General features: G+C 40.5%; 5 protein-coding genes and 2 long non-coding RNA genes across 15 annotated transcripts in view; 4 read left to right on the top strand and 3 right to left on the bottom strand.

Moving 5' to 3' along the window:
* Positions 1–2,269, top strand: part of LOC117942774 (inositol 1,4,5-trisphosphate receptor type 1) — a 68,607-nt gene extending 66,338 nt beyond the window's left edge. For 3 of the 4 annotated variants that reach the window (XM_034868417.1, XM_034868415.1, XM_034868418.1), the window contains 2 exons: positions 32–193; positions 932–1,182. In XM_034868417.1, the coding sequence (XP_034724308.1) occupies positions 32–193; positions 932–1,018 (249 nt within the window). In that variant the 3' untranslated portion in view covers positions 1,019–1,182. Of the gene's footprint in view, positions 1–31; positions 194–931 lie in introns of all 4 variants that reach the window. The other variant, XM_034868416.1, reaches the window with a different exon arrangement.
* A 3,230-nt stretch (positions 2,270–5,499) lies between these two features.
* LOC117943684 (class E basic helix-loop-helix protein 40-like) lies at positions 5,500–9,349 on the top strand. The gene is made up of 5 exons (XM_034869964.1): positions 5,500–5,959; positions 6,082–6,145; positions 6,396–6,503; positions 6,916–7,039; positions 7,301–9,349. Exons 2-5 carry the CDS (start codon positions 6,122–6,124, stop codon positions 8,218–8,220), a joined length of 1,176 nt encoding a protein of 391 aa, XP_034725855.1. The 5' UTR covers positions 5,500–5,959; positions 6,082–6,121; the 3' UTR covers positions 8,221–9,349.
* A 1,858-nt stretch (positions 9,350–11,207) lies between these two features.
* Positions 11,208–19,765, bottom strand: ttll3 (tubulin tyrosine ligase-like family, member 3). 3 transcript variants are annotated; one of them, XM_034869559.1, is made up of 14 exons: positions 19,544–19,765; positions 18,306–18,371; positions 18,108–18,226; positions 17,832–17,988; positions 17,343–17,398; positions 17,047–17,175; positions 16,827–16,941; positions 16,505–16,582; positions 16,239–16,419; positions 15,439–15,587; positions 14,827–15,070; positions 12,468–12,903; positions 12,181–12,358; positions 11,725–12,032 (listed from the first exon to the last, which is right to left on the bottom strand). In XM_034869559.1, the coding sequence occupies exons 2-14, from the start codon at positions 18,319–18,321 to the stop codon at positions 11,953–11,955; spliced, it is 1,938 nt and encodes a 645-aa protein (XP_034725450.1). In that variant the 5' UTR covers positions 18,322–18,371; positions 19,544–19,765; the 3' UTR covers positions 11,725–11,952. The 3 variants fall into 3 exon arrangements, with proteins under 3 accessions (XP_034725448.1, XP_034725449.1, XP_034725450.1); XM_034869557.1 differs by having other exon boundaries at positions 11,208–12,358; positions 19,544–19,763; XM_034869558.1 differs by lacking the exon at positions 19,544–19,765 and adding an exon at positions 19,162–19,239 and having other exon boundaries at positions 11,588–12,358.
* A 941-nt stretch (positions 19,766–20,706) lies between these two features.
* slc4a8 (solute carrier family 4 member 8) lies at positions 20,707–42,803 on the top strand. Of its 3 annotated transcripts, none has more exons than XM_034869554.1 (25): positions 20,707–21,012; positions 29,907–29,988; positions 31,048–31,200; positions 31,622–31,757; positions 32,722–32,882; positions 34,373–34,549; positions 35,028–35,116; positions 35,620–35,777; positions 35,885–35,972; positions 36,100–36,246; positions 36,747–36,847; positions 37,410–37,584; positions 37,699–37,832; positions 37,949–38,194; positions 38,489–38,594; positions 38,990–39,151; positions 39,251–39,364; positions 39,461–39,622; positions 39,724–39,975; positions 40,294–40,362; positions 40,831–41,004; positions 41,103–41,234; positions 41,334–41,437; positions 41,693–41,798; positions 41,978–42,803. In XM_034869554.1, the coding sequence occupies exons 1-25, from the start codon at positions 20,968–20,970 to the stop codon at positions 41,981–41,983; spliced, it is 3,279 nt and encodes a 1,092-aa protein (XP_034725445.1). In that variant the 5' UTR covers positions 20,707–20,967; the 3' UTR covers positions 41,984–42,803. The 3 variants fall into 3 exon arrangements, with proteins under 3 accessions (XP_034725445.1, XP_034725444.1, XP_034725446.1); XM_034869553.1 differs by having other exon boundaries at positions 35,025–35,116; XM_034869555.1 differs by lacking the exon at positions 41,693–41,798 and having other exon boundaries at positions 35,025–35,116.
* On the bottom strand, positions 38,974–46,632 carry LOC117943437. The gene is made up of 3 exons (XR_004656353.1): positions 46,526–46,632; positions 41,931–41,934; positions 38,974–38,983 (listed from the first exon to the last, which is right to left on the bottom strand). It is a non-coding gene; the product is annotated as an uncharacterized LOC117943437 (long non-coding RNA).
* A 6,889-nt stretch (positions 46,633–53,521) lies between these two features.
* si:dkey-195m11.8 (fidgetin) lies at positions 53,522–69,695 on the top strand. Of its 2 annotated transcripts, none has more exons than XM_034870303.1 (3): positions 53,522–53,722; positions 54,504–54,733; positions 66,334–69,695. In XM_034870303.1, exons 2-3 carry the CDS (start codon positions 54,709–54,711, stop codon positions 67,485–67,487), a joined length of 1,179 nt encoding a protein of 392 aa, XP_034726194.1. In that variant the 5' UTR covers positions 53,522–53,722; positions 54,504–54,708; the 3' UTR covers positions 67,488–69,695. The 2 variants fall into 2 exon arrangements, with proteins under 2 accessions (XP_034726194.1, XP_034726195.1); XM_034870304.1 differs by having other exon boundaries at positions 53,545–53,712.
* The window catches only part of LOC117943881, a 10,418-nt gene continuing 543 nt past the window's right edge, over positions 61,019–70,893 (bottom strand). The window contains exons 2-3 of the long non-coding RNA XR_004656451.1: positions 67,311–67,314; positions 61,019–61,030 (exon numbers count right to left, since the gene is read on the bottom strand). This is a non-coding gene — a long non-coding RNA (uncharacterized LOC117943881). The remainder of the gene's footprint in view (positions 61,031–67,310; positions 67,315–70,893) is intronic.

Raw genomic sequence — 70,893 nt, 5'->3', positions numbered from 1 at the left:
CTGTGTGGCTGATATGCTTGCTCGACCACAGGAGCACAACCTGGACTGGTTCCCACGGATGCGCGCCATGTCACTGGTCAGCAGCGATGCGGAGGGGGAGCAGAATGAAATCAGGAACCTGCAGGAGAAGCTGGAGTCAACCATGAGGCTGGTGGTCAACCTGTCTGGACAGCTGACTGAGCTCAAGGAGCAGGTGACAGTAAATCATGGCCTACCTCCTTTCGAGTATATCACCCATGATTTATTTTTCTTTTACCTACATTTGAACCAGCTAGCTTTTCTGAGACGTTTTTATAAATGTACAGCCATTTTGAAGTTATTGACAACCAGAACACTAACACTGTATTTAGTAGGCAACCACGTTTTAATGAACAATAACATAGAAAGAGTTATTGGGGAGTGACTTAGACAACCTAGGCAATTATCTAAATTAGTTTGTTTTCAGTTTTTAAAAATGCGCCATACTTTGTCACACTATGCAATGACAGCTGTCTTTTGAATAGGTTAACAAAATTAAAAATATAATTTAATAGTTAAGGCACACACATTTCGCCTGTGAGTCTTAAAAGACTAAGTTTGACACTTTGAGATATACGCTTTAATACAGTTTGATGAGCGACACCACTCTTGTGTCTGCACAGTGAATAGGAAGCTTCTTATAGCAGCCAGTTAGCTAAGCTTAGCATAAAGACTGGAAACCCAGGGAAACATTTAGCCTTGCTCTGTCCCAAGGTTAACAAAAACACACCTACCAACAACCCTAAAAACACACCTACCAACAACCCTAAAGCTCACCAATTAACCCCCGTAAAACCACAGTTTGTCATTTTTACTCTTCAGTTTTTGTGCATCTTTTAATCCTCCATTGTTTTCATCCATGTTTGCTAGCTTGCCACTTTCATTAAACTACTGCTTTTGTTTCCCTCTGAAGATGACAGAGCAGAGGAAGCAGAAGCAACGAATTGGTCTTCTTGGTCACCCCCCTCACATGAACATTAATCCCCAGCAGCCTGCTTGAGGGCCCGTGGGGCCAGTTTCACCAGTGCCTAAGCAATCCTGTCAGTGCACCACGTTAGACAGGAAAATGCCAAATCATGTCCGTCTCCAGTATGTATTTAAGTTGATGTCTGACTGTGTACTTCACCAGAAACACCTACAACATTTGTGCTTCTGAGTGTCTGTTTGAAGTGAAAGTTATCTGAGTATGTTACTTAGATAACTTCTGTAGTGTGGATGTGTTTGTGTGGGTGGAGTGTGCACCAAGTGCCTCAATCCTGTCCTGTGGGTTTAGGAGATGAAAACACTGACTTCAGCTTTAATGCCCCAAGTGCCTTCTGCATTTTCCCCCATTGCCAACATGCCAAAGTTCCGCCATTGTTCATGAGGGGGTTTTACTATCAAGTGGCCTTGTATCGAGGTTTTAATCCTCAGTGTTGACTCAGTAAACTCAGGTCATATGGATTCATTTTGCTTTTGTCTGACAGCAACAGAAATACTTAATTATATAGCATACAATGTCTGAAAAAGACTTAACTTTTTGGAAACTGGTATTTGATTTTATATTTAAAATATGGAGACAAACTACTCCGGTAAGCAACCCTGAAGAGGTCACCATACTTTATTAAGTTTCTTAATGCTGTTATAAAACCCATACAGTATTCCGTTTTTCATTCATTATCACTTTCACATTTCTTTGCAATCTCAAGTGAAGGTTCTACTCGTTCCAGGTCACTTTAGATTAAAAAGGCTTTTGAGGGGACATTACTGATAAAGAGAAATAATACTGACCTGTTAGTACCTTTTCTATAACTATTATTTTGAATAACAAACAGTATGGACCTACGATGGAGAAGGAGCCAACCACTTCACTGCTTCGCTCTGAAGCTGGTTCCATGTTGTGATGAATAATAGTAATACAGTGTGTAATCACATTGGAAGCACACTATAAAACTACACTCATAGGATTCGGGGACAAATGTTAGAATGTTAGTTAAATTAGATGTATTCTTCTCTGCACTAAATTATGTAATCATCATTTATTCATTTAGTCCTTAAGCACTGATATTTTGTGTAGCACACAAAAGAATTTCACTTTGTAAAAGACCCACTAGATAATGACTGTTTGAGGGTATGTGAGGGTAAGACTAATAATAGATATCATTTGGAGTGCTGCTTGACCACACTAGACTTTTATATTAATATATGGTTTGTGTCTGAATTGTACATTCCATTCTTGGAGTCTATTTAAATAAATAAGTGTGTAAAATAATCCGTGGGTGAAATAAACTATGGCTCAGTGTTAAATGTTATCCGCATTAGTGTGGAAGTCAAGACATGACCAGAAGTGCGAGACTGAAGTTAATGAAGCTGTTGGCATTTTATTATCTAACTGATTATTGGTTGACAACTTGAGTGGAATAATTTAAAAAAGGTCTGCAGTCAGATGAATGAAGAGCCTCGCAGAAATAAATTTGGGAATTGCTGGCAGATGAACTCTGAAATCTTCAAATGAGGAAGTGCACTTATCTTATTATGAAGAAATATGTAAGAATGTTGAATAAAACAACACTTGCACATTTTTACTTTTAATTTGACCTTTTTCGATTTTATCACATCCCAAATGGACCATACATAGATTTTTTTTAATTGTACAACTGCCTCTCTTTCTGAAGACTGACATAATATTATAAATATAGTTTTTATTAAGAATATACTTTGCACCGGAAAATAATTTTACTTAGAATGTTTGTTTTTTTAAATAGCCTATTGTAACACTTTTGACAAAATTGCTTACAAACATCTTGCAAAAATACAATATTTTTAGCAAGCTTGTGTCCAATTAAACATTTTATCAACATACATCTCAACTTTATGAAAAATGTTTTGTCAAACAGAATAAATACTTCTTTGGCTTTGTGATGAAAAAAATGAGGGGCAAAAGCTGTTTTCCATACTATTCTCCAAGAATGTTACAAGATACAAGTGAACTGAAACAAAGGTGCCATTATCGGGATTTTAATTTTAATCAAATTCAGTCTTAAATTGTGTTACATTTGCCCAGACTGTCTTCGAGGGGCTTTCCATCATTGCTATTTAATTACAGCTGCATCACTGTGATGTGTGTTATGGTCATTTTGGTCACCCCATTTCTATTTAATTCACTACTCTCAAGGAATTTTCTAACAGACTCCGCTCGAACCAGTTGAATGAAGACCCTCTCTTAATAATGGGAAAGAAGCTACTTTTCTTAAACTATTTGTTGCAGTGGACGTTCCAACACATACATTGTTTGACATAAATTCAAAACGCAACATTTAGAAGCACAACAAAACCATACTCTGAACACTAAATATAACATCAGACATTACAAAAAGTGGATGCAGAGCAAACAATTTAATTGCTCCTGTTTACAGTAAACCCAGGTACACTGAGGCCTATTCAGAACCCAAACTCTCATTTAGTAGTTTAAAAGATGAGTAACAAAAGAATTCCTAAACTTATTCAATCACATTTGTATCAGCAAGAGACAATATTCTTTTAGTCTATGCAGTGTGAAAACTTGACTCAAGTATTTGAGCCACAACCTTCGAGCGGATCCATAGCGGCCTGGCTGAACCGAGAGACAACTGTACCATGCACCAATTCCATTCTGCATTACACTTAGTATGATAGATTGGAATAATAATAATAATAGGATCTGTTGATTTGCTCCTCAGTCTCCTAAGATGTTATATTATGACAGCCAAAGTTTGGAGGCTGATGGATCTGATGGTTGTGAAAACAACTGTGACAGGATCTAAATGGTCCAGTATGCCAAATGTATTTGAGATTTGAAATACATGCAAGAACCAATACCAGTTGTTTCTTAAAATTAAATATATGCTGCCACGCTGTCTTTTGTTTGTATAGCTTGAGAGACTGGATTTTGTGCTCCTATCTTGAAAAAACAACCAATTGTCCCAAAAAGACCATAAAGAGGAGTTCATAGGATTCAGTTACTGCAGGGATTTAGCTTAATGTGATTTCCAGGCAAAAGTCCTGAGGGACATGTGGCCACATGGAAGAAGAAAAAACTTGAGGGAGGAGAAAATGTTGCAGCCTTTCTCCAATCACATCATAATTCCTATGATAGATATTTGTTTACAGCTTCACAAAACATCCATCATTCTAGCTTCAATTGGAGGACATTAATCAACATTGATTTTAACTAGCAGAAGAACAAATTATGGATTATTAGGGATTATTAAAAAGAAAAAAAAAGCTGCTCGGGCTTGGCTGAGGTGCTGGAACTAAAGAGAATAAAACTACTGGGGAAAAACATCCGCACACTCAAATTTGCCACAGACTTAAGTGTGCGGATGCTTTTCCCAACTAGTTTTCATTTTAATGTGATTAAGAATAGGAATTTCTTAACCTTGATTATTGTGACCCAAAAGTGAAGTCACACTCCCTGTTCCCATGTGACATCAACAAACTTATTTATTTATTATCCTTGATTATAAGTGTTGTAGACCTGCAATAGTCTAAACTGAGTCTAGAACGGTGCTTGTTTATTACATTCGTTAGGACATACTCAAACCCTATTGTATTTTTACATCAAAATATCCTATTCTTATGATAGAGCAAAATTATGTTAATGTATATGTGGTACTCAGTGGCGAGTTTAAAGGCTGTTAAACTCTTAAACATTACTTTGGGGTCCTTAGAGAGTTATTTTCGTAAAGGGAAATTGAGGTCTCATGACCATGTGTCAACTGTCAACAACCCTTTCTGTACACGCCTTTTTATTTGCAAGACAAAATTACTTCATGAAAGTCAGCATTTTAAAAATGGTGTAAACAAGAGGGATCTGTGCTTACAGCCTACAGCAGACAGGTGCAGCTGGATGTGGCCTGCACGCGCGCGCTCAGCAGGCTCCCTGGGCCATGAGGAGATCAACGTGACAGCCGACACTGCCTCATGACAACAAACACTCAAACACTCCACACACTCATCCACGCACAGGTGCACGTGTATCTGCTATTGTTCCTACATAATTAATGAAATGGTGAGTATAAAACTATACATGTCTATATATGTATGCATATATATTTATGTATATATGTATACATATATAAACATGGATGCATCATAAACACTCATAAGCACTAAGTTTAAAAAAAAATGATTTCGCTTAACTTGATGACATTTTGCAGCATTACTACTTTATAATAATCCTGCAGGATATTATTAGTATAGTAGTTACTATGGTAGGCCTAGGCTATGCATTGTATATCTTCCTCGGCAGTAGCAGACACCGTATCCTGTGCACTGGTTCGCTGCCAGCACGTTTCCCGCGCCGTGCTACACGCAGCCTTGTTTCCATACACTTCAGCATGGTGGTACACGAGATCGGACACGCGCCGCCCCCGCTCTGACGTCCACTGCCGCCCGCCCACTGGCCCCTTATCAGTAGAAAGAGGGCCGTCCCTCCGCCGAGGATACAGCACCGTTTAACACGTGAGCCTCATGTGACAGAGGTAGGTCAGGCGAAGCGGAGAGTCAGAGGGTTTATTTAACTCGTCGCTCTGTCCTTCCCCACTTTTCCATCGCGCCACCAACAGGGTTGCCTTCTCTCAGCAGCACGATTGCGGCGTGGAAATCGCATGGACTAACTTGAACATATTTTCACACGCAAAATAACCGTTACATTAGTACGACAAGTAATAAATATACTGAGAAATTAATACTAACCTTTACCGTTTTTTTGGGAATTATTTTAGTGCATTTCACTAACTGCTACTTTTGCCAACTTGTTTCATCACGAGTAAATAGATGCGTTTTTATTTGTGACTGCATTGGAAAAGTACCTCGAGTTTACTGCGTACTTGGAGAAGAAAAAAAAGACAATGGAGCGAATTCCAAGCGCGCAACCGCCTCCTCTGTCCAAACACCAGGCTGATCTGCCAGACGTGCAGGGGTAAGGGAGACCTTTCTACTTTCACAAAATGCTTTCCGCAAACTTCTGTAGCCTGTCTAAATCATACTTCACCAAACCATTACCTCATCCCTCACTGTTGTTCTCCCTTGGTATTTCTTTAGGATGGATTTCCCGATGTATGTTTATAAACCCTGACGAGGAATGAAGAGAGGAGAGGAGAGCAAGGTTATTATTTTTGCCTGTTGCCAGCATGTCAAGCTTTAACCACAAATATGTTAATAAAGGGTGTGAAGTAGCCTACAAGGGAGGAACCAGGCTGGCAGTTGCCCAGTAGTCCCATAAATGGTTGTGCTAATTTCTGCTATGACATAACTCCTGGAGTCCTCCCTATCAGACTGCCTCTTATCATAAACAACTAGGGCTGTGTGCTCTCAGATCAGCTGAATTTAACCAACAATGTCGTTTGTTCTTGCAGGACACTTACAAACTGCCTCACAGACTTATTGAGAAGAAAAGGCGTGACCGGATAAACGAGTGCATCGCTCAGTTGAAAGATTTATTACCAGAGCACCTGAAACTCACTGTAAGTTCATGCTGTGGCTGGGAGGGATGGTGGGGTTCACTGTAGTGACATGCACCGCCGAGTGGCTGTTTAGTGACATCGCATTCTCTTTGCTGAGTGCGTCAGCAGTGACTGGAAGCTTACACTAAAGAGGATATGTCTTCTGTTATGTATCGTTGTTTAAACTGGGGATTTAATTATTAAATATATATACATATATATACAATAGCCAATAAAAGTAATTGCAATGTAATTCATATCGCGTATGATATATTGAATATTTCCTATTTCTTTACTATTTTTGTCTTTATGGTTGCTCCTGTAGTATTTTGATGACCAGAGAGCCAAGATCATGTGTACATGAGCAATAAAGCGTAGTCTCCATGTGTTATATAAGAGGTGAGGATGTGCTGACTGTGTGTGTTCCTTACAGACACTGGGCCATCTGGAGAAGGCTGTGGTTTTAGAGCTTACGCTCAAGCACGTGAAAGCCCTCACCTCTCTTCTGGAGCAACAGCAGCAGAAGATCCTCGCTCTACAGAATGGCATGCAAATTGGTGAGCTGCAGATCACTCAGACACACGCACGCACACAAACGCACACATAGACACACTCACACACACACCCAAATATGCACATGCAGCAGGATGGTTTTATTGGACAGAATGCAAATGACCGAGGTGTGTTTGTAATAGCAGGATTATGCAGATTAGAACTACAGGCAAATAAGTGACTTCTATATCTATATTTGTTGGAAAAGAGACATCTGTGTCAAATTGCAGAATTTCTGACGGTGTGGTTTCTTGTTGTCTTTACAGAGCAGTCTTCTGTCAACCAGGAGAAGTCAGAGGAGCTGTTCTGCTCTGGTTTCCACATGTGTGCCAAAGAGATGCTTCAGTTTCTGGGCAATCACGAGACTGATGGAGACTTCACACCCTCCCATGTGATCAATCACCTTCACAAGTTAGCTGCAGAGGTGCTGCAAAGTCCAGTCCGACCCCACACTCCTCTCAGCCCTCAACCTGAGGAAATCCCTGCCTACCACCAGCACCAACCTCACAAGGAGATGCCCGCCAGCTTACCCCCGAAACCCAGGGAGGGCTATGGGAGGAACTGTGTGCCTGTCATCCAGCGGGCATACGCTCCACTGAGCAGTGAGCAGAGTGGCAGTGATACGGATACAGACAGCGGCTATGGGGGAGAGCTGGAGAAGACCGAATCTGGGGCGCCACAGGGCTGTCCAGATTACTACGGTCAGGAGAGCCATTTGAAGCGAGCGCTGGGTGAGAAGCAGAGCTCCAGCATCAAGCAGGAGGATGACGAGCCATGCTACAAACGACCCCGGGGAGAGTCCTCTGAGGATGAGCTGCTCTCAGGTGGAGAATCATCTACATCATCGTCCTCTAGCGGTTATGGCAATTACATGAGCATATCACCAAACCATCCAACTCCTCCACATCCCCTCTGCATGCCTTTCTACCTAATTCCACCTTCGGCTGCAGCCTACCTGCCAATGCTTGAGAAATGCTGGTACCCCGGGTCTGTACCCATGATTTACTCTGGCTTGGGAGTCTCTGCAACCACCATGTCCAACGAAATACCCTCTCCACCTCAGCTGGTGTTGTCTCCCAGGGGTGGCTCACCAGCCCCATCCATATCTCAGACACCCATGGACTCCCCCGCCCTCCTTCAGGCACTAAAGCAGGTACCACCCCTCAGCCTGGAAACCAAAGACTGAGAGATGAGAGAACAGAGATGAAGAGATTATCCTGTTCTAGTACCTAGGAGTAGAGACAGTAGTAGGAATGAGAACATGACTGAGCCTTTCCATAATCCATCCTCATTCCTGTCCTCTGTTCCTCAGCCTGGAAGTTAAACAGAAAACTAGAGGACTTGTAGAAATAATCAAGAGGAGATGGAGGAGAGGCAATATCTGTCCACACTCGGAGGATGCAAAGCAAAGCTCTGTTTGAATGTTAAATGCTGGTATTACAAATGTATCGTATAAACTGGACACCTGCTCTGCACACACACACACACACACACACACACACACACACACTTGGTTGAATGTAAAGAAAGATAATTTTTAGACGCTGCTGTTAAAGTATAAACGCTGATCACACTGATGCATCTGACTTGTAGCTGTCCCAATAGAGACACGCCATTTTTGTACTTTAGAAAGTGTTGCACCAAATGTTAGCGGTAATATTCCTAAAGTTTCTTGCCATGTCCCTTAGGTCAGGATGACTGGCACCATTAGATACAAGGGTTTACTTAAGTGTGTACAGACAAAAGCAAGGGTACACCCAGTGCACAGATAAAGGAAAGGGCCACCACATGAACACACTGAATGAGAAGTCTTGTTTTTCATTGACAAACAGACAGTTAAGATGGCTTTTCTGTAATTATTGTTCATAGACTTCTTGTACATTTCTATTTTTGATACCTGTTCTCGCACTCTGTCTCTCCTGAAGGATAGAAGGTGGGCAGAGTGTGGACAATTGTACGTTGTGTACTCAGAAACTGTGTACATACTGTAGCACTGTGCTGGACCTGCATACTCAACATCTGTTTCTGCTCAAGTCAAACCTGGTGTTTGTTCTTGCTGTTGCCTTTTACTTGTGAAAAGTTGATACATCTCAGATGTTTATTCTCTGTACTATGTATGAATACTGGAGTCAAATGAGTGAGGAGGAGAGAAGCTGAATGTAAAAGTTTTATCCGAAGAATAGTTTTCTATAGAAAGAGGTACTTGAGATTTTATATTTTAGGACCTACATGAAAGATGTTTGATGTACATATTTTGTCTATAAATGTTGGTATACATTATATAAGTGTATTAAAGTATTTTTTCCCGTGGAAAATCGCTTTGACTCTCTGTATATGAAAGAGAATGTGTGTGTGAGTGTGTGTGCGTGCGCGCCACGGCATTCATGTCACCAGGAACATTTATGTAATGGCACATCTGTAGCCTCGGCTCCCCTGCTGGTTAACCGTCTGTGCCCATGAATACAACAACAAGTCAATGCACTTGAGGGTAAACAGTTTCGGTTAATCCTGAGGCAATAATCAGGATTCATCTGCGTCTTTTCAATAGCCTGGACAGGGAGACATTTTCTTTTTTTTTCATTGCCCGTATGATTCATGATACTAAATTATTATCCCAGAGTTGCGACACTCCCAGCATTATAAACACCTAAACCGAAACAATTACTAATCACCATAACATGTATTGTGCAATCAAATTTTACTGCTTTGCACATTTCAGCTATGTGATTGTACTTACAAGGCTTACAGTATCTTGTGTGAAAGATTTCTAAATTCCACGCAGGCCAGCGTATCCAATGTCAATGCTTGACATCACCATCTCTTCAACCACATGTTATTATTATTTCCACTATCATTTCTGAGCTGTGTGAGTATTGTTTCATTCCATATCTAATGTGTTCATTCAAACTAAAGTCAAAGGCCATATCATCAGTTTCTTCTAAACCTATTCTCTTAAAGTTCATTTTCAGTCATACGTTTCAGTACCATGGTTTATTGCTGTCATGAGATATAATTTTCAAGCTGATTTTAGAGCTGTAGTGAATCCACTATTTCAGCCAGTTTAACAATTTGCTATGGGCCTAGTGAAATAATGCCTTTAACACTAATGTCAGTAGTTTGGTGCTGGAAGCCTGGGTGTTAAGACACACACCATATAACCACAACATCTCCGGTTTGACCTTTGTTGCACGTCATACCTTTCTCACCCTCCCTCGTTATTTCCTGTCTGTTACTATTTCTGTTATTCTGTTCAATTAAGGGAAAAAATGCCACCAAAAAAGAAGTTATATCTTTCAGTTTGCAAACTTTTATCTAAAATATTTCAGGATTGATGCATTACTATTATAATTACTATTACATCAGTGCGATGTAAATGTAAAAGAAAACCTTGAAACTCCCAAATCTACAATTGACTACAAGCCAGTCTATGGTATAAGCTATAATTGGTTGCAAAACATGGCAATAAGTAGGGTTTTTGGCTTCTTTCTTTATATTGAGGCTTTATTGCTGGCTGTAGAAATGATTGCTACAAATTCAAAATAGCCCATCAATGTATAGGAGATCACCATTATATATTATTTTCTCATTTTCTTTATAAGTAATAAACACAAAATTAAATCTAATAGGCTGTGTGTAGCACAAAAACTATATATATTTCAGCTGTAAAATTTTAGTAGTTTATTATTTTATTATATTATTATTATGTAATACACCCTGTGTGTGTGTGTGTGTGTGTGTGTGTGTCCCGTGTGTAGAGGAAACTACCATACAGGCAGTTTTGATCACATTGCCAGGTGTTATCATATGTCTTACTGTCTCCAGCCAGATGTTGTCACCACAACAGAGTCGCAACCGGGCAAGCTGCTGTCACAAAACTTTACAGGTGTGTAGTTGACACAATAAAAGCCGAGTTCAAAAATGAATGCAGTTGATTTGGCGTTTGGCCCAATGTGATCACATCGCAAGATGGTTTTTAGTTGACAATAAATTCAATTTATGTGGTCAAATATGTGGAAAGTAAATGTGTATTGATCATTCAGGAACAGTCAATAATTCAAGCAATGTTCAAACGTTTCATGAGCATCGACACTGCTGTAGCTCTCCAAGTTTTTAATTTTTAATTTTTACTTGTACTCTTTTTTTTAAAAGGCTGAAAGACCAGATAAACCTTGAAAGGTTTTGGCATACACATGCAGTTAAATCACTGAGCCTAGATTCCCACCTGATGGGCATTTAAAACACCTAAAATCTGCTAATGCTTTATATTATTTTCTGCCCTGTCACGGACCTTTTGCCGCACTTGCGACACTTGAATGAACTCTTTTAACTTTTTGTTTGGTTCAACACAATATTGATTGGTGTTACATTCATAACAGAATTGTAAAACATATGTACCAGGGTTTAGATTCCAGTCAGCCACACTAAGACCTAATTACAATTTACCACTGACATAGTATATTGTATGTTTGACACTTTACACCTAATACAAGAAGGTAAAAGTACTCATATCACGGGTTACTAATTGCTTTCAATCGTTTCATTACATAATATCTCTAGTATTTATGTTCCCCTGTGAATTCTCCTTTATATTTGGACATGCTATGCCTTTGAGAGCAAAGGAATAACTGACGCCTGTGGTGGCTGGGATGAGAGGACATGTTTGGATTACAACACACAGTGCTTCCAGCCACAATGTTTGGTCGCAAGCTAAAGACCTCCAGGGTAGGAAGGGGACCCTGAAGTGAAGGAAAGACCCGTGTAGGTGTCCTGTGTTGGGGTTTAAAAGCTGTCTGGGAAAGGAAGGATCTAGAGACATGTGATACATGCCCTGGGTGTGCCTGAGATGTGCAATCTGACATGCTACGAGGGGGGCTGAGGGAAAAGGCAAGGCTCCGTGGGACCAGAGTGGCACCTAGACTCAAACCCATACGAGGCGCTTTCTTCTGAGGTTCAGTGTGTACCACCAGACGCTTTTCCCATGCCAGATTACGACAGAACCTGCGAACACAGGAGGTATTCTGAATTTCTGTTCTCCCATGACATTCCCTCTTAGGAGATGTTGATGTCAGCTGCCTCTTTTTCTCTCCAACAGCTCGGTTTTCCTTGCCTGAGCGGCAAAAAGCAGAGACTGCACAGGATTTCTGACCTGATGGTTTATGCGTCATTTCAACCTCTTCTGACGACAACTGGTCTGAAGGGAACTGGATGGTGAGAGGTGGGTTAGAAATAACTGTTTGTCTATGAAGTGGATGTCTGGATCGCTTTATGTTGGCTCCTTCCACCAGCAGGTTTACTCCCACATACTGAGGAACTTCAACTGCAGCCTAGGAGGGTGATAAAAATAATATGACAAGTAAATGCATTTGGTGTAGCATAATCCACCTGGAAACAAACACATATTGCCTCTAGCAGGAAGTTTAACGATATTCTAACCTGTTTAAAGATCAGCTGGAACCCTCCTGTGTAAGCACTAGGATCAGTCCGTCGGTCGAGGACGACCCTCAGTGTGTCCAGCTGCACAGCCGGGCAGAGGCGAGCAGTCACAGCGGTGGAGCAGGCCATAGTCGGACTGGCATTGATCTCCAGAAGCCAAGGCCTCAGATCTCTGCCCAACAGAAAGTCGGCTCCGTAGAGCTCAAAGCTTGCCTTGCGGGGCTCGACCAGATCCTGGGCTGTCTGTAGGGCGCAAACCACAGCTTGCTGCATGCCCGGAATCACCACTGACTCCCACTCTGCCCCATGGCCCTGCCGCTGCAGAAAAGCCCTAAACTGAGAGCAGGACCACATATTGTCGTCAGGCACTCCTGGATGACGCTCACAGGATGGCTGAAAGTGCTTTTGGATGGAGTTGTTGCAGAGGTGGACTGAGCTAAGGAAAATAACCAAGTTGGTTAGGCCAGGAAGGTTTGCGTAAGTAAAATGTGATTTGAATGAAATCTGGTTCTACTTGCATTGTTAAATTACACTTTTTCTCCATTGGTTTGTCTCAGAAGAAAAAAGAAAAAAAAACTTCTCAATGAACAAATAGAATAAGAGATCTGTAACATGGTGATTGAAAATAATGCCATCCCATTGAGACGGATCCGTGCTGCAATTCTACAAGACAATGCCATTTTTCCCCCTCCACTTTCTGTCAAATACCTCCTGTTGTACCTCTGCATAGGGGTATATGTACCCCAGGTTTGGAGTAGCGGCCAGTAGTATATTTAACTTGTGGAGAACATAGAACATTCCTATGTAATTGTTTGTAACTGTAGTGTGTGACTCTTCTGTATGACTAATTTGAGTTTTTTTTTTTTTTACTCTATTGTAGAGAATAATGGCAATGGAAGGAAACGAGACCCCTCACATCCTCGTGTTTGTGGATGAGTTTCATTTGCTGGCTTCAACTTGGCCAAGGGCCGAAGACGTGGCTGTAATATTATTAGCCACCGGACCACGGTGGATGTCCCAGGCCAGAAAGGGAGCAAATTAACAGTATGTGCTGCTGTTTCTGAGAATGGTGGTGCCACTTACATCCCCATTGTTGGCCTATATAACGCACAGAAGCTCCTCATCGTCTTGGACCGCCTTCATTTTGATTTTATCCCTGAAAAAGAGAGCGGTCTTGTAGTGCCCTGCCTACCACAATATGTCATTGAATGGGACAATGTAAATTTCCATTATGGCCCGCTCATCAGGGCCTGGTTCAACACTCATCCAAGGATGGTTATTGTGTTCCTACCACCTTACTCTCCTTTCCTCAATCCTATTGAGGAGTATTTCTCCGCTTCGAGGTGGAATGTGTTTGAGCATTGGGCTCAAGATCAGAGGTCCCTGCTGCATGTGAGGATGTTACAGGAGATCAGTGTAGGGGATGGTTGCGACATGCAGGCCGTTTCTTCCCTCCTTGCATCGCAAGGGAGAACATACGCTGTGATGTGGACAAGAATCTTTGGCAGACAGACAGCAGTGTGTGGATGGCCAGGAAGGTGAGAACGGTGGCCAGGAGAGGGTGGGTGAGGACAGTGACCGGTGAAGAACTGTTAATTGTGAAACTCCAGCTTTATTTACAGCACTGTAGGCTACAGATAATTTTCCTTGTTTTTTGTTTGTGTGTTTATATTACAGTATATTATGCTGTGTATATTTTCTATTTACTCTGATGTATGGAAGTTATTTAATGTGTGATTAAAAATGGTACAATTTCTTTGGCAGTGGACATAAGGGATATTTCAATGGTCCTCTGCCATAGTGACAAAACATCTAACATTTTGACTCGCAGTACTTACACAATGCCAAAGGAACAAAGCATTTTAGTGGCACTGACTATTTAAATGAGAAAGAAATTTAGTTTAGACACATGAGTGAACTGTTTTGGAGAGGTATGAGCTTTTGCAGGTGAACCATGGTGTTGTGCTGAACCATCCAGGTTGTTTTGGCAAAAGCACCAAGAGTGCTGAGAATATCCGGTCTGTTTCAAGAAATGAGCCAAAGCGATTGAAAAGGATCTTTGCCATTTCCGTGGCACTGACTCTTTATATGGGAATGAAATTTAGTATTGAAGCATGAGTGAACAGTTTTGGGAGAGATATGAGCTTTTGCAAGTGAGTTATAGTTTTGTGCTGAACTGTAAGACTGTTTTGCCAATGGTCTTAGAGTTTTGGGAATGTAATTTCTGTTTTAAGAAATGAGCCAAACCAATGGAGAAAAACTGTAATACCTCCACAAAGCACTCTAGATGCAAAATACAGTAGGTCAAGTACAAATCTTATAGTTAATACATTAAATTTGTATCTTTCACTTGTCTGACCTGTCAAGAGTTTTTGTCGAGTAGGGCTTAGTAGAGAACCGCAGGTAGCACTCTCTGTAGAACCAGACAGTCAGAGGGTTCCAGTCGGTGACGAGGAACCACTGGCGGATGTCAAACTTGGTGCCATGGACCAACAGAGGACGTTCCAGGTATTTCTGAACCACCCACTTACTCTCCTTAGGCAGGGCTCTGTCATTATCCACAAGTGCCAAAATCTCATCCAGGCGATTCCTACAAATAATACCTGAATGTTTGAAGAGACATGGAAAAGAAAAAGAGAATCAGAATGGACTTAAACAAATCAAAACTGTACTAAACTATGAGGGCATAGTGTTTCTGACGACCTTCTGAAAAAATACTGGCTAACATTTCTTTATCATACTGAAGGGGAGGGGAATTGTGGGCATTATCATTTTATTTGTTCTATTTATAAACATAGTAAAAGGAAGCAATAGCAACATTTGCATGTCCCGGTTCTTGTTGCAGTCATTATATTCACAAGATAAATCAACACAGTATGGTTTATTTCAGTATTGAGTATAGGGGAAGTCAAAGATTAATATACAAGATCACCATGTAACTATTTTTGTTGTCATTTATTTTTAAACTTACCTCGTCCTCTTGACTTAGCACCTGGTTTGATGATCCAGATGTTATTTACTCCATCTGTATCCAGCTGAGGGCAAACCTCCTGCAGTCTGATTAACATGGCCTGGCAGCGCTCCACAAACACACTGCTGCCCCTGATCAATGCACCTTCACTACACACAAACATGAGACTCACAGGTTGAGTTTATTAATGTGCAGATTTACTAAATATTACTGTTATGCTGTACTTCATGTACTTGCATACTGTACAGTGATTTTGTAAGTAGGCCTGCTGTATATGTATAGCAGAAAGCCTGACCAATAACAATACCAATGCATATTAAAACCCTTCATTTTTTTGTGTTGTGTTAATGGACGTTATTGTCCATTGCACACACAAGGGAATTGGAGGAGCTACTTGCAGATTTTTTAGATTTTGAATAGACAGTAGTGTTCTGAGGGTGTAGCTCAATGTCTTTATACAGCAGGTCTGCATCAATTTTCTTTATAACAACTGCCCAAATAGTGCGCTATAAATAGTAGCATGCAGTTTGTTTTATGTTTGTATACACGGTGACACAGTGCTGTCAATTTTAATGCAAACCCTAAACGTGACAGCCATGCACACATGTACTGTATGTTCTGAACCTCATCAAAAAATAACAAAGTTTGTATATATTTTTAGGATGATTTTTACATTTTTTAATGACCCATTTATAATTTGATAAACTAACTTGAGCTGTCAGTTCTGCATGATACATTTTGTGTGACCTAAGAAAGAATCATGCTAGCAAACCCAAGAAGCTCCCAGAAAACATACTCACTGCACAACCATGTAGTAGTCTTGCAAAAACTCTGCCCACCGCTGTTCCTCCTCCGAGGACGGTGTTTCTGCAGTCACATCAATGTCACCGTGCTCTAAAATACTGAGAAACTCTTGACACACGTGCAAAGCCATGTCGATCATTCCTGGACCAACAAATTGATGCTCCACGTTATTCAACTCTGTACAGACAAAAAAGATTGACATCATATACTCATGGCCATCAATTACCATCAGAGACACTGTTTTTGACTTTTTGTTTCCCACCCTCTGCTCCGTCTCTCCTCTTGCTTGTCTCAACCACATGCAGTAGCAGGCCTCTGCATGCTGTCCTCTTGAAATCCTCTTTATTGTGATTAGAAAAGAGAGAGAAAAGAAGATAAGAACACAAGATAGAGAGAAAGGGCATGCTGTTTGGTTAAAGTAGATACTGTAGAACTAATAAAACTTAGACTGCTGGTGTGATTAGTCCACTTGTAACTTTGTGCATTTATTTTCCCATGTTCCATTAACACCTGGACAAATCTTTGCATCTTTGATAGAGCAACAATTTTGAATATGTGTTAATAGGGCCATACAGCAGACAGACCTATGAATGCATGCTTTTCATCCTCTGCTCCAAGTATGTAGCATCTTGGGAAGAAGGTGTCAGGATTTCCTGTATCAAACCACTGAAGGTTACGCAGGTTCACACAGAGCCCAACCTGAAAGAAACACACATATATACATACAAAAGAGATATAGTACTAGTTGACTTTTGACCAAAGTTAAAACTTGTATTTTGATTTTTTTTATATAAGAGACAAGACCTTGGTAGTAAACGACCCAGAATTTGCATAGTGATTGGTAATTTGGTCATTCTGTAAGAAGCGACAGTCTATGTAATCCCGACGTGTTGTCCAATGGAAATATGTTGTTTCATTTCGAACCAGGCGAGACTAGAAGGATTCGAAAAAATTAAGTTAGTGAGCTGACTGATCAAGAATGCACAGCATGGGGCAAAAAGTAATAAAGTAAGGCAAGAACAACAATAATAGCACATCCAATTGCTTTTGGACTGTGCAACATGCAAATATCAAGTTGGTTCACTTTTATGTTATCTTACCATAAGGTCATACATGTCATCATAGTTCTTCTCTTTCTCACTTTCATCCACTCTATCTGTAAAAAGATAAGTGATGACTGAGTGGGTAGGGGTCTTTGTTATAGGTTGGTGTCTGTAATGTAGTGCACAATGTATCATTTGCCATGTGTAGGGGTATCCATGTATCCATGTAAACTAGTGCTCCAATTACAAATACGCTAACCCCTCCTGCACTTTCAGCTTTGAAAGTTAAGAGAGAACATTATTGATCTCTCTTTTAGACCAAACTAAACTGATAGACAAAAAAGACTGATTGATAATACTGTATGTGTATAACTGTGTGCAGGGTCTTATAATACACATCCAATCTATTCTCAGTATCTCAAATTGCTTAAATACAGGGGAGACCAATGAGATTTAAGTGTGTTAATGGCATGAACACTGCATCTTGTTTCTAATAATAAATGTCTAATTTGGTAGGTCTTAGGACTTTGTCCTCCATAGCCTTACCAGTAGCATCAGCACCAACATCACCATCCTCCTCATTACCATGGCAATGAGGAGCTCTCTGGACAGGATGGGGTAAACGACGTTCCACCCACCCTCTGGCCCATAAGGCAGAACGAATCACAGGGTAGGGTCCCTGCACTGAAAACACTTTCCTCAGCTGACATTGAGTGAAAGAGATATAGAATATGAGGAATAGATAGGACACATAGCACATAAGAGGAAAATGGGTTAAAATGCAAGGTGTTTCAGTGACATCTGGCTTGGACATATAATCACCTTCACTGCTTTCTCCACCAGCGTTTTAGCTGTTTTTAGCCTGTCTGGCTTGATTGCTGGCAGGCTTGGCACACTGCAACGTAACCTCCCCTCCACTGGAGCTACTGTGGATTGTAACACTGAGACAAACTGCTTGGTCAAATTTCAGTAGAAAGTAGCTGTGAACATATATGCATGCGCCGATTTCTATTCAGTTACCTGGTAGTTGTTGCATGTTAAATTTTAAAGTTCTCTCTTTAGTTGATCAACGTACAGTGCTCAGTTCTGTGGGTGCACAAAAATGTTCAAAAACATTATTTCAACATCATATTGCTTGCTTATAACTCCTTGTGTGATCAATCCATTGAAACGGCTGTGGGAAACAATAGTAGCCTAGTCTAAGTATCAGAATTCCCAGATGTGTAGATCTTGGATGAAGCTGGGATAAATTCTGATCCACTGTGTCTCTAACAGCTATTTACACCCGGCCCCTACCCCCTGGTTATTTGTAGAGAATCAGGTGGCTCATTGTGGTGGATGAATGGATCAAACACAGGACATTCACTCAGGAGACTGGGGTTTGTAACCCATGAGAAACCTGCTTTCAAATTAAGCTGACTTGTTATTTTCGGAATTTGAGACTTCTTTTATGTCATTGGCCATTGGTGTGCCACCTTGTTGTAACAACTACAAGTTAACGTTAAAAGTGGTTACCGTTGTGAATCCAAGCAAAAATACTTGGTTAGCTTTAGGAAAAGATTATGTTCTTGGTTAAAATAAGTACGTTTGTTATGTAAGTTAAGTAACCAATGAATAAATCATTCGGTCAATAAACTGACCTATGGTTTCAGATCTGGCTTGAACTCTGGCATTCTGAGTGAAAGTCCTGTGATTACACACCTCACCATTCAGTAGTAACATTTTAAAATGCCGTTTTTGCTGATATTTTCCTTCAACTAACACAAAAAAAATCTTTCAGTGTTCTTCACTATATGTCGCAGCCTTTCGCAATAGGATGTATTGTGCAGCCCTAGAATAAACAGATAAAACATTCTATGAACTGCATGGTACCTACCTTGACTTACTGAAGGATGTAAATTGGGTCAAGCATGCTTCTAAATCTGGACAGAGCTGACTGGCTGTCACATCTTCTCGCTGACATACCCATACGCAAGAAGGCGCGCGCGCACGCACACACACACACACACACACACACACACACACACACACACACACACACACACACACACACACACACACACACACACACATAGTTATAGTTATATAGGCATGCACAAAAATAAAAGCAAATAGGAAACACGTTTACAATAAATTATATATCAACGATGAACGACCGTGGATTAACGAAGCTCTGTAGCGAGACATAACCAACTTTTTCTAAAATACTCCTCAAACAAAAAGAGGACACATTTTACTTTGAACATTAATATACGAACGTAATGTTGTCACCTCCTGAGACTCGCTCCGTCCTGCTTCCTTCATGCTCCCACAGACCGTTCCCATAACAACCGTGCATGCTCCCACATAATGTTTACAGTTGCCACAACAACCGCACCAAGGACAGTAGAAATCTACCACCTCTAGCCATGCGTTGAAAATAATGGATCACTGTGTCTGACGCTATCAGTTTAACAGTGTAGCTCACACGTGTAGGCGACACGCCCCAGATCAGACCAGACCAGACGGGATCCACATTTGTGTGGACATGTTGCAATCGGAACTCAGAGCTCAAAGCCATAGGGGCTAAGGACCATTGTTTTTGTCAATGCGGATGAATTATCGCAAACATATAGTAAACATAGGGACCAATTCATCCTACTCTGCGCACTGATTCACCTTCCCACAAGGTGGCATCCAAGGCTTTCTAGTATGTTGTCTGTTACAGGGTCGATAATGTTGCTGTTGTTCTCTGGTTCATTTCATGTGCTCACTGATATTTTTTGCATTCATGCTTTACTTCTGAAGAATATATCGCCATTCCATGTCCTATCCGCTCATATACATCATTTTTTGCATCAGCCCTGCAGTTATGTAGCCTACATAGGCTACTTTTCACTGGTAGAACATATACTAAATGCTGTGGCTTACACTTTTGAGGTAGCCTAGGCCTGCTTTAACCCTACTTGTATTTCCATTTGATCATGCAAATATAATATAATATAGTCCAAAATTATGTATTACAACAACATAAAAATAACATAATTTAATACAAAGCTGAAGTAGGCTATATTTTGCCGCCGTTAAAGTTAAATGCAGGAGCACTGTTACATAGCACTTGTTCCACCACTTCTTTTTCCACCACGGGAAACAAATAACTTATTAAGTCGTTGTAATGATTTTAATAGCTGCGTGGAGTTCAATAGCTAAAAGGACATTTGCTCTGCACAGTGGGTAGCCTACAGACCAGCACATCTTAGCAGCTGAAATATGAAAAGCTGCCAAGCTGCACACTGTGTGGAGTGACGTAGCTCTATAAGATCTATAATAGTCTTCGCCTTACTGTGTTGGGTAGCAGCAGTGCGTCGCAGCTCGTTATGTGCCTCTGCGCTCTGATTGGCTAAGGCTGCAGCGATGCTCTCTGCATCCGGGCCCCACAGTCAGGACAGGAGGGAGGGGAGCTGGAAGCGCGGCCGGGAAATCATCACAACACCGTGGGGGGCAAAATTATCTTTTTCACCTTTTTCCTCATCTGGAAGGGATGTCTACGCTCACCATGTCTGCGGAATCAGAAGCAGCTGCTGTTACCAACTCGTGACTGCTTCTTTACGATCTAAGAAAGCGCTTAGAGAGGCTGCCCCCCCCCCAGCTGGTGGAACTCACCTGAATACCCCGAAACACCGAGCAGGTTAACCCAAAGTCCATGAGCATGCCCGGCAACGACCCCGAGAGCATGCTGAGCTACCAGGTAAAGTGCCCTTTTTAAATGTCTAATGCACGGCGCGTTGCTTTGACGCTGTGGGATGGCACAGCCCAGGCTGTACAGAAGCTCTAACAGCTGTAGCCCTCAATTTGAAATGATCCAATAGAAATATGAACTTGCATCTGGAATGATGGACTGTGTCATTTCCAGGAACTATTTAGGCTAATAACAGATATGATCGCACCTGTTTTCTTTGACGCTGTTGTATTTCTCCATTGAAATGCCCTATAACTAGCGTTAATGTTTTAAATGTTTCCGTTTTTTTAAACATTTTATGTTAAATCGGACTCAATAAATGCTCTCCCAAGAAGTCAAGTTGTATTGGGTTTCGTACCCTGCAGAATGATGCTGTATGCGGAAGGTGTTGTTGGTATTGTTATTCTGAGGTGCGAACACGTGCAGTAATACTGAGACACCTGAGTTATTTTTTGCTGTTCCTCAAACACACATGTCCTGGCTACATTGATTATGAGATTGCAGCAGATTATTGATTATATACGGATGAATTTTAAACATCCAAATGTCAACTGCTCGTGTGTGAAGAATAACAGCAACGAGACAGTGTGCTGGGTTTTCTGATGACTCTTTGCTCACACGGCTTGTTTTTTTCTCACTTACCCTCAAATGACCTTGACGCCATCCTTACACGCACAGTGCTGAGCGTCTAATTCCATGTGCGTTGTTAGCCAATCCTGGCAGCAGGGGGAGAAAAGTCTGTGGGATGTTTGATGGGAAAATTGCATGATCCATAATTAATGCTTTGTTGATGTGTGATCTATAATCAGATCATGGGTCAGCTAAGAAGTAGGAAAACTGGTCCATTGAACTATTTAAACTATTTAAAATGGCATGCAGTAATGTTTGCATAGCTTAACTACTATGTATGATCACAGTTTAAAGGACTGAATGTAGCCTACCACAACAGTCATGTCATCATAGTTTATAACAACATCCAGTCTGAGGGCTGGAGACAGATGGAGAAAGACCAGAAGTGAGCTGGGAAGTCTCTTATATGATTAACTTATATGATTAAACAGGTGTCAGGAAGACCTCACCCTTCAAGTATTAGGGTTATGCCAGTTTGCAATCACTACAGAAATCTTGTAACTTTGTCTTTTCACCATTTCTGTGACGGTCTGGTCAGTCAGCATGGACCAGGGTCTTTGCCATTCTCCACACCTGAAACCAGTTGACACGTTGGCCAAAGTGCTGTTGAGGTATCCCAAGGATTGTTTCTTTGTTTTGTTCATGGGGAAATTAGGTTGCAGCGGAAATCACATCACATAGCATATTCAAACAACATTAAGACAAACAGGACAAAGAAGACTTGTAACATGTATACATTGCTACTCATAACATAGACCAGAGCACTCAGACAGAGAGATAGGGTGGGGGAGACAGGATTCCATACTTGGGAATGGAATACCTGATAGTTTACTGGAAGTTGTTATTATTTTTCAAACGTACTTTGTCTGTGCTTCAGTGGCGTTGCCAAACCAACAGCTGATGCCAAAGAAGAGAACACTTTCAACAAAAGCACAATAAAACGTTTGAAGTATACTGCTGCTGACATAATCCAGAAATCACAATGCATGATTTGGAGCTATTTATTCGTATGATACAGCTGAAAATAAGTATTTGAACACCTGAGAAAATCAGTTAATATTTGGTACATTAGCCTTTGTTTGCAATTCCAGAGGTGAAACGTTTCCTGTAGTTTTTCACCAGGTTTGCACACACTGCAGAAGGGATTTTGGTCCATTCCTCCACACAGATCTGCTCTAGATCAGTCAGGTTTCTGGGCTGTTGCTGAAAAACATGGAGTTTGAGCTCTCTCCAAAGATTCTCTATTGGGTTTAGGGCTGGAGACTGGCTAGGCCACGCTAGAACCTTGACATGCTTCTTACAGAGCCACTCCTTGGTTATCCTGGCTGTGTGCTTCAGGTCATTGTCATGTTGGAAGACCCAGCCTTGTACCATCTTCAATGCTCTAACTGAGGGAAGGAGGTTTTTTCCCCAAATCTCGCAATACATGGCCCCGGTCATCCTCTCCTTAATACAGTGCAGTCACCCTGTCCCATGTGCAGAACATTGACCAGCTCCTCCCGTGTAGTTCTGGGCTGATTTCTCACCTTTCTTAGAATCATTGAGACCCTACAAGGTGAGATCTTGCATGGAGCCCCAGTCCGAGGGAGATTGACAGTCATGTTTAGCTTCTTCCATTTTCTAATGATTGCTCCAACAGTGGACCTTTTTTCACCAAGCTGCTTGGCAATTTCCCCGTAGCCCTTTCCAGCCTTTTGGAGGTGTACAAGTTTGTCTCTAGTGTCTTTGGACAGCTCTTTGGTCTTGGCCATGTTAGTAGTTGGATTCTTACTTATTGTATGGGGTGGACAGGTGTCTTTATGCAGCTAACGACCTCAAACAGGTCCATCTAATTTAGGATAATAAATGGAGTGATATGGACATTTTAAAGGCAGACTAACAGGTCTTTGACGGTCATTAGTTATCATTAGTTAGACTTGTTGTGCATCCATCATACTAAGTAGTTACTAAGTAATCATTCATTATTTAATGATAACCTGCACATTACATTACCATCCCTTTTGTGCACCCTCAAGTAAAGTGGTACATCATAGGCTACTGAAGAGGTAAAAGAGGAGCAAGTATATGAAGCAAACCCCAAGAAAAGCAATGTTTATGCAAATCTAATGCCATACTTCTGCTGCTTCTTAACTGCCAATGTGACAGTCAATATTTCTCTTTGGATGTAATTGTTCTGTAATTGTTTGATACTGTTCACTTTTTTTTAATATTCATTGTTAAATGGGGTTTGTATTGGGTGATTTTCAGTGCCATTGATGCAAAACTAAAAAAATAATGTATACCTGCACCACAGAGCAATGGATTGATAGAAGGTGACTTCTTCAGTAATACCACTGATTCTCTGTTTTTATACCTATATTGAGATACTTGGAAATCAATAAGTAGAACAAACTACAAAACCAAGCGAGGAGACACAGTGACAGGCAGTGCTACAGTGCAACAACAACTGACTCTAGTTCCAGTTTTTTCGTAATAATTTATAACACTCCACATCACCCAAAGTTTTGGACTCCCTCCAAAACTTTCATTTTAATTAGTTTGGAGTCCATTTTGTGAGAGTGATTCATAGTTGCCTTTCTGATAAATGATTGTGTAGGCCTATTTTAAAAAGCAACGCTAGTTTTGTACTGATCTTTGAAGAAAAAGTCAATCTAATGTAATTAATCTTCCAGTTTCCACAATTTTCCATCTGTCAACTGAACCCTAAAAGTCTAAAACGTTTAAACTCAATACACAACATGATGTTGGAAACTATTACATTAATGCATCCCATTCGCCCAAAGCCACCATTTAATTGCATTAATTTAGAGCACACTTATTAGAGTGAAAGATACACAGGTTTAAACTCTCCACCACTCAGTAGAGCCGATCGGAGTGGATATGTCTTCAAACAGCAGGTCCAGTTGCATTTCACATGACTACTTTTAGTTATTATATGACCAATGAATCATCAATTCAAATACATTTAGGAATTTAGTCACTGTAATCTTTGTTTATGATTGATAATATTTTTCAATTTTTTAATAATAATTTTCTTTATGGTCTCACTTTGATTTAGCAATTGGACAAAAAAAAACTGCTGTTTCATTTATTCTGCATGTTACTGTTGTTCACCCACACAACCAACTAGGGTTGCAGTCATCTTTCTGTAAAGTAAACAATTAGAGAGGAAGGAGAGGCAGATTTGTGGCATTGAAAAAAGGGTTATGTGATTAATGCTATCCGTGGGCGGAAGAAGTCAAAGCATCAGCCCCTTTCATCCTTTCTCTTGCAGATTTCTCCTCTCCTGTCTCACTTTTTTTACAATTAGCTCTTCCTTTCATTCAGTCATTCATGTTAACCCCTTCACTTAACGTGAAACACAACAGACTAGTGATGATACAATGCCCTTTTAGGGGCTGGTGTAGCATTCGGCTTTGGCACTGAGCGCCAACCCTAGCTTTCAGACACAAATCCTAGTCTGGAAGTGACAGGCCCAATTGTTTGAGTCAGGATCTGTGTCCCTGCTGTCAGTTCAGGGTGCTTCTCGGAAGGGAGGAGAGAGGGGTCTGCTTCCAAAGAGAGGGGGCTGGGTGTTGTTGGCATGGACAGAAACACAATCATCCGTAGTAGTGGACGTTGTCTCAAGAGAATTGTTATGTTAGAGGGAAAGAGATCACCGTAACATTCAGTTGAGTCAACAGTGACAGACACCTCAAAGGTCTCTGAAGCCCATATTGTGCTGCTGAATCATGGTTGCACTTTTATGAATCGCCCATTCACTGTCTTGCAACGCTCACTGCTGATGTAGTCATTCCATTCTAACAGAGTGAAAAACTCTCTTGATAAACTTACAAAAATATGTGCTCACATGAGAATATTTATTACTTTTTACTAATGAGAAACTAGCCAGAGTCTGTGATGTATCTTGTCAGATATCACTCTGAATTTCAAGCTTCTTTTGTAGAAACCAGCAGGTCTAATTTCTCGGAAGCTCCTCTCACAGTTACCTCACGGTCCTGATGGAGTGAAAGGCCATTTTGGCACAGCAAATTGATTGCCCCTTTCAGTCCTGGGACTGGGATGCAAATCATTGCTGCTCTATTTGTTCAGAGTGATGACTAGTTTAATGTGTTTTACTGTAATGCACTTTGAAAACACCTTCTAATTTTCTTTTGACTTTCTGAAGTTTTGAATTTTTGAACAATTGCAGAGGAGCTTTTCAAAAGAGCTGTTCACTGGCAACACGGCCTCATTGGCTTTTCTACACTGCAAATTGCTGAACTTTAAGGCAAAATTTATTCTCCTCTTTGACTGGCAGTAGTCATCCCAGTCATAGATTTGGCACTATCATGTTCTTCTTTTCTCATATCCAGCCACAAGGCAGCTCCAATGTGTGTTTCCCATGTGTGGTGGTCCCACTGATATGCTTGTAAAGGATGGAAACTCAAGGACAGGCAGCCATTTTGGGGCTAGTTGTGGACTACCTCAATGGTGCAGTGGCAGTAATCTGTGTGGAAATTGTTTTTGAGTCATAAACCCTCCCAAGTACTGTGACTGATCCAAAGCTAGAGGACAAAAAAGGGTTGCCAGGAGATAGAAACAGGCAGCAAAACCTAAATGTTGTGCCCTGTCAGTGAAAAATCATGCACACATGCATGTTTTCCTCTCATGTCGTTCTCAGAAAAACAATTTCACTCTTTCTTTAGTTATCGTTGTTGAGATGATTTTCCTCCTTTTCGTTTGTGTGTTTGTGCATGCGTCCATGCGTGCACGCACGTGTGTGTGTGTGTTTGTGTGTGTGTGCCAAATGGATCCAAATTGATTATCCGATGGTCTATCGTCCTTTATGGGACAAACCAATATTAGAGTCTCTCTCATTCTCTCATCCATTCTTTCTTGTTGTGTGTCTATATGTTTGGTAAAGCTCCAGTCCTAATGGAGCTGACTGCCTCCAGCCTGAGCCCAAACCCACACAGCCCTAATTCTCCAACCACAGCTGCACTGACTGATAACAGTGTGTGTATGTGTGTGTGTGTGTGTGTGTGTGTTTGTGTGTGTGTATGTGTTTAACAGCCCTTTCCTCTTCCAGTTCCATCCCTTGCATAAAAATAATTAGAAAAACCATGAGTCACATTTGGTGTTTTTCCCAAGCATGACTTCCTTATTACAATAAGTGGCCTTATTTTTTACAAGGACATAATTGTCTTAGGATAAAGAAGTGCTCAGTCATGGGAAGAGAATGAAATCCAACAGCACTGATATGGGGAGAGAGTGTGAAAGGAGGCCAGAAGGTAACAGCAGGCCACCCCCACCTGTGAAGTAAGTGGATGTCTTGGGATCCCAAAGTTGTTGTTTTAAACTTTTTTATGACTTATAAGTGGACGTCTGCACAGATATTAGAGCAGCTGGTTAATAAAAACATCACAGAAAGCTTTTTTGACCTGCTTCTAGTAAGGTAAGACATTTATCAGCATGTTACTATTTTTTCACAATTTTGTGTTAATATTAGCTGTTCAATTTTTAGCACCATCTGAAAGGCTGAAGAAATGAGACTGATGATAAAAAAAAAGCTTTGAAATACACTAGAAATGGAGATAATACAGATACATTTGGGCACACAGCACCCTCCCCGTTTATCACATTTCATAACTGTGGGCGGAAACCAGCAACATTCGAAATGTTTTTTTGTCAATATACTGTGAGTGATGTTTTTGAAAAATCACCGCTTGATCTTGCTCCATACACACACTTACAGCAATACACACAGTTATATATGCACAGGGTAATGGAATGTAGTTTCATGTACTGGGAAGCTTAAATAAAGGGACCAATCACTCTCACAGGATATATGGTTTTATATTTCTCATAAGCTAGGATAAATGAGGATACATAGGGTAGACTAATAGACTGTAGATTTTTGCGGTCAAGACCACAACTGCAGGGTTATCACTAAATTGCCTGCTTTTCGTCTGATTTATGTGTTAAAGCTATAGTATAGGCCTGTACAATATTGAAAAAAACACATTGCGATATTTATTTCCCTGCAATCTATATTGTGATATGAAAAAAAAGTAATTTTTGTAACATTACATAAATATCTCTATTTGGAAATAATAAATCATTCTCGACTACTGTGGTGATTTTGTAGGGGAGTGTGTCTACATAGAAGATGAACTATAATAAACTGTAATGCTTTACAGACATCAAAGCAAGTAAGCTCTGTGACTAGGACCACTCTTCTGATGTGATTTTGAAGAGGGAAATTAGGTAGAAATACAAGTTAGTTGACTAGCATGACACATCTAAACTATCAATCCAGGCTAAAGTGTATGACAATGACTGCATGTTGCTTCCTCTAAATTTCAGGTTGTGGTTGACTAGCTGGGCCTGCTTGTTAGTTTGATAAATTGATCAGACCTGCATGTCACGCTTACTAGCAACAAACTCTCTGTATCCAAGAACAATTAAATCAGTGGAAATGACGTTAGAGCAGACACAGACTTCTGTAGTAGATTAGTGTTGGTGAAGTGGTTTCCAGTGTCGCGGATCCAAACTGCCTTAGTTGAGACAAACGGACGCCTCGTTTATTTGGGCTAACTATATTAGCTTTAGCCTGGCTGGTAGCATACGTAAAATAAGTTCAAGCATTTTAAATTTGTGTTAACTGTATGCATTTTGTGTCAAAGCAACAAGAGATGCGTTAATTGTATAGCCTACACAGACAGATATTGTGTTAACTGTGTTAAGAGTTTAGGAAAGTTGTTAAAAGTATTGAACATTTTTTTCATTGCAATCCTAAAAAACGGTTTAATGCTAAAATAGTCATTAGATAGTTCCATGCCTGTTCTCAGTTCTGAAGGTTTGAGATATGGACGCCACTGTAAAGCTACTCAAGATTGGCTTCTCTCATAGTCAATCCGTGGTTGATTACATAATGAATAAGTGCGGCAATGATCTCATCAGAGATGGTTCTCCTCCTCCTCCTCCCCTGTCTCTCCCTTCTGCCCTTGCACTCAGTCTATTGTTGGCATCCATTGTTCACAACAGGTAACCTGCCTTTGGCCTATATATAGGCCTATACTAAAGCAATGATTGGCTGGTGTTCAGTTAAGCATAATGTGTTTGCACATGTGAGGAGTGTGTGTATGCCCTGGTAAATACGTGTAGCATTTTGATTTGTTGTGTTTGGAAAAGGAAAGAAATACACTTTCTGTTCGATTTGTGCGTCTTGGGTAGAGAATTGTGTATGGTGATTTGCGAAAAAGTGTTTTATGCAATTGAAAACTGAGTGAAAGACTGAAATATAGCTTATGGTTTTGGAGATTTGCTGTGTAGTTTTGCACTTTGAGGGAGAGGTTTCAAAAATTGTGTGGCATGAAAAGATTTTGTGTGTAAGCAGTTGTAAAAAAATCTAATTTACAGTAATCTAATTACTTAGAAGTAGCGTTGCTAAAAGTTAGCAACAGCAGTTTATAACTGGTTGTGTGTAACTGTAACAGAATTAAGTCAAATGGAACGTGTGTGTTTCAAATGGTAACAAATGTTTTTTTATAAATTAGGGAGTAATTTTTGCGAGTGTTTCAATTTGCAAAGTATCTGAGGTGTTCTGTTGATTGTGTGTGAGGTTGTGTTGGTTGTGTGTAGTGTTTTGAAAAACCGGTCCCTGTATTCAAAGTAGGTCTTAATCAATTGAAAAATCCCACAAAAAAGATGTAAAAAGATATAAAACTTGCTTCAAATGCAACCAATAACTTGACTCATACTTGATACACTCTGGTCTTGGCAATGACTTGGTCTCTGCTACAACACTGCAGCACTGTTTCTGAGAACGCCTCTTCAGTGGGATAGTAAAACAGCAACATCGTCATGCTCTGCCCACAGCAGCAACCCTGATAGATGTGAATCTCTGCTAATTTGATTTGATTTGATTTCCCTTCAACAGTACAGCCTAGCATATTCTCCAACTGACACAAACTCTGTTTAACCTTGATGCGTGCGTGTGCGTGTATTTGTGTGTGTTTGTCTTATCGATGTGTGTGTGCATGCCTGCCTGTCCTCTGTGCGTCTGTGCCAGACGTTCTGAAAATAGACTGTCTGGAAATTGATGCAAAAAAGGAATAAACTGCTGTTAGTTTGACCAATTAGTAGTTTTTTCATGAAAACAATATGGCCATTGAAAATAGGGACAAAGGGCATTGCATAATAACTTGTCATCTGCACTGAATATCACTAAAAAGAACAGCAACATGTCTAACTTACATGAGTTCTGTGTCCATGTGTGTGTCCATCAGAGGCCAGATGAGGAGGTGGTGCTAGACCAAGGAGGGACCAGCTCAGTCCTGAATATCCACTATGAAAAGGAAGAACTAGAAGGTGAGTAATATGTGCAGGTGGAAAACTACTAAGTAATAAACTGGTTTATAATAATAATTATTGGTATTGAAGAACGATTTCTTTCAACTAAATCAGGTCTGAACACGGTTCCAAAATAAACAGTTTTTACATTTTTCTTCTTTCAAAGCAGTGTTAGATTGAAACTATGCAGACCTTATTTGTGCCCTGCAGTGAAGTATTTGTGTACTTGTACCTAAGTATTTTTGCCATTGAGTCTCTTGTTATCATAACAGGTTGCATCAAACACTGAATGCACTTATGATAATTGGCGGAGATTGAGACCAATGTGGGACAGAAGGCAGAGTGTTGTTCTCCCTGTGGAGCTTTGGGCCAACACCTAGCCCTCTTTTACTTTCAGTCACTTTAACCTAGCGAGCTGAGAGACCACAGTGCACCTTAATCAACTCTGCTTTCCCCTTTAGCAGTTGTTCCATCTGGAATACAGAAAAATGCCAGTTTTATCCTCATCTCATTACAATTTTATATTATCTCATCCGAAAGCCTGAAATGAAATGTAGGCCTACTTATGTATGTATTTATGGAAAGTGGACAAGATTACAAAAACACCACAACCCAACGACAGGAGAGGCATGTAGGCTGGGGGTAAACAAATTCCCAATGAGTTCTACAGTATGTATCAGCTTTGAGAAGAGGTCTGATAATCACGTCTTTGAAAGTAAATTGGACAAGCTGCAGTCATATGTTGCCAAATTAACAGGAGGTTAACATAGGTACACGACAGGCATGATGCCTAATTCACACTCTTCATCAGATAACTTGCCAAGAGGTTCATTGTGATACTACTTTAGTTATATGTACATATACTCAGTTTAGGAAGGCCTGAAGCTTATCTAAAAAATAACAGATCACTTTATTCATTCATTTTGTCCTCCCCTGAATTTCTCGAAGTTGCAATTACTGAACTCGCTAGAATCTTCATGGCCATTAATATCTCCACGATGGTGTTTTGTGTTTCTTTTTAAATATTTATTTTAAAGTAAATCCTGACACTAAGTACGTGTTTCGTCTCTACGTCAGGCCACAGGACTCTGTTTGTGGGGGTTCGAATGCCCAGGCAGAGCCATCGTCACCACAAGGCCCACGGCTCTCGGCACCGCAAGAGAGACAGAAGGGCAGGAAGCATCGCAACTCAACAGAGCGAGGATAGTGAGACGGCCACCTCCAGTCACGGTAACACACACCAAACCTTTTCTTAGGCTATGCTGATTCAGTATTTCTTTTGGCTCATCCAGTCATTTATCAGTCAGAGAGAGATGACCAAATAGATGATTCAATGTAGACCATGCATGCATGGCCTACTTGCACATCCACCTCCCAGAGAGGAAGTAGTTGTTAAACAAAGCCTATCAATAGTGTGGGCTCACACATACAGCACCCCAGGCTAAAATTGACAGGTCCACTAATTTGCTACCATAGAGCAGGAACTAGTCTGCATGTGTGTGTGTGTGTGTGTGTGTGTGCGTGTGTGTGTGTGTCAGGCAGACACTTTTAAATACATGTAATGACAAAGTAAACAGAGTGTGTTTGTGAAACTTTTTTGAGACCCACATTTCACCTCTTGTTGCTCCCTCGCATCCTCTTGCTTCATCAGACACGCCGTCCCAGCGGGTCCAGTTCATTCTGGGCACAGAGGAGGATGCTGAACATGTGGCCCACGAGCTGTTCACTGAGCTGGATGAGATCTGTGTGAGGGATGGCAAGGATGCTGAGTGGAAGGAAACAGCCAGGTCAGGATCTCCTCTGGGAGCTGTTGGCAACAATGCTTGGCAATAACACTTCTGACAGCCCAGCAGCTCTACAAATGTATTTTTACGAAGAGAGACGTGTAGTTACATTCAAAGCTCAGTGGATGATTTTTTGGTCAATTTGCTTGAATCTCTAAAGAGAGGAGTGACAAAAAAACACTGCTGGGATCTAATTTATTCTGGTAAAATGCTCAGTTTCACATGCTAATGTCAAAACCTTTCTCTCATATTGTGTGGTTAATGTTTATGTCAATAGCATTTTTCCTGGAAGGAAAGAAAAAGCTCTAATGCTCCTTTCTTGCTGTCTGCACTGAGTTGATCTGGGCCTGTATTGATCAAAGCTCTAAGTATTAAACTTAAGAATGCTCTAAAGACCCATCATGGGAGTGTCAAGCTAAACTCACACATCATTCAAGCAACTCACTCGTACTTACAGTAAAGTGTAGGATTAGTAACATTTTAGGAACAACACAAATTAACCATGTAGGAGTAGCCAGTCAGAGGCCAGGATTTAATGCTACATCTGCCATTTTGTGGATTCTTTTCTTATGAATTTATTTAAAAAATTGCTGAAATGGAAACAAAAAGAAAAACAAACAAAATTAATGTCAGTGTTCTTCTTGTTGCTGGCAGAAAATGGTGTTTGAAATGAATTGCAAATAATATGATAAATCTACCTGCTGAATGATTTATATTGCTTTAGATAGCGTTCATCATAACCAATGATAGTTTATACAATCACTCCAGATATCTCAAAAATGTGTGTTGTGTCTTTGTACTGCAATCATCTGGGATCTACTCTCAACTTAAAACCTCACAAACTCTCCTGAATTTAAGAGCGTTTTTAAGTTGTAACGAAATGTAATGAATAGACCTTAAAAGATAATCGTAACAACACTTGACATTTACTTCTACTTGCAAACCTCTCGTCTGTTTTACCTCACAGGTGGCTAAAGTTTGAGGAAGACGTGGAGGATGGCGGGGAGAGGTGGAGCAAGCCATATGTTGCCACTCTCTCCCTCCACAGCCTGTTTGAGCTCCGCAGTTGCATCATCAATGGCAGTGTGTTGCTTGACATGCACGCTGACAGCATCGAAGAGATTGCAGGTGAGACATATATTAATATCTCAGTACCAGAGTGCTATTGATTCTGAGAGAAAAATAAGCACTCTGTCTGAACAATATTTTATAAGGACATTGTAAGAAATCAGTTTTTGTCATTGGTGTTCGTGACAGGTGTCGCTTCTTCAAATGGATATATGATTCCACAATTTGTTTTTCTGTATTTCTCTTTCCTGCCCTCTAAAGTCACTTCTTGCTCCTGTCGAGTACTTATTACATTTATTGATATAAAGCAGGCTCCATAGCTCAGCTGAGATGCTCGCTGGATGTCTGCGACAAATTGATTTATCGTCATAAGAGAGGTGACACACCTGCAGTACAGACCTGCGAGGGGCATTACCATCGTGCTGGATGCAGAAACACATACACAGACACACAAGTTCTCAGTCCTAGAGATGTAAACATACACAAGCACTGTCTAGTGTCATTACATGATGCAACACAGTACTAGTGGCTGTGAAGCCTCAGTTTGTGCAATAAAGCTGAAAAAACTCTACGGTTGCTCTGAGGTTGTTTTCATGGAATATTGCAACTGAACTTCTGTTGAACCCTATTTGAATTTCATCTATGATAACCTAAAGCTGCGGCCACAGTTCAAGCTTATTTGCATACAAGAACGCAACTTGTATGTCGCACCTGTAATTTGCATGCAAGTACATGATTGGATAAACACTGCCCATGTACGTCCAATGAGTAAGAAAATTAAGACAGATACCGCCTAAGGCAGTTTCACTTGTCACTGTCATTATTGTAACATGGCTGATTATACTTAGCTGAGCTAAGCACATTAGAGCTGGCCTTAAAGTGTGCTCAGAATGAATGCAGGCACTGCAGTGTTCACGTGTTCACGTGTGTGTGTGTGTGTGGGTCAGGCAGACACTTTGATTGACTGTGGAGGAGGGAAGGAAAGGAAGGAAAGATCCAGTACTGACTCAGCAAGTCAGTATGAAAAAGAAAAGACTGGGAGAGGGAGGAGAGCAGAAGGGGTGAGAGAGATAAAGAGATGGTGATTATTCTCTGCAGTCCCACATGACCTGATACGTTGGACAATATATTGACCGACCGCTTCCAACACGCACACGTTCTGCTTAGCACTGTGGCTTTGCATGTTGACAGATTATTACATTGTAACTATAGAAATAAAAGAAAAAGCTAATGTTTCATAGTTCAAGGAAAGCTCTATAGTTGGAACATAAACTGCGCTCTGAAATCCATTGTGTCCAATAGGTTGCGTTTTGTGCTTTGCTTGACCCAGCGGCAACCTGGTTAAACTTTGGGCGCAACACGCTGAACCCAGCGGCAAGCGCAGTGCTAATCGCATTTGGACGGAAAGGCCTATTAGTATTATTTGTGTAGAGAATATTAATTATAAATGGATTCCAGTTCTGGTCAAAATAGCACGTACAAATAATAGCTGTCTGATGCCATTATTTAGAAAAAGTCCGAAGTACGATTTCTTTGTCCGTGTTTTGCAGACATGGTGCTGGACCACCAGGAGGCGTCCAATGAGCTGGATGACACTGTGAGAGTGAAGGTGCGTGAGGCTCTGCTGAAGAGACACCACCACCAGAACGAGAAGAAGAAGAACCTGATGCCCATTGTGCGCTCCATTGCTGAGGGAACCCGCAAACAGTCAGAGGTCTATCTGACAGGTGGGTTTCACACTGTACATCATATGCACACACATATTACATTAAGTAATACTTAATGTTCACCTAACTGATCAGTTAAATTTTTTTGGCATAAATCAAATGTAGAAATGTACTTATGGATTTAAATTATAATTGCTTTTGCATATCTCGCTACAGAATTATTGTTGTCTTAGAAATATGAGTTGACTTCTAATTACTTTAGTCAGAGGCAGCTGTTTGCTATAATAAGATCACATAAGACTTTTTTAATATCAAAATGATGGATGGAGAAAAACAAGGGAGTACGAGTAAACCTTAGAAGATTAAAAGCAACGAGACTAAGAAACAGACAGATTGGAAAGTATGATCTCTCATAGTTTCTTGCACTTGGCAGGCCAACAGATATATGTACTAATTCTGATCCTCTTTCTCTCTCTCTCTCTCAAACACATATACACACTTATGTGCACATACACACCCATACCTTACCGTCTAGCTGGGTCAGCCACATCTCCCCAGCCTCCGCCAATTATAGAACCCGCTAAGAATGGTGGCGGACAGGACACTGCCCCAGTGGACCTTAGCAAGGTAAACAAGCAAGTTTTCATTCTCATAAATATCTGCAGTATGTCCTTGCATACTGCTCATGTCTTTGCATGGATGCTGTAAAGACCACACTAGAATATAGAAAGTGGTAGTTTTAATTAACCCATCTGACCACAGCAATGTAAGATCATCAGCTGTATGCAGGTGCTGGAGCTTGCAACTGCTAAGATCTGTAATCAATGCTTGGTGGGTCACATAGTGCCCTCTATGAAACAACAGGAGAACCACATTTGTTCGAAGTGTATCCCAAAGCAGCAGTAGCTCATAACTGCAAGACTGTTGAGTACAGCCACATAGGACAAATAACAAGAAGCCTCCATTTAGCCAGTAATTTCCACCTGGAATTTTGTAGTGCATGTCTGTACAGTTTAACACCCCTAGCACTGAAATTCTATCTAGCTCCACTGACATTATTCTGCACCTGTGATGGGAGAGCTTCATGTACAACTCTTAGGTATTAAGTCATTTCTGCCTTGTCTCACCAGGTTGACATGCACTTCATGAAGAAGATTCCAGAGGGTGCAGAGGCCTCCAATGTACTGGTGGGAGAACTGGACTTCCTAGAGAGGCCCATTGTGGCCTTTGTCCGTCTCTCCCCTGCTGTGCTGCTCACTGGACTCACTGAGGTCCCCATACCTACCAGGTAGACAACCACATAAACCATTGTTTAGTCATAAATTTAAGCGATGTGTCAAGTCAATAATCCAGGAATGCTTTACATAGTCTAAATAATCTGCTGACGAATATCAGGTTCCTCTTCATTCTGCTGGGCCCCGATGGAAAGGCTCAGCAATACCATGAAATCGGACGCTCCATGGCGACCATCATGACAGATGAAGTAAGAAAACTTTGTCAATTAATATCTAACTTCAGAAACCTTAAAAAAAACTAATTAAATATCAACATTTACCTTGCGAAGGCAGTCAGTTTATTTCCCTCTGTCCTTCACTTTTGTCTGGAACCAGATCTTCCATGATGTAGCCTACAAGGCAAAGGACAGAAGTGACCTGCTAGCTGGGATAGATGAATTTCTGGATCAGGTGACGGTCCTGCCACCAGGAGAGTGGGACCCCTCCATCCGCATTGAGCCACCAAAGAGTGTCCCGTCTCAGGTACACAGCTATGCCATAGACAAAGATTAATTTTACAACTTTGCTAAGGGTGCAATAAAACCAAGGGTGTAATAAAACCCAGACTTATAATCTTGGTTCCCAGGATCTTTTGCTTCTGTCTGTTCCAAAGGTTAGAATTGAATTGGAAAAAGGCATTTAAGTTTGCTTTCTCCCTCTACCTGGAACAAGCTACAGAAGTCCATGAAACTTAATGAGCTGGTCTCATTGGCAACTCATTGGTTGCTTTTATGAGGATGTTAATTGACTTGGACTTTGAAACATTTGCTGATTCAGTTATTTTATGTTTTTAATGTTTTTGTGTACTTTGTTTTTGTGTGTATTGGTGCTTGGACTGCTGGCTGTCTTAGCCAGGACACTATTGAAAAAGAGATTTTTAATCTCAACGTGTCTTTTCCTGGTTAAATAAAGGTAAAATAATAAAAAAATAAATAGCTGTTTTTTAAATTGTCTATTCCTGGACTGTCACTTGGTGCCTGCAGGAGAAGAGAAAAACGCCAGGAGTTCCTAATGGCGGAGCCTTCCAGGTAGAGGAAGAACTACATGCTGAGCACCACGGACCAGAGCTACAGAGAACAGGAAGGTAAGCTGTCATTTGCAGGTTGACTACACAGGCTTATTGCTTTAGTAAAGGCTGCTATAACATCTATTATGGTAAATTTAAAAGCCAAATTCAGGTGTCAAAAAAAGAAAGACACAATTGGTGAATATTGGGAGATGCTTTCTTAAAGATAGCCCGTGGAAAACATGGCACCTCTTGGGTTTTCTGTATGGAAGCCTGGGGCTTGGGGTGGGGCTTATGTTTGTCAGTGGCTGGATTCACCCAATCTAAATTTGAAGTTGTGACGAGCTGAGGTTGGACAAGTAAGTGACAACCCAAGTGTGATAGTCTGAAAGACAAACATGCACGACAACATTCTTCCTGTTAACGCCCCCTGAAATCTTGTTTTTGCTGACCTTCAGTGGTTTAACTTCTCACCTTGATGCAGTAAGTGTAATCTAGGACGCTGTGACATCACTCATATGTGTGGTTACAGATGCAATACCACCAACGAGACCCATCAGAGGTTTGGGTGCTTCAGCTTGACATTACCTCTCTTACATCTCTTGAGCACCTCTCTTCTTTTGTTGAATGCCATGATTAGGTTGTTTGGTGGTCTGATACTGGACATCAAGAGGAAAGCTCCGTTCTATCTGAGTGACTTTAAGGACGGTATGAGCCTGCAGTGTGTGGCCTCTTTCCTCTTCCTCTACTGTGCTTGCATGTCTCCTGTCATCACCTTTGGAGGACTGCTGGGGGAGGCGACAGAGGGACGCATCGTAAGAGCACAAACACACTAAGACACAGTCACATAGTGTGATAAGAAGACTATAGACAGTGTACATGTTACTGAGTAAAAGACAAAACACTTTCTATTTCCACATTCGTGACAGAGTGCCATAGAGTCTCTACTCGGTGCGTCTATGACTGGAGTAGCCTACTCTTTGTTTGCTGGTCAGCCTCTCACCATTCTAGGCAGCACAGGTCCTGTGCTGGTTTTTGAGAAAATCCTCTTCAAGTTCTGCAAGTATGTATTACAACAACCCTTTTTTGACATTTTTATTATCACTGGTGCAGTCCTTTGCCGCCCAATTATGTATTACCTGACATTCCCTACAAACTCCTTTTCGCCTTTCACATCAGGGACTACAACCTGTCCTATCTGTCGCTGAGGACTTGCATCGGCCTGTGGACGGCCCTGCTGTGTTTGGTGTTGGTTGCCACTGATGCTAGCTCTCTGGTGTGCTACATCACTCGGTTCACAGAGGAGGCCTTTGCCGCCCTCATCTGCCTCATCTTCATCTATGAGGCATTGGAGAAGCTCTTCCACTTGGGAGAAGTCTACCCCTTCAATGCACACAGCGATCTGGATAAACTTACACTGGCGTAGTGAGTAACAAAGTGTTCAATCTGCATGTTCACCTGCTAGACTTGTTTTTTTCATGTGCATTGTTCTTCTCAAAGAACACAAAGCTGTCATTCTCTCTCTTTGCTTTGGTTGTCATAGCTGCTCTCCTCTACAAGCCTTCAGATCACATTTTTTCATGCAGTTCCCATTTTGTCTGGCCTAATTTAAGAAAAGCAAGCATGCAAGGCCATTTTCTATCAGAAAAGAATCTCTAATTTTCCTTGTGTGTGTTGTGATGTCTCTCTCTCTCTCTCTTTCTCTTTCTTTCTCTGTAGCTGTAGGTGTACAGAGCCTGATAACCCCAGTAATGAAACCTTAGAACTGTGGAGTGAGAGAAACATCACAGCCTCGGTTGTACCATGGACTAACCTTACTGTCAAGGTAACGTAACTATGTGGAAACACACACAAAGGCACACGCACACACACACACACTTTGACGCCTAATCTCAATGTGACTTCCAGGTGATAGCACACATTACTTTTGCTTTAGGTTTATGTTTGTTAACATTCATGTAATCCGCTCACCTTCCCTGGAGCAACTAACATCTCTTACTGTAAGGACCTTTGCAAACACTGACAAGGACATTTAATGGATTAACCTTTCACTGCTGTGTGTGTATAACTGAGCAAAGGCTTGTCTTGGTTTTCTGTATTTCTGTGGTTTCCTTTAAGCTTTGTAGACCTTCCTGACAATCAGATAATTTAGATAACAACATTTTGATCTATTTTCTCTTGAGTCCTCCAGAGTCCATTTTGTTCTTATTTAACCTACAGGAGTGCGTCAGTCTGCAGGGCCACTTTGTTGGGACAGCGTGTGGCCACCATGGCCCCTACACCCCAGATGTTCTCTTCTGGTCCACCATATTGTTCTTCTCGACCTTCTTAATGTCTGCCTTCCTCAAACAATTCAAGACAAGTCGTTATTTCCCCACCAAGGTATCAACCAATAAACCTGCTCACTTATCAAAGGGTTTGCCTTTTGGCGCCACAGTTAATAACCACTGATCTCTGAGTGTTGTTATCTCCCATGCACAGGTGCGGTCCGTGATCAGTGACTTTGCAGTGTTCCTTACTATTGCTGTCATGGTTCTGCTTGATTATGCCATGGGAGTGCCCTCCCAGAAGTTACAGGTGCCCAGCAAATTCCAGGTATAGAAAAATGACTAATTATGTAAACCTTAATATAAAATGCCACATGATCATGGTTTAATCATGGCCTCACTTCTCTTTAATGTGATCCTCCAGCCTACCAGAGACGACAGAGGTTGGCTGATCAATCCAATAGGACGCAACCCATGGTGGACAATCCTGGCTGCAACTATTCCTGCTCTTCTCTGCACCATCCTCATCTTTATGGACCAACAGATAACTGCCGTCATCATCAACCGCAAAGAGCACAAACTACTGGTGAGAAAAAATACAGCTGCCCTTTATGCACTGTTGCTTGTGGCTGCAGACAGTAGCCCAGTTATACATGTATCTATCTGTCCTCTTTTTCCATTCTGTAGAAGGGCTGTGGGTACCACTTGGACCTGCTCATGGTTGGGGTGATGCTGGCTGTGTGCTCCATCATGGGCTTGCCCTGGTTTGTAGCAGCCACAGTGCTGTCCATCTCTCATGTCAACAGCCTGAAGCTGGAGTCAGAGAGCTCGGCTCCAGGAGAACAGCCTCGCTTCCTGGGCATCAGAGAACAGAGGTTAACAGGCCTGCTCATCTTCCTGCTCATGGGCTGCTCTGTATTCATGACTGGAGCCCTGCAGGTCAGTTAGATTAGCTGCACATACCTGCACCCCTCTGGATGGGATATTTTTAATTATTTATTTATTAATTTTAGGTTTATTTAGTAGTGACAAAGTACACTCATAATACATAAATGCATGTTAAATGTGCCAGAATTGGCCTATTGGCTTTTTTACATGTGCTGTCTCTGTACTGGTGGTAAGAGGTCACCCTAAAAAAATAGACAAGGATTAAGCTATAAATAATACATACAGATGTGGGCCTATACAATAAATACAAGTTTGTTTATGTAATATGATAACCATCAACTCTCATTGATGTATGTTTTTTTTCTCCAGTTCATTCCTATGCCAGTGCTGTATGGTGTTTTCCTTTACATGGGAGTCTCCTCATTAAAAGGCATCCAGGTAATGTGAAATGTGACACAGGAATATCATCCTATATGATAAAGATGATTTACAGTAAGGCCATTATGAGTGCAATCTGAAAGTTTCTGACTGTGGCACCCTAGTGGTAGTGTCAATGGGAGTGTCCGTTTTTTACAATCCGGAATTTATAAATAATGTGCAAGATGCTATAAACAGATTTTTTTTTTTCATACTTATTATTTAACTATTACTTGAAAAGTTGATCTTTTTCCCTCTCTGTCACAAACTCTGATTAATGAAGCTGTTTTGTGGCGCTCTGTCCTGATCAAATTAATTCCATCCCAATTCAATGAGGCCTGACAGTTAATTGTCAGACTAATCCAACTAAATCCGTTATTCATAATTACTTTCCTCTTTTTGCCATATTCAACATCTGTCTCCTGGCTCTGTTCTCATTAATTCAAATCTCTTCCTTCCTCTATCTGTCTCTAACTCCCCCACCACCAGTTCTTTGACCGTGTGAAGTTGTTCTGTATGCCCGCGAAGCACCAGCCAGACTTCATCTACCTGCGCCACGTCCCCTTGAGGAAGGTGCACTTGTTCACTCTCACGCAGCTCACCTGTCTGGTGCTGCTTTGGATCATCAAACACTCACCTGCCGCCATCGTCTTTCCCATGATGGTGAGTTGGCCTCCGCCAACATCCCCACTCTCTCTTCACTGGCCTCACCATGTCTCCTATTGTCTTGAAAAAAAGAAAACGTGTTTTTTTTCCTGAAGGTTCTGGCTCTGGTTTTCATTCGAAAACTGCTGGACTGGTGTTTCTCCACGCGAGAGTTAAGTTACCTGGATGACTTGATGCCTGAGTGGAAGAAAAAAAACCTTGATGATGCATCTAAAACGATAGAAGAGGTAGTCTACATTGAAACACACAGATGGAAATAAATAATGAAAATAAATTAAGATGCACATATTGACTGGACATGTTTGTGGCATGGATGTGTCTCGTAGGAATCACAGGTTATGCTCAGCTCAAAGAAGAAAGATGCAGCTGCTGTTCAGATTCCCATGGAGGCCAGCGAGCCTGTTCAGACCTCCAAAGCACACGACCCCAGGTGAGAACACACATACACTCCTACACACACATTCTCAAATGGACCTGAGGGACATCAGATGATCGGAGTGGTAAGAATATGAGAGAATTGCTTTACCTTCCTGTCTATCTATGTGCATGCTTGTCTTGTTTGGTGTTCTGCTCTCAAGTGCACCCTGTGAATACTACTGTAACACACTGAGACCTCTCCCTAAACCCCCAACTCACTGCCAACCCTATCCTCTTTCTGGTCTTACCCTCCTCTTCCTCTCCTCAGGAGTGACCCCTCTGACATTAATATATCTGATGAAATGTCTAAAACCACCGTGTGGAATTCCATTAACTCCAGTCAAAGGGACACTTGTCCTGTGGCTTCTAAGAAGGCAAGCCCATTCCCTCTTTTTCCTCACCCCTGTCATCTAGAAACATTCCTGCTGCACATTGTGGTCACTCGTTTCATTTGTGTTTTGAAATTGTTACTCCAACTGCTAATTGCAAATTTAGGGTAGCGAAACTGTGCTCTGTGTTTTGTTAATTAAAGCTTGTTTGTTTTACTCTGCAGGATTGAAGGGATCACGTTCATAGACGAGTGAAAGGATGTCTGCAGTTCTGACAGGCTGTAGTTCTGGAACACAGGATACTGCGATTTGGATTTCAACCACTTCAATGCTCACAAAAACAAGTTTTGATCATTTTTACCAGCTACCTGAAACACATAATACTGTACACAAACATACAGACAAAGAGAAGGTAGTACAATATGCACAGATAGACAAACACATGCACTTCAATCTTTGTGAGAACTAGAAATATCTTTAAATCTTATTTACCTACATTCAAAGCCAGTGCTTACCTAACCTTAACTCTATCTCCTTGACTCAAAAGTAGAACGAACCTCAGCAAAGTTAACCATCTTAACCAGTTAACCAGTAGAAACCCCTGATCTCAACCATCACCATCTTCTACTTCTAGCTTTCTATTAATCCAGACAGGGAAGAAAGCCCTTAGTGATCAGTTCTGGTCTGTACACTGCGCTTGGCTTCCCGGCTTAGTTGTAAGGTTAAAGGATGAAACTTTAAGACTTTCACAACAGCATTCATCTGTGAAAATTCAACAGCATCCAATATCTCAGTTTTAATTAATTTGTGTCTGATAATGTGATCTAGAGACACACAGTGGAGCATCCACAGTGACAGTAAATAATGGAGGACATTGTGACTGCTGCTGGCAGCCATAGTGAGTTATGGGGACATTTGCTAATTCACACCTAAAACCCATGCGTATACTTAAAACTCTATTGGATGTTACGCCTCAAATAGCCTCACAGCACACAGTGTGTTGTGAGGCTGTAATTCAGTGTCGGTGGTCTGTCTCCAAAAAATGTCAGCTGAAAGGTCCGGACAGTTTGTCTTTAGCTCATGGGGAAACAGCTGCTGTTTGTCTATAAATATCGACTTTACTGCCCAACGACATTGAAATAGCCCATTGTAAATTCTGTTGTAGGTTGGATTTTTTATTTAACTAGTGCAGTGCCCGTTCAGAATTTGCCTGTGCAAAACAGGCAGATTGCTTGTCCTCCAGTTTTGCTGCTTACAACTTCCCCATCTTATTAACTTCACACTCGACACTGCATTTCCTTGGGTCCTGAGCAATAAACCTGCCATGACATAGACATAGACTAAAGTATATACATCATTAGCAAATATGTTTTTGCTAACTGCTGGCTAATTGTGATCAGGCCAGATCATTTCCGGCAACAAAATCTTAATTTCAAAAGATACATAATTTATTCTTGAAATGTTTTAGTTTGCTAAAACGTAACATCTCCAGCATCTCATGGAGGTACTGTAGTAAGTGACGGAGAGAGAGATGTATCTAGCATGCCGTTCGGCGGTGTAACACTTTATAGGGGACCACTCTCAATACCCTACTTGTTGGTACATGACACACTGCTAATACAATTGTCCCATAGATCTCAAGAGCTCGCACTTGACACTGCACTTCCTTGGGTCCTCAGAAGAAATTCAAAGAGCAGACAGGCTGACTGAGGCTCCTTTGATTTTAGTTACTAGATACTTAAACTAGCCGTAGCTATACCACACACACAGTTATAAACCAAAAATAAGCCTTGTTGCCATTCTATTAGGTACAGCTATCTAAAAGTCTAATACAACAGTCCTGCAATAAAATCCCACCTTCATAAAGGTTATAATTGTTGTTGAAACTGTTAAAGAAAAGTGTTGATCAATCCATATTGAACATACTGATAAGAAAATGATTTGGTTCTTTATCAGTTAAAAGCTGCACCATATTCCCTTAGCTAATTACTAACTTTGTGAAGGTTTGGTGCTGAGCAGGTAGTGAACAGTAGGTGTTAAAGAGCCGTTTTGCTGAAAACAGCTGTTGCAGCTGAAAATTATGATATTAAGAATGATGAAATAAAACAGTAAAAACTGCAGGCCAGAAAATACAAATAATGAGCTAAAATAACCTGTAAAGCCCATATAGCAGAGTTGGACGATCATTCATTGTTCATCCCTACAAGCCACTGGTTTCAATTACCACTCATGTGATCCACTGGTAATATAAAAATATTAGCTGCTTTAAAGACATTTGGTCCTCGCAAAGATAGAACACAAACAACCAACTACTCCCCCTTTTCACCCTTTGATCTGAAACCCGGGTTCTGCCCCTCCACTGTACACTTAGCTGGGCTATATAGTGGGAGTGTAAACACTCCTTTAGACACAAACCAGGTCATTTTTCTTAATCTCAATAGATCCGTCAGTTCTCATTCCTTAAATCTACTAAAGCATCTTTTTATTTAAAGTGGTCCATGAGTCTGTTCTCTTTCAAATAGTGATGATATGGTCAATTATTTAGTAGATTTATTGCAGGTTCAGTAATACATAAATCCTTTTTTGGTGCATAAAACCTTTTGTCAGTTTTGTGTAATGATGTAAACTGAAAACTGTAAATGTTAGAAGACCTACTTCAGTTCAAGCAGCGGCATCAATAACGTGTCTTTTGAGGTGTAATCCTTTTCCCTTTCCTATGGACGTTGGGTTTTAAACTATTGATTGTGTACAATGGAGGTTGTTCTACAGAATATTTGTCACGTGTTAGTAGTACAGTGTATTATGTCTTTACCTCAGACAAGTTCATAAATGCTCCTGAAAGGCACTTTGGATGATGTCAGGTAAGGGGATACCAGAGCAAAGGGTGTGTATGTGTCCATCCCTTTGAGTTTCAGGAAAATAATAATCTTTTGATTATTTTATGGGGGGCAGCAGGCCTTTTCTTTTAAGCAATAACTTAACCTGTGATTCAACCCAAATTTACTTTGCTACAACTCTTTATTTATCAGGGTCCCGTTGAACCAGTGCAACCTATTTCTGTCCATCAATGCGAAATAGAGGTTGTTCTGGAAAACGTAACATTTGAAGCCGTGAACACTTTACATGTGCCAAAAAGAAACACATTTTGACATTGTCACACTTTCCTTCATTATGTGGATTCCCGAGACATGTCACTTTGGATAAATAAGATTCAAGTGTAATATGCTCCCCCTCATTTTAAATTATGAGCCAAATCTGGTGGTTGTCTTAAATTAATTTCGAATAGGACTTGCACATCAGTGTCACCTCAGAGCTGGAAGAGCCAAAGGAAGCAGAGGGAATAACCTTCAGTAATACTTTATTTGTAGTTGCACTTTCTATAGATAACGAATTTGTGATATATTTTATTTTGAAGAAGTATATTAAGCAATTAAATGATTTTACAATAATTTATTACAGTTATTTATTTTTAGACTTACTTTCTGTACATACTGCAATAAGTGTGGTGAGCTAAGAGAAAGGCTGATGAATAATATAATTGTATGAATGAATTCAATAAAACACATTCAAAGGTTACTACAAAGAGAGCAAAGTGCTCTGATGGGAGACATCAGGAGTTTGTCAGATAAACGCTGATTGTCACACCCTTTTGGTCTAGATGGAGGACCTGGAGAGACTTGAAACTGCTTATAAATCTTTTATTGGTTAATACTTGATTGGGTAATAAAAGCAAGGACTAATATAAGATTCATAATTTTTATTTATTATTTATTATTCAGTAATTTTGGGCTTTATCGTTGACAGCATGCAACAAAGAAACACATTTTGAAGATGGATCTTTACTTTGAATATCAGAAAATGAAAAATAGTTTAATAGTATGTTTAAAAGTCCTTGTTTTACTATCCAGTCAAATATAAATGCTTGAGTTCTTTTATTACCACTTTCAAGGCTGCTTCCTCCATAGTACCCATAATTCCTATTCAAGTGACTTTAAAGCAAAGTGCACAAATACAGTAATCTATCACTGTAACATCACATGCGGTAATACTTCCTCCAAGACACGTATGAAAGGAAAACCATTGTCTTTTCTTGTTCTGTACTTCTGCTTTGACTTTTGAATGTGAAGTCTTTGTGTGTACAAGGACCCATAACGAATGGCATGACTATATATTATTAATTTTTGTAAATATAGGCTATATATTCTAAACCACATGAGTGCAAACAAATGTGTAAATTGAAAAAAGATAAGACCAAATTGTAAAAACACACATCCAGAGTGCAATGACTGTAGAAGTGCTTTTACAAGAAAATGTAATTATTTAGCGATTGTTAAAAGTAATTCTATGGAGCATCATGTGTCTTAAATGTTTTCAAATTTTAACCATGAATGTATATGTGAATGTATGGTAAGCATACAGTTAAATGCCTTGGGTAGACTGTAGGTTTACTGCATATTAATGTTACTGAGAGGGGTCATACATTTTTGATGGATGTGAGTTTAAACATATGTGTAGTATGTGTGTGCCCGACATAGAATACATAACCAGTTATTGTGCTGTCATTTCTGACTTTTGACCACTTTACATCTGACCAAAAACTGACCTTTTAAAAGTGATTAATGAGGCACAGGCTGCTCAGAAAACTTCATCATCACTGTGTCCTATTTTGTACAATTTCTTTGTCACACAACAAGAGGCTCAAGTTTCAAATTCTCTCCTGTCATAATCCCAATGTCCTTTTTTTTACGTGTAGATAAAAGGAAAAACTGCACTGTGGCTTTGTCCTTCTAAAGAAAACAAGTCAAAAGTGGTGTATGTTTCGAGGACAAAGTCAGGGTGACAGAAAAACAAAAGGATGAAAGAGAGAGAGAGGTTAGAAAGTAGGAGGCCATTAGAGAGACGAGCACCTGTATTGCAGTAACCTTAATCTTTTTGTCTTGGAGCCATAGAAACAGTGTTGCCTTGTCTCTTCAACCACTGAATGATTAGTCTTAGGCAAGATAATTCTACATGTTTTATATGTGTAATTTAATTTTTGATTATGGAAAATTGAAAAATAAATCATTACAGTTGAAATGAACTCTTGTGTTCCTGTTGCTTGATGAATTTATTGACTTGTCTCCCTAGGTGGCAGCAGAGTCACAATCCTTTCAAGTAGATTCTCCCTGTGAGGACTTTGCTCCCTCTAATTATTTATGTAAATTCAAGATTGTTGCATCATTTTAAGATAGACTAACACTGGTCCCAACCCTGGATCCATCCTGAACATGAGGTGTGTAAACCTCCCCTTTTTTTATACCTTCTTCCTAACCTTAATTTTCACTGGACTCTCTCCTCTCTTCTTGTGCCCCACCCTTTCCTTGTTTAGTTTTTAGTCCTGATGTGAGTACACAGTGTGCACATCTGGAGATGATCCTGAATGCAAATGAGTAGCCTGTGAGAAGGGGTATGAAGTCAAAGATGCACTGCACCCTGTATGTATTTGCCCATGTGTGCCTTCAGGGTGTCATGTGATCCAGACTCCCAAATGCTCCTGATTACAAACATCTGGTGGGCTGTTGCCTGACCAATGAGAGCGGCTGTTGGCTGTGATATCAAGTGGAAAGAGGGAGGTGCACAGGATATTTTAGATTTTTTTTTCCAATCAGCACCATCAGGCTGATCCATTAACTTGTGTTGGATCCCCCACATCACGCTTGAATGTTGCCAGCTGGTCAAGATATACACAACACATTTACCTTCTATGTACTTTCAGCTTGTCTGTTTGTGTATTGATTATTATTATTATTATTGGCTCATAGCCAACACAGGACATCAGCTGAGACGGTACCCTGGCCCGATTGTCTCTGTTCTGAGACTTAAGTGTACAAAGACATCCTTTGTGCTCATGTGAAGGCCCTGTGGTTTTTGTGGAAGAAAGCTGAAGAGTTAACTAGAGCCGGAATGCAGAGAGGAATGCATGTTTCTTTTATGGGGGGCTGCCACAAAATGCTGAATAATTAGCAGTCATTTGGGAAGTATTCATGATTTTTTTCTAAATAGTTTGCAATGTCTTTGCCATGGAGCATCTAAGCTGATACAAGATTGTGTGTGTATTGACAATCTTCTCTGCAGTGTGCATGAGTTTTCCTGTGCAGTAGGTTTTCACATCAGGGAATGCACAGGTGTCATTTGGGAAAATATACATATAAGCTTGGTAACAGTTTACAATGCAGGTTACAAAATTGTGAGTAGTTTCTGAAGAGCAAGTGAGGAACAAAAGCTATTTGCTTTTTTTGCCAAGTGTTAGATGAGAACCACTCATATCTGAGAGTGGTATTGATCTTCTTACTTTACTCCTAGAAAATAAACCGTTATGTGGATAGATAGATAGATAGATAGATAGATAGATAGATATTTATTGTGGGATTCCCCACAGTGTGGAACTGTTCCTTTTAAGAAAGATATACTGTATATCTTCCTGGTTTCTAATATTTAATGATAATCAACATTAGCTCAATTTTGACAAAAACAGTTATGTAACAGATGTAAGAACTTATGCTTGCCAGAGTTACCTTTTTACACAGAAGATATTTTGACAATAACAGGTGCGAATAATAAAATAATTGTGGCTGAATTCCATTTAGCTGCTTCAGTTTTAGGTGCCCTGGCATTGTGCATTCTGGCTCACTGTCACACTGTCATGAATTACTGGCCAAATTTAATACAACAGAGCCATCATTAATGTTATAACTAACGTGTGTTTTTCCTACAATGACCAGTTAAAATGTTTTCTAGTCTTAGCAAACATTTAAAGTTCTCTATCACACACTTTCATACACTGAGAGTACCATACACAGTATGAAAAGTGGAAGTGGTAAAGGGTCACCTGCTCATTAGATAATCATTCAACCATCATCCATTTGTTAAATCATTTAGCAATTTGGGGTTCAGTGTCTTGATCAGGAACACTTCAAAAACATGCAGGGGCCAGGGATCGAATCACTGGCACTCAGATTGGTGGACAACCACTCAACCTCCTGAGCCATAGCCGTCCCTATGTGCTGTGAAAAATCCCTACGTATATCTCTTGGTGCTCCGTAAATAGTAATTTGTAGGTATGACTTTAGACTTTTATGCTAACATTCAACATATTGACTGTGAAGAATACAATAATAAACATGATTTTTTGGTGGTAACTTTTCTGGTTTCAAAAGCCTAAAATATGGCAATGTGTACCTCTTACAAACTCCAAGACAAAATCTGTTAGTCATGTGTAACATCCAACCAAAGCAATCCTGTTTGTCTTTTTTTTCTTTCCCATTTTCATTTGGCTCAGTGAGCTGTTGTCCTCTTTTCTTACTGAACAGAAGGGGCTCTCGGCTCGTCCCTCCCCTCCATCAATCTCTGTCATAAATCTGTTAAGCAGAGAGAAAGGGAACTGCTGAATACAGATTTGTCAGCAATTAATCTAACCTCTATTACTAGACTTGGATATTGTGTTCTCTATACCAGAGAACAATAATCCACTCTAACATGAAGCACGGTGCTGCATTTTTGTGTGGCGTGCAATCGTGTGTGTGTGTGTGTGTGTGTGTGCGTGCGTGCGTTTGCGTGCATGCATGCATGCAGTAAACTTCCTTTAATCAACTGTCATGTTGATTTAAACAATGTGAATCAAAATCATATCATAAAAATCATTATTCTTTATGCTTCATTACCTTAAAGCGCCCAGGTTATGTTCATTTTCAGGTTCATAATTGTATTTTGAGGTTGTACTAGAATAGGTTTATATGGTTTCATTTTCAAAAAAACACCATATTTTTGTTGTACTGCAAATTGCTGCAGATCCTGTTTTCAACCTGTGTGTTTGGGTCTCGGTTTTACCTACGGAGTGAGACATCTCACTTGTTTTAGCTACACAGTGTGACATCTCACTTGTGTACTAATCTTTGTTAGGATTTGCACGTGTATAGTAGCTAGGTAAGATCACATCAGTTAGATAACTCTTTCTTCAACTTTGGTCAGCACAAGGCAGGATTAGCTGGGAGACTTCTTCTAAAAAAGGACGTGCTTGTAGAATACCTCCAGAACAGGGACATGGAAGTAGTTCTTTTGGACATTATGGTGAACTAGTGTCTGTTGTAGCAGTTTTTGCCATTCTCATTTTGCCATTGAGAACAGGCTAGTTGGTGGCTAACGTAGAGATCCGGGCATATTTTGATGTTTGCATGGGTGTGAAAACACCAGAGACACAAAATAACACCCCAAGAAGAAAAAGAGATTTTTTTCTTCATAATATGGGCACTTCAAAAAAATTACACACAGATCCGTTATCCGTTAAAGCTTCTGGATCCAATTACCTGCCATTTACCGTACCAAATGCATGCTGTTGAGGGCAATTTGACTTTGTCCCTTACCTTACGCTCTTCGTGTGTTGCCATTCTCAAAATCCCTTCGCTAGAGGAAACAACCTCGAGCTGGCAAGCTACATGCTAAAAATGGCAAATTTTCAAGTTAATTTGGACCAAGCAACAACGCAGGCCTGCTTGGTTCTTTTCGTGAATGATTGTAAATATTTACATGAAACACGCATTTACTATCTAACTGGCACGTTTTGCAAACAATTGGTGGAATTGCTGTGGTCAAAGTACCCATGGTCATACACTGACAAGAGCACATGACGTTTAACCATGTATCCAGCTAATTTAAACAGCTCACATTACTGTATTGCTTGAACAGATAACATTCTTTAATATTTTATGTTTTCTTTTGCAGGGTGAAAATGTAACACCAAAACAAGTTCCTGTCCGGAACTTAGCACTGCCCACGACAATTGTGATTGGTTCAAAAAAGCTTATTTTTGCTTCTATCCTTAAATGTATTTGTGGTGTAACTAGACCTTACACCACATTGCTGTGGAGCTAGGTCTGGCAATGTAAAGACTGTGGTGTGTGTGTGTGTGTGTGTGTGTGTGTGTGGGTCTGTGTGCATGTGTGCATGTGTGTGTGTGTGTGTGCCAATTGTATCTCTTATTGATTTTCTTAAGGATGAGGATTAGAGTCAATATTATGTTTCCCAGACATGATGGCCATGAGAATGAGAAGTCAACAAAAACATCAGCATATGTAATGTAATGTAATAATATTATTAGCATAATTACTGTATACTCTTCTGTGCATATACCGCGTGTGCTTGTCTCCAGTTTCTGTGTAAAAGTGCATTTACCCAGCACATTAATGAATTTAAAACCAAGAATAAGTCTGTCTCTCAATACTCTGACCTTCCTACCATGTTTCACTCATACTCAAGCCCACTTGTTCCTAAAACTATACAATTAGTTCACACACGTAGTGTAATTTTTCAAAAAAGGCTCAGTAATTTCCTAAAAACAGCTCAGCACTCTATCATTGGTTGGAGACTATTTTAACCCGCAGATTAATGCAAATTTAGTGCTCTAGTAAGTATGTTTGGCAAATAGATGTGTATTGATTAAAAATAACTACAGCACCCATGTTTGTCGTAATGAAAGACCATATCACCCAGTAACTGTGGGACTCACTGGTAATTTTTGAACAACACTGGAGGTCTATGACACAGAGGAAAAAGACACATGAAATACCTCTACTAGTGCACTACTAATGCATTGATAGTTTTTTAGGTAAAAGCTGAGTACTTTGCTGACAGTGACATTGCCTGTAGTAGACAATACACACATTTCCTCTTCTCTTTCCAAAGATTTCCTGTTCCTGTTTAGCCCTCTCTCTCTCTCTCTCTCGCTACCTGATAATTCACCCCTCACATAATTTTCTGTACATGTTGGGCAATTGTATTTCCAGCTATCTAACTTTCAACGATTACTACAACAATGGTCCGGTTGTGTACACATGTGCACACACACACACACACACATACATACATACACATACATACACACACACACAAAATTATCATTACGGGGACAGTTCAGTGGAGCTGTGGATCTGTGCTCAGCTGCTTGAGACAGAATTAGAGTGGCAAACAGCTGAGCTTCTCTGGGTCACTATCACGTGACCTATCCCACCCACTAGGCCAAAGGGACCCACGTTTAGAGTTACCATGTCCAATTTTCAACATACCTGTGTGTGTGTGTGTGTGTGTGTGAAAAAAATCTGTCTTCCTGTGTGTTATATCTGTTCCAGCAGTTGAGTTGTAAAAGGAAATTTCTCTTCCCGTCTCTGCCAGTAAACTTGCTCTCCAACCTGCTGATAGCCGCACCTTTTTGCTCGCCTGTCATTAGCACCCACTCTGCCCTTTGTCCCGCTGCTTGCCTCAGTGACCTGCTTAGGGCCGCATGGCTACATCGGGAGGTGTTCCTGACGTAACAAGAGACCACATCTGGGGGCTTCGACTCGGCAGTGAGAATGTATCAAACAGCCTACCTTATCTATGATGTAAAGAAAATCCCCTGCAGCACATTTGGGATTGTTTAGATGTATTGTTTCCTAGCCTGCAAAATAACAGCGTGGCTTTTTTTCACAGTCAGTCAGCAAAGCAGGTAAGGGAGAAAGAGCTGAGCACTGCACTAGCCATTACTCCTCACCTGATGAAAGGTATTGTAAAAAGCATCCAGCTCTACGGCTATTGTTAGCAAAAATCTAACTCACAGTTCTCTCAGATGATAGTCCACTTATGGCCACTTTATCTCCATAAATAAGAAGGACTGCAATCACCAACTATTGTAAGGTTGTTTTTTAAAACTGCTTTGTAATCATAGCCATGTGATTACGGTCCAATAAAATGAAATTGCAAAGGAAAGTTACAGCTTGAGCTGTGAACCACCACATTCTGAAACATGGCTCACACATGTCAAACATGTGCTGGTGTTTGTGTGTGTGTGTGTGTGTGTGTGTGTGTGTGGTGCAGGGCCCAAAGCAGAAGGAGTGTGTCCTGCAGGGCCTTGAATGTTTACAGCAGAGTAACATGAGGAGTCGACCAGCTTATCCCGCCTCCTCCACAACTCTAAATGCAGAGCCACAGCTGTGTTCCTATGTTTGAGGGACTGGGGAGAGAAATAGGGTTTTAAGGGAAAAAGGTTGAATAAGCTCCTGGAAAGAAATCAATATAAAAAAGATGTGTATATATTACAATATCAGATATTGATACATTACAGGTAAAGAAATGTACCTACTTCTTAGTCAAAGATTTGAGGCCAATGTGGAGGTCATTTACTGCTTTCCATGCATGTGTGCAAGCTGTGTGTCTGTGTGTGTGTGTGTGTGTGTGTGTGTAAGGGGGATGGGGTACTACACGACAAGAATTAGGTAATATTGACATGGTTGTTTCAACTCCACCCTCCCAACGCCACTAAGATCAATGTACCAGATCAATAAAAGTCATTGACAATAACTGAACTTCTCATGTGATTGGTGAAGAAGAAAATTCACAATTTTTCAGTAGCATGTGTTCCACATGCTTATTCATCACACTGAAAGTCTACAATAAAAAAAAAAAAACATGCATTCACACTTGCACACATGCAGAAATTCATGCGCACACGCACACACACACACACACACACACACACACACACACACACACACACACACAGCAACAGGGGGAAACAGTCTTTTCTTTCTGTCTTTTCTGACACTGCATGATTGGTCACTTTTTCCCTCTCTCTCTCTCTCTCTCTTCCTGCTGAAATAGTTTTAACAAAAGAGAGGGAGAAGGAGGAGGGGGAGGGGTGGCGTGGTTGGGGGAGGGGATGTACGTGCTGCTCTGTTGTCACTGGGCGAGGGAGAGCGAGAGGGGGGAGGGAGCGGGAAGCTGGAGGGCGAGCAAGGAGTGTAGGAGAGGATAGGGTCCCAGAAGAGAGCACAAGCCTCTCTCACACACAAACACACAACCTCACACATAAACATTTACATTGGCTCCTCTGTTGTACTTTGTGGAATAGTGGATTACTTTCCTAACTGAACCACTCATCGAGCAAATCCAGGTATGATCAGGTCAGTAACCATACACTCACTTGTTGAAAAATATTTAGCTTTTATCTCCTTTTAGCAGTAATGACAATGTTTCTGCTGCTTCTTGCACATTCCTATCATTTTCAATTCTTTCTATTCTCTCTTTCTGTGTGAGATGCCCTCTTTTATGTACTTCTTACTTAATTGTACTGTTATAGTTTATCCTCTTCATACATATGTCAATAGTTTTTCCTCTATGTGCCAAACCAGGGTTACATGTCACACAGCACTCCCCTTCTCGTTCTTCAGTTTTCTCCTCATGTATTCCATGGCAGACATCATAGCTTCCTTTCTCTGCAGAGAGTACAAAGTTACTTTTGCTGTTGTAGATTGCAGTGTTTGTGTTCAACCGTGGGTGGCTTCAAATAATTAGAAACTTGTCTCTGCTTGGCCATGCGGTGCTGTGGTCTGATGGTAAAAGCCCCCTCTCTGTCAGGACATTTAGCATTCAAACTCTGTCTTGATCGGTCACTCACATGCATGCACATAAACTGAGGAAAGTAAAAGTCAACGCATGAGAAACTCATTATGAGTCAATATCAGTTGCTTTCTGCAAGAAATTGACCAAAAGTTATTTTCACAAAAGTCTTTAAAACGGGAATACTGAATTCAACATATGACACATGCAAACAAATTTTTATTATTTGTACTTTATACATATACAATATATCCCTGCAATCTTGCTGTGGCTGCAATCAAAATAAACATCCTCATCTTATTCACTGTCTTCTAGCTCTGACATTGCCATGTGTGTGCTATTTAGGTGGCAGTGTGTCAGCGCGTTGTTGAACTGTGAAATGAACCATGGAGGGGTCCAGCAGGCCAGTTACTAGCCGAGCCAACAGCTACACAACCACCAGCAGCAAGAGAAGCAGCAGCCCGGGGAAGCCCCGCAGCATGCAGCTGGGCCCTCACTAGCACCAAGTGGTCCCGGTCCTCTCCTCTTTACCTGAGGCCAGGGCTGCAGAATGCTCAGTCCTGTCACCCCATACAGTAAGTCTGCACTACCTTTATTTATTTTTTTAATTTGTGTATAGAGGATTAATGTCGTTACGGGGATGTCTAACGATAAGTGTCTCATATTGTAATTGAACAATGTGACATAGTATTAATTTGAATCTGTTTTTCTGTACGTCTTCTTCTGGCTCTTCTTTTGTCCATGACTCATCTCCTGTGGCTCAGTAGAGGGAAGTGAGGGGCTGGGGGGTCTCTAAGAAGTCATTTTGAGAAGGAAGATATGCTAATGGCTTTAACAGCTGAGTCTCCAGGCTTGCATTGAGGAATTTCACAGAAAGTGTTCAGTCTTGGTTTTTTCAGCCCCTCCATGGGAATATAGTATAGTAACAACTTGTTTAGACAGACAGCAACTTAAGCACCACTGTCTATCTCTTCTAAGGAGCAGCATAAACAGAAGCACTTTCTTTTAGAATGGAAGATACAACAAATTTTGGTTTTATTTATTTTTAAACAATGATAGCACCATCACATTGTGAGATTCTGGAGGCACACTTACTGTATCTTTATTTAAGGAAAAAGATGAAAGCACAAAAATCTCTGTTACGCATCACAGCACAGGCCTCACTTGTGTATGTGCTAATCATGAGAGGTTGCTATCCAGGCTGATGAATATGCTTATATTGATTGACTGGGCTATTGATTAGGCTAAGCTTAAAAGGATTACAAGGCTAACCTGATTGGAATAATGCAACAGGGATTTACTTCTAGGTTATAATATTCTAAAAAGCTGCACAGATGCACATAGATAAAAATCAAAAAAACGTCTAGGGAGACGGATGGAGTTTTATGTGCAGACAGAAGTTCTAGTAACATACGTCTGTCACATTCCTCCCTCAACAAGACTCACAGCATCTCGTCAGATTTGTTCCCACAGAAACATCAACTACACACAATATTATGATGGTATTTAATTGTTTTACAACCTAAATACTTTGATCAAATATCACAGACTTACACATTTCTTGTCCGTCTGCGCTTACACACACACACACACACACGCACAAACACAGACACAAACAAGTAAACATACAATCACAATCACCCACACCTCATTACGGGCTCGGACCATAATGATTATTAGAAGTTTTAGCCCTTTTAAGATGGCAGTTACCAGGGTGACGCTATTATGTGAATGAAAGCCAGGTCATTAGTAACCTGGTGTCACCAGCTTCTCATTAGTTCTGTATAGAGAGACAAATAAACATCACTCTTTGCCTCCTCCACCCCCCCCCCCCCCCCCCCCACACACACACACACACACACAAACATTAGTCCTCCATAGTAATCATAAAGGCTTGTTAAGTAAATTGTAGCACACCTTAGATCCTCATTATGTGTTATAGTAAAGACCCATGCTGATGGCAATAAAATGACAGAGAAAGAGCAAAGTGAAGGGCAGATGGAGGGGACGTGAGGAGGGACTGGTCAGCTGCAGCCTGATATATGAGTGGACACAATAAGCAAAGAGGGGCCAGGCCAGCTTCTGCCACATGTGTGTGAGCTAAAGGAGTGGGGGATGGGGAAACTGACCACACAGGCTTGGACACACAGTCATGTCTTTGCTTCAGCATAGAGAGAGAAGGAGGGAGGTCTTGTTAGGAAAAATCTGATTTAAAAATAAAATGACCGGAAAAGGAGGATAAAAAATGAATTAAACTAAACTAGTTTCTCAGTTGTGCTTCAAGTTAAATCTGTGTGGTTGGATGTGTCTGTTTGACCAAGAAAAGCCATTTTCTGACTTAAATTGTCATTTGATTTGGAGTTAGTAATGACTTGTAGGTTAGATATGTGTAAACATGAATCAGATATGATACAGTGGTTGTTTGGCTGACAGCAGTGTGCCCTGGTGGACTGTGTGGGCCTGATGAAAAGGGGGAAGGGGAAAGAGGAGCAAGAGGGAGTGTTTTCTTCTCAGCAGATTATCCTTTACACTGGCTTTAAACTATGATCATTGCTTACCAAACAATATAACCCTAATTTATTTTGTTGGGAAGGCAGACAGAAATAGCTGTGTCATGTGTGTGTGTAGCCCATTGTCAATTGCTACAAGAATATGTATATCCATGTATATTAATATCCCATTTCTCTTCTGATGTGTTCTATATTGATCTTACAAGCAGTGGTGTAAATGAATTAATACAAATTGCCCAATAATGTGCAAACAGCTGATATGGTCATTCCTCAGCACTGTACGTGCATGTTTTTTCCCTCTGTTCCTTTACCCTTAGAGTTCACAGTGTGTGATAAGCGAATAGAGAGGATATGTGCTTTGTAAATAGATCTCAGGTTAGATTCCTGACATTCCAGCAGCCTGACTCATCCCATAGATGACCAAGAGTTCCTCCGCTGGTTGGCCAGCTGAAGCTAAACACAGCAACCAAAGCACAGTATAGGAGTTTGTTCGAGTCTGTGTGTGCAGTGTGGTGTGTGTGTCTAGATGTCTGCCCATCCTCAGGAAATGTTAGTCTTTTTGTTTATTGTAAGTGGAGTAAAAGCACTCCTTATCTAGCCAACCAAACCGGCGAGCAAAACCTCCTCTAATGCCTCACAACCCCCAAATCCCCATTCCAGTCAACACCTCCCCCACACGTACTTTCATCTAATTAACCCCTAATTACTCATCGTGACCATGCAGTGGCCCACGAGTCAGGCTAACATCCACTGACACAAAGAAAACACCCATGACTTGCATAATTAAAAGAAAAAATCATTTGATGGATTTGTTACATATCCTATCAATATCTTATCTCATTAAGAAGTGAGCACTAAAACTGATTTTAGTGGAGCTTGTTAACACCTTGATAGCGAGTTGAAAAAATTACACTCAGCACATCTCTTTATTGGATGGATCAGGCAGGTTCCTGTTTCCAAGCACCCTAGTCCCTGATTTACACACACACACTGACACACACACACACACACACACACACACACAAACACACACACACACACACACAGACTTCATATTCTGCTGTTCGGTAAACCCTTGGGCTATGTAGCATTCATGTATAGGTTGTAATAAGGAGAAGAGATAGGTGACTGGGATGTGTCTGCATGATTGGTCTGCTTGGGATGTTAGTATTTCCCTCTAACCTGGTTTTGTTTGATCCCCTCTTGCCTCAACACGTCCCACCCTCTAACAGGCCATCTCCTCTTCTGATGTTATCTTGCTCCTCTCAATAATGCTACACAAATTGGTTATTTTTCATCTAACAAAGCCTTTTTGAAGGGTAAACATTCTCTTCACCACAACTTTTAGTGGTCTATGTTAAAAAGTGAATGTGAGAGTAGGTAAACACAACTACATTAGGATTCACAATAAATGCATTTTAGCAAAAGTTATTACTGTGACATTTCACTATGTGATTCAATCTTCACTCATTACATAACCTCCAGTATCGAAGCTAGGAAGTCAGGCAGCAAGCAGACAAGAGATATAGCTGCTCAGATTATCACCCAGAGCTATTGCTGTGGACAAAAAGTTCCATATTTTAGTTAGTAACTTTTGGGTAGTGAACAGAGACTTGAGTTTGGTTTATCCATCTCCATCAAAGTATCACCTCACCTAAGCTAAATGTTGGGTTTATCTGCAAAGATACAAATGAGTAGGCATTCTCATTAATTTCAATGAGAAAGAAAATCCCACCCGCAAAGGGCTCTGGCTAGAAAAGGTAGGGTTCACCGGGGTTTTTGAAGATATGAGCTAACATCTCAACTGTATCTCTATATGTGACAGTGGCATTTCACTAAAGTGTGCTTTTTAATTCATGGTGCAAGATCACTAAATGTTGGAAGTTTACACCTTTGTACAGAAGTGAACAGTTGGAGCCTACATAGAATTAAAAATAACTCGGAGTAACAAAGGCACACATTCAAAACAGTGTACTGTAGCGTGGCATACATATTTCTTTTAATACCAACTGGTCTTTTATGTTGTTGTTTCTGTTTTTAATCATACCTGCCTGTGAGCGTCCCCTTCATCTGATGTGTCCAGTAGCCAAACAAAGACAAAGAGGAAACCCTGGTGCTTGTTGACAGTATGATAATCACAATGATTAAAAAAAGCTGTCATAGTACCAAGACGGCTTAGCTCTCATCTTTGTTTTTTGGTAAGCCAAGCATGGACAGGAATGAAGGGGTGTTTCCAAGCCCCGAGCCAACATGAGGTGCTAGATTAGGGTTAAGGGTTCCTTCACTCATCCCCCTTAATACGCAAACCCTGTTCCCTAATATACTCACTTTAATACAGATGTCTGATGTTTCCGCACTCGGGAACAGTAAGAGGTTACGGAACTGTTGTACAAATCAGCAATGTAATTTTAGCGGTTAGTTGTTAGCGTTAGTATAGCAAGCTAACATATTTTTTATTATCAATTAAGAACATGGTTGCAAGTAAATATGTACAGAACTGTGTAGATTACAAAACAAGACTGTCATAATTTTTAAATCAATTATTTAAGCTGGAAATACCTACATTTATGGAACTCTCTGGTTGATCTGGCAGCTGTTGTTGCCTGTAGCGCAATGTATATGGATACCCATTGGTTTCAAGTAAACTGGCGTCCTCCCTTGGTTTTAAGGGCTGTGCACCCTTTCGTCTTACCCCTAGCCCTCGATCAAAATGAGTATTAGGACAGCCCTTACTCTCGCGTGAACGCACAAAACTAAGAGGAAGGGATTAAGGGAAAGTAAGACAGAAAAATTAGATTCAGCCTAAGACTATCTTTCTGTTAGCAAAGAGTGACATTTTGAAAGAACTTCTGCTACAGGGAATATAATGTGAACATAAATAAATGTATAATAGTGGTCAGCTGATAAAGAGAGCAGTTACAGTAACTATTAGTTTTCCGCATTTTGAGATGTCTCAATAATTTTACTAATTAGTGTTTTATTATGGTGGTATTCCCTTTAATAAGTAGATCTACTGTATGTACTTAGAGTTGCATCTGTCCATATGTAAGAATTAACAGTTTTCCCATAAAATAGATATCACTGGAAATTTGACACAAGACTCATTACAAGCATTTATGCACAGGTCACTATTTTGTAGCCATATGTTGATATAATATATAAAATCGTCATCATTTTGTGTTATTGCACACAATAATGATCAAGTAAGTAAGTACTTAAAATGTATTTGTATAGCTCTTTTCACAAACATAAGTCACAAAGACTTTTACAAAGAGCATAAAACAACAGACAAAAATAAATCATAGAAGGTGAAGTGACCACCCGAGCCATGTGTTTATAAAGGGTAATACTCAGAATACAGTACATAATAAAATTACCAATAATACATCGAACGCAAGCTAATTTAAGTGCTACAGCCTCAAATTTCGACCATCACGGGTCTTAAAAGAACACACAGACTTATTGGGACTTATTCACCGTTACCTCCTTAGTTAGACAAGTCAAAACATACCCTTCTGATCTCTGTGAGTGCTGTAACTCTGTCTGACACCCCCAGCATTAGCTTAGCCTAGCAAAGTTCCTGCAGGTAACTGGTTCCAACTAGCTATTGCTCCCAAAAAGTGACACAATAACGCCATCAATTTGCAATTTACAGTACAAGTTGTGATTGGTATGAGACACAGCCATATTCTAACTGCATACTAACTGGGAACTATATTCTCAGGAAGGCAGAGCACTGGTGCTACTTAGGCAGAGTGATTTGCTTGCAGCACCTGAGAAGCCCGGCCAAGAGAGTGTGCCCGGAGTTTGGTCAGAGTACTACTACTGGTACTACTAGTAGTAGATACTAAAAGGATATTTTACAATCATGGGTGTTCGCTGCGCCAAATAAAAGTGGAGACCAGTGTGATGTTTCGCAGAATTCCAACCAAAAACGTTGAACGCTGAATCTATCGCTGTACTTGCTCTGGATCCAAATACACCTGTAGCCACCTTCAAGAACCACTGTGTTTACTCAGAACATTTCACTGAGGATTATTATTCCAAAAAAATTGAATTAGCCACACGGACCATAAAACGTGTGCTGAACGATACGGCCATCCCATCGATAGTACACACCGGACAAAGTGGATCCCCGGTAGCTACGGTAAGTGTCCTGTTATGTTTTCAGAGGACTAACGACTGTAACATCGGTAACGTTAGTAACACTTTTACATGAATAGAATGGTCACTACTAATGCAGTTGTTCTTGGGCTACATTTATCCCCTGTAACTTTACTGTGCTGTCACAAATGCGCTTTTCATCCCAGAATAACATTAGCAATGCTAGAGCTTACGCTCATGACTGTAGCCTTTACCTTGCTAATGAATTGGATTCCACATATACACTACCAGTTCGTGTTTGTTCTGATTTTCCCCTCCACCTCCGTCTGTTCGGCATTTTCTCTATCAGCTTCCAAAATTTGAAACTCCATGTCTGTATATTCTGGCACAAAAATATATTTTCTAGATCTTGGTTTTATACCAAATAAAAATCCTCTGACAATTCCTCAAAGTCAGCCATATCACCAGTGTTGTTTGCTACTAGCTAGCTATTCACATTAGAGGCTGACATCTTTTCGGGAATCCCACGGGTCACGGGATTCCAGTGGGATTCCTGCAGGATCTGAGTCATATTTACTATTAATCACGGGATTTGGACGGTACAGGATAAATGGCTAATGGGAGCAGACGGGAGCGGGAATCAACCAATCAATAGCAAAGACGACAAAAAAATCTAAATGCACCTAAATGCAAAAAAAAGTAAATGCACCATTTTGTAGTTTTCCTTTTAATACGCCTACAATGTAACGCAATTAAAAGATAACTACACGACCCAGCCGTCCCAGAAGCCATCCGGGCTTTTTGTCACGGCTTACCGCCGTAATTTAAAGAGCAGTGATGGAGGGAGCTAACAGCTGTGGAGAAGTCGATGTGGCAAAAAATGATTTACAGCGCAAAGTCAGAAGTAATGACATGTCTATTAAATTCACAGAACTGGTTGGAAAGTCTGAAATATTAATGAAGTTTATGAGAGTAGAATGTGACGGTGATATCACGATGTATGCTGCTTGTAAGACATGCTTAATCTTAGTCAAGTACGCAAGTGAGTCAGGGACGAGCGGTCTGAAGAGGCACACTTGCAAGGCAAATTCGGGAAAGAATCAGCCAAGCATCGCTTCGTTCATCAAGCGAAAATTGCCGTCAAATGGGAGCGGTACATGAGCGTGAGTCAGTTTAAACAGGAGCGGGATGGGAGTGGGACTCAATTTACCAGGAGCATGATGGGATGGGATTAGTTTTTAAACTTTGGTCTGGGAGTGGGACGGGACAAGATTTCTTTCTATGAGAGTGGGACGAGACAGGAGTGAAAATCCACTCCCGTGTCATCCTCTAATTCACATTGGTTTTGTTGACGGAAGTAACTGTGCCGTGTTGCGTTAATCACTATTTCTTTAACTGTCTATGTAATCACTCCGCCCAAGTAGCACTGCTTTGCCTTTCTGAGAATATAGTTCCCAGTTAGTATGTGGTTAGAATATGGCTGTGTCTTATGTGACGTTGTTATTTGTACACACTGTGACTATACAAATCACAACATGTAAATACGAACATGTTGGTGTTATTTTGTCACTTATTGGGAGCAGTCGCTATTTGGAACCAGTTACCTGCAGGATCTTTGCTAAGCTAAGCTAACGCTTGAAATTGGTTATTATTTAGACTAAAATTAAAGGAATGTAAGTTGATGGATAATCACAGACTGGGATACTGTATGTTAACTTTTACGCAATACTATTTTTTTTTTAAACGGCTATAAAATTGAATAAGACTTAAGAGTTCATGAAAGTAGAGATTTGAACTGAAGAGCGTTGTGTAGAATCAATCATGTTATTGGGTACTTACAAAGAACATTGATATAGAAAAATTTGACCCAAGGACAACATAAGGGTTAAGCTAAAGTCTGAATAAGTTTTTGTGCTCCTTTAAGGTGGATGTGTGTGGCAGGCAGAAAATTTAGCATATTTGACCTAAGAGAGAGAGATGATGAGTAAAGTTGAAGTAGTTCCCGCCATGTTTGCAGGAACCTGACTGTGCAATGCTCTGTATTAGTTGTGTTGCATCGCCTTGAAATTAAGCCCCCATCAAAATTAAAGGCTTAAAGCCAACACAAGGAGTAAACTCATCAGTAATGCTTCTTTAATTCTTGTACACAACTGTCAGATTCTCACAGAGCAGTGCCACTCCCATAAGCCTTGTGTGCTCTAATCCAATATTCTGGTTTACTTAGTAACTACCTTTTTTTTCAACCTTTTTTAACCCTATTTTCCTATGTTTTTGTGTCTAAGTGACTGATGAGATTAACAATCTTTGAACCCTTCCCTTACATTTCATCAGTGTCCCAAATCAAAACCAACAACAATATACAAGTTCATGAAGAGGAATTAATTACAAATGAGTACAATGCAAGACCAATGCAATTATTAATGGGTACAACATGACCACATTATTTAAAAGACGTTCTGCTCTTTTTTAGCTTGAAAGTGGATCAGCTGCTGTCTCCTCCTGTGTCACTGTGTGATACAGGGCTGTATATGTAAATAATGTAGCAAGGTTTGTTAATTTGTTTGTTTGTGCTCTTGTGTGTCTTCTTTTAGTTTTACACATTTGAGTGCCATTTTAGTGTGTGAAATGTAAGTTATGGTTCTAATAGTTCTGTAATATAATATAGATTTTTGTTAACATGTTTTTCTGAACATCAATTACATTCAAAATGATGACAACTGAAACCGATTTACAACACACCATAAATATGGTGAATATTAATTGCATTTGACACTGTTGTCAAAACCCACGCAATTGACATAGACGAGATGGCATCTTGGAAGTTTGTGATCAATGTTGTATGGTGATGTAACCAAGTGGTGTCCCATTTTATAGGGGAATGTTTTCAACCCTTGGCCCTTACCACTTGGTTTCAAGGGTTAGGGGTAAAATGGAGAAAGGGGATTTAGCCTTAGGGTTAAGTGCTTTACAGGCTCATGATATGCAGTAATTTGGATTCTAACGTCAGTTTACAGAAGTATCTCTCATATTCCTTCCTGTTGAGCATTTTTTCGTGTTGCTATGTTTACCCAAGTATGACTGTATGCTGGTGGTAATATAAGATTTTCTTTTGCTCTGTGCCTTTAATATTTTGGTCCCGGGATAAGCACCATGACCAGTCAGAATAGGGATTTCCTCAAATCCGTGGTGGAGCTTGTGCTGGTCTAGAGCGCTGCGATCCCTGGATTGGATGAGTGGGATTATTGGGCTGAAGGATCATTTCATTTAGGGATCAACATGTGGACCAATTAAGGCCCATCTGGTGGTCCTGGTGGACATGTGACACAACCTGCCATAATTCACATGTAGAGAGTTCCAGACCAGATGTATGATTGAATAAGTGTGTAAGTGTAAACACCTACTACTGCTGCAATTATTCCCTGATTCTTTGCATTTCTCCTTATAAAATCTTCAAAAACAGACTGGGCCCAAAATGTAGAATATCTAGATGGATAGGGGCTTGAATAGAGCTGAAACAGTTTGTTGATTACTAGATGGGCAGATAATTTATTAGAAATTATTTTTTATATTCTAATTTTTAAGCAAAAATACCAAAAATGTTCTGGTTCCAGAGCTGAAACAGTTCATTTATTCGTTCTGAATCGTTGCAATATGGGGGTCATGCTTGGCCCTAAGTTCACAAGTGCAAGTTCCACTTGGTAACCTTTAGTTATATGCCATTTGGAACCAATTGTAAGGTTAGCACAACAAGTGGAATGCAAATCAGTCACATTATGGAGGGTGTAAATGAAACGCAGGAGCTGGAAGACCCGTCTGCGGGTTCCAGGTCAAGTACAATGTCAACAGAGAGAGAGTTGTGTATAAGATGAGGACAGCGTGTGTCAGTGTTGTTCCACTGTTGGTTATGTGATGGCCAAGGTGGAACTAACTGGAACACTCCTCCTTATGCACAAGTTGTAAAAGGGTTTGTTCAGTGTAATACAGAAATGTTTGAAATGTTCCTTGTTTTTATTATAATAATAGTATACCAAAGTCACCTCAGTGCCCATCAAGAGGATTTGACATTTGCCTGACTGCGTAAAATAAATTAAAAGAAATGTATTCTTATGCATTTGTTTTTATTTTTCAACTATACAGGACTCACATCAAACCGTGATTCCTAAACAAGGGAATAAACCAAACTGTAACTTTTCTGTACCATTACATCTCTATCTGGTTCCACATACTATATAATTGTAAACATAATATCTTTTGGTTTCAGACTGTTATGGTAAGTTTTACTGGTCATCTTTCACTAATTTCTCTACTTTTATTGAGAAAACAATGTATCAGTCAAAAGAATTATAAGCAGATAAATCAACAATGAAAATAATTGTTAAATGCAACCCTAGGCTTAAATTAAACTGTAACTCACAAAACAATCACAACACGATGCACATGGTTGCAAGACTATCATCTATGGTATATGATATTATCTGTCACAAGATAGAAACATTCCCCCAAAATGGAAAGATTATTTTCAAAAAGAAAGATTGAATGTACCAAATTTATTTAAGTCATAGCATATTTTTTAGCATAGTTTTTATTATGCACCACTAAGATGACAGTGTGTTAATAAATACAGTCTGATCCAATGAAAATATCAAAATATTGGTGCCAATTAATTGATAACACATTAAAAAATTATACTGACATAGGAATTATTTGTCCCCCTTGTTGGTGAAACTGAGGCAGTGACTACGTCCACGGTCCACTGCTGTTATAGGGAATCCCCTCTGGCTAAGGCCTGGGTTCAGGACAGTTAAATAATTCTCTGCAATGCCTGGAATGTCAGCCTAATGCCCGTTCAAAAAGACAAGGCCCGCAAAAGCTAATCAAGCCCACAACCACTAAACAAGCGGATTACTCTCTCTGTGTAAATGTGCATGTATAATCACACATGGGACATGAAAATCAGATTTTTTGACTGCTCAAACAAGTGGTGCACTTGCAACAGTGTTAGATAGATGTACCGGTCCAGTCTCTCTATGTAGAATGATGGAAAACTACTCTGATCCCCCTTCCACACACTGAACACCTCCTATTCCCGCTGTCCAACATACCCCCGAGGTTTGGACCAAATTTGATCACATGCTCAGTGGGGGTGGCTTTGTGGACTAAGAAAGTCACAGAGAGACAACAATGGCCCTAATGTGAGAGAGGCAAAGGCAGAGGGCAGCTTGTGGGCTGATAGAGGCTTATCACCGTGGAAACCAGGCTGGGGGCTATGTTGCCGGCTTCACATAAAGATTAAAACAGTTGTCCCCTGCCTGGATGAAACTGTGTTTAAGAGCACAGGGTAAGCATTGAACATTCTGGAAGGGGGTCAGCTAGCCGATGTGATTAAGAGGGCAGATATTCATGAAGCTGCCAGACTCTTAGCATGCTTATGATTTGAAAGACACAGGAGGCAAAATACCTCAAATATCTGGTCAAGACAAAATGTCTACTCATGATACAACATCTGATACATCCCTTCACAACTGTGTGGACTCATCCAGCTTTGGTCTTGTTTCTGTCAGGTCTGTTGAAGATGCACTGGTCCCCGGAGCACGCCGCCCCCTTATCTCAGTGGCCTGAGCAGCACCTAGATGTCACCTCTACTACCTCACCGCCATCTGCCCACAAACACGACCCTTATGCTACGGCTGGTCGCCGTAGCTATGCCCCTGCAGGTTACCCTTGGGCAAGTGATGACATATCAGCCCTTACTGCTTCTTCTCTCCTCAAACGCTATGCTGAGAAGTACTCAGGCTTGGAGCTGTCTTATGAACGCCCTCCGACAGGGGCCTACTCAGAACCTGGAGCATTCCTGAAAACTGAATCCGAGCCATGGGCAATGGGTCAGGGCATGGAGTGTTATCCTGGACTGGAGGCATTAACTGGCACCAAGGTGGGCTCTGCATCTGTGGGCATCCCAACCACAGGCAGTGTGACAGTAGTGAGCAGTAACTTGGCCTCTGAGCCAGGCTACAGTGGCGCAGGCTCCTGCAGTGCCCCGTCATCTCAGGAATACCCTCCTGCCTACAACAGCACCTACCTGTCCTCAGGATACTGCCCTCAGCCCAGCCCAGCACTTCCCCCTGCCCCTCTACACTCCTTGCAGGCCGCACCCACTCTGGTGCCTAGCTACAGCGCCAGCACTCCTGTCTACAACTACCCTCCAGGGTGCTACCCCCAAACAAGCCTGTCTTCTGGATACAGCCACCCCAGTGCCTCCTACCTGCCCCCTGGGATTAGTGCCCCCACTCCTCTGGCCCCTAGGCCCACCATGGTGGGGGGCAATTACAGCTACCCATCTCACAGCCTTGGAGGGAGCTCCGAGGGAGCAGTGCCACTGAAACGCAAGGCCTTTGAGATGGCAGATGAAGGACAGGAGGGAGGAGAGGTGGACGGATCACGCTACAGAAAGTATGGCAACGGCCATGGAAACAGTCACAGCAAAGGTCACGGCAACGGCTACGATATGAGCAGCTCGACCTCAGACCCACAGTCCTACAAACCTGGAAAGCGCATGATGTCACCCCCTTATGGCGGGGCAGGGGACTACAGCCCACCATCAGGCCAAGCAGGAGAGAGTGTGTCAGGGGAGCACAACTTTCCTCAACAACAAAGAATGTCTATGAAGTTACCTGCATCACACACACGATCTGAGGACCCCACTGCAGGGCGCTGACAACACTGGTTGGCATTTGAGAGGATTCTCTTACTCTTTGAAACCAACCAGGGTTCTTAATACAAACAGATTAAGGCGGCAAAAAAGGTTTAATTTCAGTAGAAAACAACAAGAGGGCACAAAACTGGTATTTCTTGTGCATCCTTAACATTTTCACTATTCTTGTTTTTCCAAAGATTCAAAGGGGCATTTTCTCCTTGTAAGGTGGAGGTAAGTGTTAGGGGTGAGGTAAGAATTCTCTACATAGATAGCGTTAAGACAGTCTAAACGTAAAACTGTCTGTTTCTCTCAGGATCCTATTTATTTTCTTTCTGCTACTGCGGCAGCAGCACTGCAACGTTGCTGTTTTAGAAGTTGGTGTAATTATTTTTGGCCATTATGTATGTAAAAGGCCTTTAACTGCAATACGTTCTACCACACCACAAAAATCATTACCGACCAAAAAGTAAGGAGAGCAACCACTGAAATGGTGAGATTGCCATACTACTTCAGCACAATCACTGCTACTTTACACAGCTTACTCTCCGGCTAGGTGTGGCCTCGAGAAATGGATGTTTCCCTGCTCATCCCTTGCTTTCCCCAACTTTTACTCATTCTTGACTTTGTTCAGTTTCCTTTACCCCTTCTTTTCACGTTCTTTATGATATTCTATCCCAATGTCCTGCTTCTTGTTCTAAACCTTTTTCATTGCTGAACAACTTTTGTTTTTGTCCAGTATATACAAGCTGCTTATCAGATGACTACATTATAGATACTGTCCATGAAGCCGCCCTTAGGAATTGTTTTGAGAAAAACCGGGAAAATAATGTAAGATTATAGGTTCATTTAAAAATGTATTTAGCATTTACACAATGATAACATTTGAGTATTTACAGGTCATCTTCAAAGCGTGTTGTTAACTTGCAGATTTTTGCTGATCCTGAAACTAACATGTATATTTTCTCAAGGATCTGCGAATAATGGTGCAGCTTGCACCTATAAAAGTCAAACTATTACAATAAATAATGACTATACAGATCTACAAAACAAACAACCAAGCTTAGGTCTGCATACTGCTAAAATGAATTTAGAGCAGACAATTTAAAGTCGCATAAGCCTGTTTGTTACTTCTGTTTGGATGCACAGCCCAGACTGAGAAGCATGCAGGTCTCAGAGGATAAATGCTTCTGAGTGACTGCCTCAAACAACTTTTACTCAACATTACATTTTTAAAGATCTACCCGCTTCTGTGCTATAGGATCTACTAGTGTTTTTGTTTTTTTATATGCATACTCTTCACTTTTGGCTCTCAAAAGGATGTTTTACAGTTGTGTTATTGAATACTCAGGAAGAATATTGTTACCTCAGAATGATAAAATAAGAATGTATGTTATTGTCTAGGTTGTTTGTAAGGAGCTTTATGGAGCAAAATGAAAATGGAGCCATGGCTTTTATTAAGAGCAAAACAAACTCTGAACACTTCAGGGAAACAATGAACTTACAAGGCCTTTGATACTAACAGTAGAAAATGTACACACACACACACACACTCTCACACTCTCACACACACACACACACACACACACACACACACACACACACACACACACACACACTCACACACACACACACAGCTTCTTAGCTCTGAGAAAATTAAACTTGAGGTTTTTGTACCAAGGCCTGAAATGTTGAATGTAATTCAGATATTTTTTTTAAAGGACAATACATGCCATATTGTACATCAATGATGTTTTTAGATATATAAAACATATTTTCTTCATGTATAGATGTAATTCATTTATAGGTTTTGGTGGAGAAATGAATGACAAGTGTTAGTGTAGTTAGCAGTGGGGATACGTTTTTTGTGGACAAACTGTCAAAATAAAGCACTCCTGTTAAACAACTTTTAAAATATCAAGACATACACATACAGTATTACGTTATGTGCTCTATAATAGGTATGTTTATTAAATGTCTTAATAAAGTGTCCAATCTCAATTTTCCTATATCAGTATTTCGAAAAACAGCTTCACACATTGTCACAAGTCAATCAGCTTGATTTGAGCTTTAACATGAATTGACACCATGAAGGGAGAAGTTAAATATTTACTAAGCATGTGCACTGTCAGAAAATATGTACAGTTAAATCTTTTTTTTCACCGAGTTGTAGCTTTGCTGCTCCACTATGCCATCCCTTTATAAGTTGTGCCATACAAATGTTTTTGTTGCAAAAGGCTTTAAATAAAGCCAAACACTTACATAAAAGCATGGCCAGAGAGTGGATCCCCTTTAATAGTCAGATTTAGACTGAAATGCAGCTTCAGATTTAGTCTGAAATTCAATGTGATGAAAAAGTATTTACATTTGGAAATATAAGCACATTTATAAAATTGAACAAAAGAAAATCATCACGCAAATATTTAGCTTCAAAATATGATGGAGAAAAAAAATTGATAAATAAAAAGGTGTTATGCAAAATAATAATGTATTCTTACCCCCAGATTTTAAAATTATTTAAGCGCTTAGCTACAACAATTGAATGCTCTTTATTGCCACAAAACAAATTTGTTCTTTGTTACCAACACACTTCAAATAACAGAATGTGCTGTTTTTTGATGTTACTCTGATTCATTGAAGTGGAGTTGAATTTGTACAACTGATGGAAAATGGCATTTCAGTGTTAGCTTTGTGATTCAGTTGTACTTTTGTTGTATCTTGTACATTCTCTGTAACCATTTCTACCTCATTGTAAAGGCATTGTACATGGAAATTATGTCGTTTCACATGCCAGTTTAAGGAGCAATGTTTCTAATTCTTGACCTGTTATAGTCTACCTCACTAAAGACTGTTATGTCATGGAAATGAAGATATCACACCAAAAAAATGATTTTGTCTTTTTGTCTATGACTATTCAAGGTTTACCATTCACTTAAATATACTAATGATTTAACTTTACAAATATACAGACCATGTCCAGGGTTCAACGCTGCGATTTCTTTTCACTTTTTTTTTACACCGGCCGAAGTAAAGTACTAAATTTAATTTTAACAGGCTCCTATACAACTTTGTTTTTCTCGAGGAAAAACGTAGACAAATTAAAAAAAAAAAACAACTTCAAAAAGCATCAAGCCCCAACGCAATTCCTGATTATCCAATGGTACATTTAAATCAAATGATTATGATACGATGATGCTTCTAAAGGGGCCGGTGGGTTGTTATTTTTACTTGCCCGACATGGTGTTTTACTTGCCCCTGGCCATCGGGCAATCCTGAACCCTAATGTCCAAATTCATATTACAGCATAATAATGACATATTGCTACCTTTACACAGTATTGTAACATCCACATGACACTGACCAAACTGTTTGCCGTACCCTAAATGTCCTTCAACAAAGTCTTTATTTTGTTTTTAGTTGGATTTTGTTC

The sequence above is a fragment of the Etheostoma cragini genome, chromosome 4, assembly GCF_013103735.1.
Source record: "Etheostoma cragini isolate CJK2018 chromosome 4, CSU_Ecrag_1.0, whole genome shotgun sequence".
Lineage (NCBI taxonomy): Eukaryota > Metazoa > Chordata > Actinopteri > Perciformes > Percidae > Etheostoma > Etheostoma cragini.
The sequence above is the reverse complement of the archived record's forward strand: the minus strand, read 5'-3'. Positions and strand labels throughout refer to the sequence as shown.

Excerpts from the sequence above, each read along its gene's own strand:
- ttll3 (XM_034869557.1), bottom strand. Across the intron at positions 17,399-17,831 it reads TGTTGGTGCTGATGCTACTG|ATAGAGTGGATGAAAGTGAG; the intron begins GTAAGGCTATGG and ends ATCTTTTTACAG. Across the intron at positions 16,583-16,826 it reads TGAAAAGCATGCATTCATAG|AGGATTTCAAGAGGACAGCA; the intron begins GTCTGTCTGCTG and ends ATCACAATAAAG.
- LOC117943684 (XM_034869964.1), top strand. The coding sequence starts at position 6,122 with ATGAAGAGAGGAGAGGAGAGCAAG. Across the intron at positions 6,146-6,395 it reads AGAGAGGAGAGGAGAGCAAG|GACACTTACAAACTGCCTCA; the intron begins GTTATTATTTTT and ends TTGTTCTTGCAG. Across the intron at positions 7,040-7,300 it reads ACAGAATGGCATGCAAATTG|AGCAGTCTTCTGTCAACCAG; the intron begins GTGAGCTGCAGA and ends TTGTCTTTACAG.
- si:dkey-195m11.8 (XM_034870303.1), top strand. The coding sequence starts at position 54,709 with ATGCTCAGTCCTGTCACCCCATACA. Across the intron at positions 54,734-66,333 it reads CAGTCCTGTCACCCCATACA|GTCTGTTGAAGATGCACTGG; the intron begins GTAAGTCTGCAC and ends TGTTTCTGTCAG.
- slc4a8 (XM_034869553.1), top strand. The coding sequence starts at position 20,968 with ATGAGCATGCCCGGCAACGACCCCGAGAGCATGCTGAGCTACCAG. Across the intron at positions 37,585-37,698 it reads AGGCGACAGAGGGACGCATC|AGTGCCATAGAGTCTCTACT; the intron begins GTAAGAGCACAA and ends CATTCGTGACAG. Across the intron at positions 39,365-39,460 it reads AGGTGCCCAGCAAATTCCAG|CCTACCAGAGACGACAGAGG; the intron begins GTATAGAAAAAT and ends GTGATCCTCCAG.